Raw genomic sequence first — 71,702 nt, 5'->3', positions numbered from 1 at the left:
TGTAAGCTACTAATTTTTTATGTCATTTCATATTTATCAGCAAGTTCAGCCACTAATTTTACAAAACACTACGAATTCAATCAACTAGTTTATCAGATATCCTAAGCTCGTCTAGCTAGCTTACTAGCTATCCGCTATTTTTTACCTAACAGAGCAGAAACAAACCTGGTCACTATTTGAAGGTCCAGAATCACCACCACCAGGTCTAATCAAAGCTTTCATCAAACTCCCAACCACAATTTTCTTCTTCCTTAAATTCCCACCACAATTTTCTTCTTCCTTAAATTTTCCAAACAAACAACATTCAAAACACAACCGTTACAACCATAACATTAAAAAATAAAAATTCTACCTTTTCTCATCCTCAGAAAGTGGTTTCTTCTTCTGTGGAGCAAATTCTTGTTCATCATCTTCATTAACAGTTGCCATAACCACTAACAATAAACCAAAACATTCACTGGATTTTCATGCAAAAATAGTGTAAATTGAAGATTCAAATAAGGTTTGTTGCTGAGTGAAAATTTAGGTAGTTAGAAGGTTGTTGAACAAACAAAATGAAATTGGTTTATGGAAGTTTCTAGAAAGGTTGACTGTGTATGTTTTTCAAAGTGCCCTTTAAACAAATACATGTTCCTGTGCATATATATGCGCTAGCAAATTTACAACATACATACAGTCATTCTACTAAAATATTTGCAAGAACAACAGAAATTGCAATTTATTAGTTGTATAGATTACTAGTACAAGTATACAAATTTCTTATCAGTAGCACTAACATCTATGAAATCAAATTCATGTGGTATTCTTCTAAATGACACGATTCCTGAACGCAGTTATCATTTTGGGCGACAAAAACAAGATGAAAGCCAAAATTGAACCAAAAAACATCTTGACGAAGTATTTAAATGGGTCTTTATCGATATCTTCAGAGGTGCTGGTAGGGGCATTTATTGCTGCTGCCGATGGAAGAGCTTCTATCACTGCATCTGCAAGATCTGTAATGAAGGAAGGGGTGAGACCAAGAGCCGGGACACGTGCCCAATTCTTGATGCCAGATTCAAGAGCCAATTCCCTGTACTCCATGTCAATTTCCTCAAGAGTCTCTATGTGCTCACTTACAAAGCTGAGATAGAAGAAGAGACTATTTTAAATCTAGAAATGAGTCAAAGACTATATTTATTTTAAACGAATACGCTAGCATAGTAAAAGGCGAATGATAGTGTACCTCACTGGAACAGCTAAAAGACTCTTCACACCTTTCTGGCCAAGCTCAACTAGAACTTCATCTGTATATGGCTTCAACCACTGTACAGGGCCCACTCGACTCTGGCAATCCAATTCCATCCAATAAAAATGTCAGATACAGGGAAAAAATAACCAAAGGAAAGCAAGAATACAGGCCAGCTATATTAATTGAACGGTACATCTCCGGCTCTGCTCAAGCTCAAATCAGACAGAAGATGGTAGAAAAGCAAGTTGAAAGAGTTCAAAACAAACCTGATAAGCAAGAGTGTGCTCGTTACTAATTCCTCTAGCCTTCAATTCCTGCATGATCAAGAAGATGCACTCCTCCATTTGATCTCGGTATGGATCCCCAGCATTCTCAACATAACTAACAGGAACACCATGGGCACTAAAAAATATCATTGCCTGAAAAATAGAAGAAAAAAAAAATTGGTATGCCACGGTTCAGATTGGAAAAAAATACATCGTATAACCTTTAAATTTTGTAAGCCCTACTAACAGGCCCATAGAAAAAAATTAATTATAGAGGTTACGATAACCATGTTCAACGTATTCAATACAAGAGTTCAATACAAGTGGACGGTGGGATTGGACCCCACGGATTAGCCGGATACCGAGTTTTAAAAAAAACGTATTCAATACAAGAATAAAATTCACCTCCTTTGGCTCAGAAAAACTCTGGAGTTCTTTCTCAATTAAGTCAGCCATTGACTTAATATAACCTTCTCTTTGATACCAAGAGTTTATGATGGAAACAGGAAGCCTAGACAAATAAGCATCTTCCCTGAAAATGAAATAATATCAGTTAATAATAGTAATAATCTCTAAATTGCTTCAAAAAAGAAAATATTTTTCTAAATCATGTAAGGGGATATTCACGAAGTGCCACTACGTAGTACCTGAACGTTTGCTCCAGAACACTGATGCTTGACCCAGTAGTGGATATGGAAAACTGGGGATAAAGGGGTAACACCACAAGCCTTCTTATTCCATCCTTCTTAATCTATCACACAAGACAAGCTTTTCACTATAAGCCCAAATTTAAGGTGACAAAATGGAGCTCAGAGTAAATAATTTAAAAATGAATAGTCACCTGTATCAATAACTTAAATAAATGGTAATGTGTGTATGACGAGAATAATATAAAATAGTCACATTTGATCTAAAACGCATAAGGACTTACTTGTTGAATTGCTTCTTCAGTGAATGGGTACCAGTACCGCATCCCAACATAGATATTTGAAGAGAGGCCCTTTGCTTCCAAAGCCCTTTTAAGTGCAAGTGCCTGCATGATCATCGGAACCCATAAAAGAAGTTATTTCCATTCTAAACCGTAACACTGGTTTTTTTTTTTTTTAATTGAAAATAACTGGAAAAAGCCACAAAGTATTCCTCTTGAAGAGAAATAGAAGCACTTACAGCTATGAGGCACTGACACAGAGACCTACACAAGACACGACACTAACATGCAAACACTGATAATTATTTTAAACAATGGAAGTAATTGAATGTAATCATGTATGTCGGTGTCAAACACCGGACATGCCTTTAATCTAGAATGCCAGTGCTACATAGCCAAACAACATATAATGGGAAAACATAAATAAGAAAGGCATAAATCAAAAAAATTGAACTGCACCTGGTCATCTGTAATTTTGCGTAAAGGAGAGCCACCTCCAATAGAAGCATATGCTTCCTTGGATTTAGGAGCCCGAAGCGTAGATATCAGTTTTGCCAGTGGTTGCTGGAGAAACCGAAACAACCTTGGGAGCCGAATGATATCCTATATTAATAAAAGAAACATATTAGCATACAAACATTTTTTTTTTTTTGCAAAGACAAAAGATAATATTAATGCTCCAGAGAGAAGATAGACCACTAACACAAGATGTACCGAGGGATCAATATAACAGTTCAAGCCATTACATAAAACATAAACAGACCCACACCAATCAATAAAATACAATTAATTGATTCCCCAATCTCTCCAAAACATCACTAACATGCCCAACCCTCAGGTTCTACTGTTAGAACCTAAACAACTTGAATTACCCACTAAGAAATTGAAATGACATGACTGTAGCAGAAAAATAGTTAGTGTCCTAGCACAACCATGTATTCCATCATACAATATTCTAGTGCAGGCAGAATAGCACCAAACTTGGCCAAAGACATATCTCTAGCATTTCCAGAATTTTATCAATTTTCAATGAAGATTCCAAGGCATCCTATTGGGTTCTACACCACTTTGGAATTGAACCGTTTACCACATATACAGCAAGCAAACCACCCTAATTGACTAATTCCTTCCTATATAACATTGCATATATATTTGGTTTTAGTAATGTTTGTCCAAAGCATCTCACATGACTAGTCCGTCACCCATCCTTAGATGAGAAGCAATTCCTATCATTTGTGAAAATCCTGCTCCTGCCTTGCCATGACCAACCAAAACTCATCATTGACAGTATCATCGCCCATCCTCCCAAATTATGGCAGCACTCTTGTTTACTTAAACTGTTTTCGGGGATCCAAGCCAATATTACGACCATTAAGTCCAACACAAACACAACATTGTGTGAGCCTCAAATAGGAACCTAGGCACAAGCTTACAACCAGCAAACTAAGCATGCAGATTCAATATTAGAACAGCCAGTTGAGTGATCAAATTTCAATACATAACCTCCTACTAATTAGAAACGGGGTAACTAATATTCACCAAAGCACCTCATCTTCAAACCAAAACCATCCCCCATTCCACATGGGCACACGGCCCCTTAACCAGCATACAGATTATATGAATGTGTACTAACAGTAATACTCATAACTAATATTGGAAGTGTAAAAACAAACAACATACCGGATCTGCAAAAAGATTAAACAGGAAAGGTTGAACATCGTCCAGCGTCTCTGGTCCACCTAGGTTGAGAAGCAACACGCCAACTCTTTCTTCGGCAGCATGAGTAGGAGATTGTACAGTAAGCCCATTAAAAGTGCTTGCATCTACAGAATATAATGACCGACAAACTAAGCTTCTGCTGCCAATTCTACTATTTGTTGAGCCAGGACACAAAAATAAGGATGCCTGAGATGTAGACTTGTTACAAACTGTGTGGCAAGTAACACAGGACCTGAAAACCACAAACCAAGTATCTTAATTAGCAAATACATGTATTAGATTGGTGAATTTAAAAAGGTTTGTTAAATTGCTGCTGGTATATAGATATTAAAAAAAGAACAATACATCTATAAAGCAAACACAGACACAGACACAAACACTGACACTGGCATGATACTGACACGTTGACACCAGTAAAATGTAAAAAAAAATATATATATGTATTAATTGAACGTAATCACATGTGTTAGTGTCAGACACCAGACACATTCCATCAAAAGTGCATGTGCTACATTGCAATACATATATGTGTAATAATAAGATATATGTATTGTTATGAAGAAAGATATATGCATAGCAATACATCATTACAGTATCTGCACAATAATCCAATAATGCAGCCGTTAAGTTTCAAAACTGTCAAAGGAAAAAAGAAGCATTTTTTTTTTTTCTTTCTAAACTTACTAGGCTTAAATGCAGTTTTCTCCCTTATGTTTCAAAATGTTGCAATTTTGGCCACCTATTAAAAAAAATAGAAATTTTAACCCCTATGTTTAGTCTCTTTTGCAAAAGTGGCCACATCCCTCAATTTTGACTAAGTCAGATGCCACGTGTGTAATTTTCAAATTAAAAATAAATATAAATGTCTTAGGTCGGTTACATGAATCAAACGACACCATAGAGTTCTATCAAAAACCATGTTTTTCTCCAATTCATTTTTCTCTAGATCCTTCATGGAATAAGCTTTTGGGAATTGAACCCCAGACAATGAAGCATGTGTTTCTAAATAGTGGGACGCATGTCCAGCCACTAAAACCATTGAAACAATTGATAACAAGATTGATCTAACAAATAAAACATCAACGCAAAAGTTTTGTTAGATTACTGATTACTACTAAGCATTACAGAAAATATTACCTTGAGCCTCGCGGTCGTGCCCAACTTGGTGTACGTCGTGATCTCATTGAAGGAGAGCTGTGGAAAGCTTGATAGCTACAATAAGACATTTCTATGTTCTTATCCATCCTTCCCCTCCTGATGAGAGCAGGATCAAGCTGAACAAATTGAAATACCATCAATAAAATAAATCTCAATCAAAAGAAAAACAAAATTAAAAACCATTAAACTAGCAATTAAAAGTTCATCACCATAAAATAACATGAATGTAATTATATTCTTTGATCTTTTTTATTCCTTCTGATTTTCAATTTTTCAAGCAATTGATCATTCCGCAACAAAATCAGTAATAGAGAAAGGAAGGAATTAAATGGAAAGAGTGGAAGATTACCCAATATCTTTGTCAAGTGGCACGGGGAGTGTGAAAATTTACGTTTTGCGCTTTTCCTTCTTATACGTTTTGCTTGTTTAAGCGTTTTTCCTCTCCAGATTTGCGTTTTACTGCTTAGGCTGGGGGGTGTGAAAATAAAACTCTGTAGAATTGTAAAAATAGAAGTCACCTTGATGCCTTTTTTTTTTTTTTTTTTTTTTATAAAAAAGAATTAAGAAAAGGATTTGAACAGGGAAAAAAATAAACAACTAAGTGTTGTAAATAAAGAGTAAATGGTTACTTTGGTCCTTGCACCTCGTTGAATAGGGATTTGGGGATTAAATTTGGGATTTAGAGATTTGATATTCAATATGAAGATATTGATTTTCGGTTAATGGAACAACGTGACATTTTCTACTTTTACTTTAGTCGATGTGGCAACTCATGCACGTCACCTCATTAGTTAATAGAAATTTTTAACATAAGAAATTAAACTAATAACGAAAGTGCATGTCTATATTTAATTCCGAGTCAGGGACCTTTGTGACAACGAGGTATAGAGTGAGATCAAAGTGAACTTTCACTCACAAATAAATAAGATAAAGGATTTTAACGAGGAAAAAAGACTAAATTGTTATAAATAAATAAGATAAAGGACCCCTGAAGTAATTTTTCCATTAATTTATCGTTATAAAGTTCAATCACGTTATAACTATTTCGATCAATCTGATGTTTTAAATGGAGAAAAATAAGATGACTTTACCCCCAACAAGCAAGAAGAATGACGAGTCAGTCAAATCCATTTTACACAGAACTCAACGCGAAACATCGTTACATACAACGCGTTCACCATCACTCCCCCACCACACACATCCATCGAGAAAGACTTGCTTGGATACAAGCATTTAGACACATCATTTAGGCACCCACACACAAAAGTACATTTCATTTAATTATTTAAAAAGAAATATTATTTAATTATTTTCTTTCTCTATATTTTTTCAATTGTGCATGTGTGTTCAAGCCAAGTGCTCAAATCCTTTTGCCCAATTAAGTATTTTCCCACATCCAGCAATGCATTGAACCTCTCAACCATCAACCTCCTACTACTTCATATTTAAGATATATTTTAGGAATGAACACTAATGAATTTTAATATAAGATGAATTCATATTTTTTTAGGATCTTGTTGACGAGTATCCTTAGGGCACTAGTTAAAGATTCAAAAAGGAAATAATTGATAAATTTTATATTGAAAAAGTTATTTTTTAATGTTTCAATATGTTGAATATATTTCAAAATAAACCTTTCACTTTAAACTTTTATCAAGTGAAATTCAAACTTACATATATTATTTTAAGGGTCTTGTTAACGAGTGCCTCCGGGGCACTCTTTAAAGATTTCAAAAGAAGAAATAATTTTATAAAAAAGGCAAAGATTTTGATTTTCAATGCATTGATTACACATATTTTCATGATAAGTTATCATTCAAGCCTTAACCAGTGCCCGGATCATTGGTTAACATTTCTCTTCTTTTAAAATATGAGCTAAATATTTTTTTTTATATGAAAATACGAGCCAAATATAAAAAAAAACTAACAAGTAGATGCAAAACTCTATTTTATGTCATTATTATCAAGCATGCGGCATAGTTTTAAATTTATGCTGCCTGCTATGTACTATTTGTATCCCCTTCCCTAATGGCTATGTGTCTTTGTCTTGAGAACAGAGGACACAGTCGCAGCGCAGGCATTAGCAACATGAATAGATAGCTACCTTTCCTTTGGAAAAAACTTTTATGCCCCTTCTCAGTGGTGAGAGTTGCAAGAAAGAGATTTCTTGCCATAAATGAAAACAAGATCTTAAATTATTTCATATACATATGCCCTATCCAAATTTCATGTGTTAAGATGGCCCACTTGAAATCCATGCCTACATGGCCTACAACAACTAACCAATTTTTGAAACTTACTTCCTAAGTAAAGGCTACCATTTGGAAAAAGCAAGAGAGTGAGTGATCAACCTATGAAAATGGTTCTCATTACTTGCTTTTCTTACATCTCCTCTATAGTCAGCAAAATAACTATAACTTGATTAATTGGAGTTATACATATATCTAGTGGATACTATTTGGTCTTTAACCTTTCGGTTTCTAAGATAACAAGCTCTATATTAATCCAAAAGTTTAATTAAGAGGGAAATAAAGTATAAAAAAACTTTATCATCGAAAAAGAAAAGTATAAAAACTTACTGATAGACATAATACTATTAATGCAAAACAAAATCTAGAAAATATAAACAGCCATTATTGTTGAATAAACACAAAAGAAACTGTAACAAGACACAGAATTAAGAAAAGGTTAAGAAATGCAATGATTGAAACAAGATGTACATTCATTTATTTATCATAATTTTGGTTGGTTAGACAGGTTGTAATATGATCTTTACATTCATGTAATGTAATTTCCCCAGAAATGATTACATCGTGATCCTTACAAGCTGTAATTACATCCTCACCAAATCATATCCAACCTTGTGCTTCTTCAACTCCCCAATTTAAATTCTCCTTTTATTTTTCCTTAACATAACCTTTTTCCCAAAATACCCCTAAATTATTTTCTTCTTCAACTACATCTTATAAGCCATTACCCATCCCGTTTTCCAATCAAGAAACAAGTTGTACTATTTTTTCTTGCTTCAAGGAAAATCCTAATATTTCTTAATCATCTACACTATATTAACTACTTCTACTATTTCCTAAAATATAAACCTAATATTTCACTTTAATTCCTCCATTTAACAATGTTTTTAAAATCAAACCGGATATCAATTCGGCCAAACTACTCAATCTGATTCGACTGTTTTAAAATAGTCGAATCTAGAAAAAGCAATGTAACCGATCCGGTCCGATTTTAAAAACATCGGGTCCCACCTATACCCATCAATAAGTCCATTCTTGTGGAAGCCGGATCTCACGATTCACCTCTGTCAGCTGCTGCTTCACGTTCCGCTTTTGCTGAGAAAATTCATAATCACTGCCAACACCTAAAATACAACACACACATCACTGTCAAATCATAAAATCCCCAAATCAATAAAGAAAAACTTTATGCAAATTAATTAATTACAGTACTAACCATTTTCAAAATTTGAAGTTCCATAAAAACGATTTTTCTGCTGCATGTAACCTCTAATCATACCTTCTTCCACCTTCCGATTCCAAGCATAAACCACTCTTTCAGGAACCACCACATTTTTACTACCACCCCCTAAAAACACACAAAAAATTAATTAATAATTAACGAATTTATATTTAACATAACATAATCAACATCAATTAATTAGTTAATTAAATTTTTACCTAGAGTTTTTCTTGATTCAGTAGAATCAACAACACGAGGCAAGAAAACACCAGTACCATTTCTTTCCCTTCTCAAATTAGGGTTTCCCTTCTTCACAGAACTCCATGCAGATGAAGACAAACCAACATTACTCGGAAAAACCGTTTCATTGTTCCTTCTTCCTCCAGGGATATTTCGGTGATTTTCAACTCTTCTCTGTGAAATAGCACGAGAAAATTCCTCTCGTTGCTTCATCCACTGCTTCTTCAACATCTCAAACTAAAAAAAAAAAAAAAAAAAAAAAAATCACCAAAAAAAAATCAGTAAACTAAATTAAATAGCTTAAAAATTGATAAAAATGAAGAAAAAAATAAAAAAAATGTTGAGTATGTTTTTGTTTTTGTTATTACTTGAGCGATTTGAAACTGTAACTGTTTCTGAGAAATTGCATGTTGATGATGATGATTCTGAGTATGAAATCCATGGTGGTTTTTAGGGGTAAAACCGTAAAAAGCTTCTTCTTCTTCGTACTTAGCTCGATGAACCCTTGCATCTTCTCCTGCAGCTGCATGTAGCAGATCAAACCTCGCTTTCTGCAAGTTCTGCTTCAAAACGGTGTCGTTTCCACTTGAACTCTTCGCGTAGCTTCCATTCTCAAAAACACCCTATGAAAAATAAACACAGTTGTAATTTATTTTTTTGAGTGTTATCGTTTTTTTTTTTGTTGAATTTTTTTCGTTACCTTGTTGTGGAGAGATGAGTGAGTCATTTGACGAGTTAACTCGGAGATTGAAACATCATCGTAAGGAAAAAGAGTGGTTGAACTTGAAACGGCGTCGTTTGTGAAGAGTTTATTAATGAAAGATTTTTCGTCCTCGGTTAAGAACTGAGGAGAAAGTGAATGAGCCATTTGAGTTTTTTTTTTTAGTGATTTGAAATTTGAATTTGGAATATGGTTTTTTTTGAAGAAGTTTTGATATGGTTTTATATAGTAAGAGTGTATTTATAAGGGACCCAGAAATTTTATAATAAAAAATTAGAAAGAGGGTGAAAGGGAAAGTAGAGAATGGAATGAACAAAGAAGAGGAATTTGAGGGATTTTTTTTGTCATAGAGTATACACTTTTTTATAGGTGATGTATTTTTGGTGTGTGTGTAATTTAATTTTGAATTCTTTAGAAAAAAGGTGGAGGGAGAAGAAATTAGAAGGATTAGAGGCGGTGAAGCTTTTTGGACTTACGCGCGCTGTTTTTGTTGTGGATGTACGCGCCGTCCATGCAGAAAAGGACAAGGTTTTTGGGTTACTTTTTTTTTCTTTATCATTTTCTTTCACTTCTGTCATGATTATTCTTGTTGGTTAAGTTTAGCTAACTTGTACTATAACCATACGCATTGTTAATAGATTTAATTTAATAGTGAAAAACAAATTTGATTTACAAAATTGAGTTTGATTTTTAAAATGGTTTCATATGATAGTTTATTTTACACGAATCATATTGTCAAAGTTAGTCACTTGACTAAATTAACGAGAAACATGTTAACAACGAAAATTAGAGGACAAAAGATATAATACATTAACTTGAGATGACAGATAAAAAAACACATGAAACATTTGCACCATCTTCAGTCATTTTAATAAAATCTCTTTGTATAATGATATGATGAAATTGTTGTTAGATCCAAGCGTTGTTTGACTGTATAGCATTTTGGTCTTTTGGAAAGAAAGAAACAAATGTATTTTTTAGCACAAGGAGAAAAAATTGAAGTCTTTATGTGACTAATCTAAGCTTAAGTTTTTATAGTGGTTGAAAGTGAGATATGCAACTTTCATTATTATTATGTTTTTGGATATTCCACTTTAACAATGTAAACTTTTTTTTTTAAGTCTGTTTCTCGCAAAGCTTATGCCAGAAGAACTTGTTTGGTTTGATTAATATATTTCATTTTAATATTTTCAAAAAAAAGATTATTAGGATATTTTTTCACTAAAGTCAAATGATTAAGTCAAAAAATAAAATTGTAAGTTAAATCATAATTAAAGAGAATCTCAAGAGTAACTATCAATTTCTCATGGTGATTAACTAACTACTAATTTTAGTTAGTAATTTTTTCAGAACAAATTTACCAATTTTAGGAAATAAAATTGATTTCTAATATATTGATTAAAATAAGAAGTTCATGGATATCTACCAAAATAAAATAAAAAAGTTGATGGAAAACCCAATAATGTTATAATAACGGTAGAACTAACAAATCAAAATTTTGGAATTTAGAAAGATATGGAAGGTGTGATACAGTTGAGGTAAGATGTGAAGGTGGACAGTTACGGAATGTATTGAAAAGGAGTGACTCGGTACCACGACGTGACTGAGGAGTTGCATTCCATTGCACCCCCTCACACTCACACCTATCCCTCGTTTCAGTCGTTTGCTTGGCAGTTGAAGCATTGTCCCAAGCAACACAGAGTAGTACTCCACTGCTTTCTGGGACCCACCAAAAACTATCAAAATTTATTTTATTAGTTTTCTTTTTTTGTTATAAAAGATTTAATTAGCATTCATATCTCATGATGATTCACACCAAAATGAACAATATGTCTCAGGATGATCAAGTTATTTTTACAGTCTTGTAAAAAAAAAAAGCTATTTTTACGGTAGTTTTTTTTGGTCAAGACGGTAGTTTTTTTTTTATTGCTTAACAATATTCATGTTTCAATTACATTTTTAAATATTCTATCAAAATATTTTAGATGTGGTCAGACTTATTACTGTATATAAATTCAACAAAATAACTCGTAATATTGTTTTTGCTCCCTTCGTCTCAATTTAATTGTTGTTTACAATAATGGTGTTCTTTCCTCTTAATTATTATAATACTTTTATATTAGTTTTTAAATCCTTTTATAATTATTTATGCCCCTCTATAGTAAAAAAATAAAATAAAAAATATCATACAGCCAATAACCTGTTTTTCTTGACAGTGGATATCAGGTACATTAGTTGGTAGCGAAATAAGCTCATAACAATAATATATATATATATTTTTTTTGAGAGAATATATATATATATATATATATATATATATATATATATATATATATATATATATATGAGTTTGCTATAATAGACCCACCTCATTTCATGAAGGTCTATTTTAGCAAGGTGCACCTTTTCATTTGGACATAAATGTCCATGTTTTTGTTTTTTTAGAAAATTAATACTAAAGGATACAAATGTAATTTCCAATTATGTTAGATTTTCTTTTTAGTTTTACGAGATCTACAGAGTCCACCTTTCTCTTTCTTCCTTCTCTTTTGCTATTCTTCTTCTCTCACCATTCTCTTTTTTCCATTTTGATTTACTCTCAAAATGTGATTTTTTCACGTTGACAATTATTTTCAAGGTTTTTGTTTCATTCTTACACTTTATGTTGTCAAGAAAATTAGTGATTGTGGTGAAATCATGGGTATATTTGGATTGGTAGTATAAGGTGGATGGAATTAGAAAGCATCTTTTTTTCAGCAACGTATAAGTTCCTTAATCTCCAGTTAGTGCCAGCAACGAAAAAACAACAACAACGTTGAACTTCCGATGACGAAAATGAATTTCAGTTGAAACCCACCATTGATTATATCTTTTCAAACAACCTTAAACCCATGTGGGATCCTGTAACTCAGATTGAAATAAGAACAAAAATTCTTTTTTAATTCTTTAATTACTGTTTCCCTTATTTCTTTGCTTGAGAGTTTGATTCAAAAAATTGGATCAATGTCAGTTAAAAGTATTGAAATTTTTATCATGGATTCAATTGGGTTTCGATGAATTTTGTTCTGCCATGAACTTTGTGATTAGGGAAACTTGTTTTGAAGGTGGCGATGACAATTCACAAAACTTGGAAGAAGAATGGAAGAAAGGAACCTGCAATGAGAGAGAGATACCGTAAGAGAGAGAAGAACATAAAAAAGGAAATAAAAAGCATAAATGATTTCAATCAAAAAACAAAAAAAAAAAACATAAGCTGAATTACATCTTTGTCCCTTCCTTATCTCTTTCTCAAAAAACAAAAACATAGACATTTATGTCCAAGTGAAAAGGTGCACCTTCCTAAAATAGACCTTCATGAAATGAGGTGGATCTATTGTAGTAAACCCCATATATATATATATATATATATATATATATATATATATATATATATATATATATATATATATATTAAAAGTTAAGTAAAACCAGTAGTTAAACTAACTAATGAATATAAAATAACATAAAACTATACTATTGTAATATTTTTATCAAGAATAGAGTTTAGACCAGTCTTTCGTGTTTGTCTATCCGCTTTTTATATTGTGTTAATTAATGTGTATATATTACAAGCAATAGTATTTATGAAACTTTTATCAAAATTAATTTGATTTTGATTAAATTATAGGCATAGATAATATATGTCTTATACACTATAAGTTCGAGTTCAACACTTTTCGAAGTATTTTTCTATGCTCATAAATGTTATATTTACGAAAATTGATTTTATTATCCAAAAAGGTATAAGACATAGCAGCAGAGCTTATTATCCGCTTACTTTTTATTAATGTGTAATTAATCCTTAATATATAAATGATTAGTTTAGGACATTAAACAATGTTAGAATCTCATGAAAGAATGTTATAAGCTCATGACACAATAATTGTTACCAAATAGACACATGCGAGCTTATAGCTATAAGCTATCTAACACAGGCAACTGTGTTTTAGAATCACGCAAACTCCTACAAAATCATATAACTCATAGAGTGGTGATAATTTTTGAAGCTAGAACTACAAGAATATGATGACTCCAATTGTTATTGGAAATTCCAAATATTAACCGAACATAAGAGTGATCAATTGAGACGTTTAAAATTGAGCTAAGCCAACTACAATGGTTCATGCGAACCTTGCACTGAAGAAGGAAAGCCATTAGATATAAAATAGAGTAAGGCAACAGTAGCAGTAAATGAAGAAGGAAAGTTGAATGTTACAATTGCCAAGCCAAAAAAGTATACATCCAAAATTAACATATAATTAACTGTGTTAACCCCAAGGGAGGTAGGTGTTTAGTTGAAAACTAGAGGAGATTTTTGTTATGCAGTGAAACATTAAGGAGGTTAGTGTAATTTCTCCAAATCAAATTCCAAAAAATACTTTAAAATTAAAACGAACTATAATATCATTTATGCTTTAATTTAGCATTTACAACTTGATTCAAAATGTTTAAATTCAAATTAACAACCCGTGGCTAAAGTTGTGTTTGTTCGTACATTATACGCCACACAAATAATTTGATGTTTGTTGGTTCAGAAGATCGTCGATGATACGAAGATAAGATAAAGGTAAATTTAGAGAGGTAACAAGTGAAATAGTAAAAGTGAATGAAGAAAATGATAGTATATATAGGGGTGAAGTTACGGAAAGAGGACTATGGTAAACAAATAATATAGTATGAGTGATGTGATAATAGTAAGTAGTCCCATCAATTCAAAACTCATAAATATGAGAGTTTGAAAAATGAGTAGTGATATTTGAACAACTATTTTTTACAACTATTATGACAACTTCTTTTTTTTCTCTTTCTATTAGACCAACTACAATGAGGGTGTTGAAAGCCATATTCAACAAGCAAACCATTGGAGAGGGGGGTGTTGAAAGTGAGCTGGAGGAAAGAGATGATGAATACATTCAATAGGTTGAATCCTGACGCTGGAAGCCACGTGGCGCGCTCGGATTGGGCTTTTTTTGGCGCGTGCGTTACACGCGCCGACAAGGCGCGTCTGTGACAGATGGACGCGGAGAGAGAAGCTTTTTTGGATAGATGCTGCCACGCGTCGCTTTCTGGTTGGCTGGCCTGGATTTTTATCTTCTTAATACTTTGGACTCAATTATTTCATTGCAAATAATTTTTTTTTTTTCACCAAAATTCGTGATTTTTTTTTCTCTATAAATAGAGACTTGGATCATTTGATTTGGACACAGAAAAAAAAACCATAATTTTCACTCTCTTAATCTTATTATTAGCATTTCTTTTGAAGTTTTAGTCTTTAATTAGTGAAATGGATCCCACTAACTGTAACACTCTAATTTTTTATTTAATTATTTTTAATTTCGTGGTGTCATTTATGTGATTTTTGGTGATTTATGTAGTGTATATTTAGTTATTATATGATTATTTTATTAAATAATTAAAATAATATAAGAATAGGATTAATTATTATTTTTGGGGGTTATGAAATAATTAACATAATTAGTAGGGAGTTAATTGCTAATTAGGGAGTGGGAGGTTACATTTTGGGAGTGGAGAAAAGGAAGGAAAAATAGAGAAAACAGTTTTACGTGAAAACAGTCTGGTTTTGGGAGAAAAGCTAGTGCAAGGGAGAGAAGCTTAGGAATCATTTGCTGCTGTATTTTTTCTGCAATTCTAAGGTAAGGGTGAGGTTTACCGCAATTATATAGATTCTGAATGTTGATTGTGTTCTAATAGGTTTATGTGAGGATTTGGGAGAAATTGGGTTTTGTTGATTAAGGAGTTTTGAGTGTAGAAATCATAGAATTGAGGGTAGAAATGGGTTCTGGGTGCATAAAACCTTTCATTGCATATCTGTAAACTAATTTGGGGAGTGAATTGAGGAAAAATGGGATTTTTGGGGAAAACCTGCATTCTGCCCGTACTGAAGTTCATCGTTCGCCTCGCGAGTAGCCATTGCTCGCCATAGCGAGTGAACAACTTCATCGCTCGCCTCGCGAGTGATACAGCTCGCCATGGCGAGTAACCTTGTAAAAATCTGGATTTTGAAAAAGTTGTTATAAGCCGTATTTTGGGTAGTTTCGTGTACCTAGATGATTCTTAAGAGGACTAGAGCAAGTTTTAAGTTCAAAAGATGATTAGGGAGCTTAGAATTGAGGTTTGAGTGAGAAAAATGTCATTTTTCCCGAGAGCACCATATTTCTGTTCGCCTCGAGTTCGCCTCCAACTCGCCATGGCGAGTACCTGTTTTCCTGAGCTCGCCATAGCGAGTAGATGAGCTCGCGAGGCGAGCTGCCCAGTATTTGGTTGGTTAATTCTGTTGTTGTTTGGATTGTGTATTTTGTTGAATTATTGCATGGCTTGTATGCTGATATATATTTCCTTGGATGCTTAGTTGGTTTTGATGAATGGATGTTGACTGATGTGTGTTGTATATAATTAAAATTCCCTTAAAGGTGTAAGTTGATTGGTGAATCATATATATGTATAGGTATAGGTTGGTTGGTATGTAGATATACTCTATGGGGATTAGTTGCATAAACATAACAGTGGGAGAGCCTCGGCTCTGGAATGCTTAGTCGTTCAAAGTGGTGGAGTACTAGTTACTCAAAGTGGTGTAGTGGTGAGGACTTATGTCCTGTTGAGAATGCTTTAACCATTCGACAGCGGTGTGGGTCACGGCCCTGAATTTTGGTACCACATGCATGGGAGTTTAGAGGAGTCTTAGTGGAGTGGTGATAAGTTGCATATACTGTTGAGAGGTGTATGAGTTAATATTGTGATAAGATGCGAAAATGATGTTATGTAAATAATAATGTTGATGATTTATGATAGGGTGTTAGATTCAATTGATATATTCTTTATCTATATTTTGTTGTGAATCTCACCCCTTCTGCTTGAAAATGTTGCCCTCCCTATGGGTAACTTGCAGGTGATCCTGAGTAGTTGGTGGTGGCTCAATGTGTCTAGGACTCTGATGCGTGGGTTGGGATTTATAGTTTAATTTCTACCTATGTATCAAATTTTGGAACAAATTAATGTAGTCCATGTTTAATGTTGAATTTTCATGTTGAGGCCTAGTGCCAAGATTAATGTTGGATAATGGAGTTTAATTTTGAAGAATATTCCGCTGCAGTTTAATGAAGCTTTTTGAAGGATGTTGTTAAATAGTTTTTAATCTATTTAAAAATTTATGTTTAGTAGTGTGACATGCCGTTTGGTGTTGAACTATGATTTTATATTTATAATTAAATTGATTTTGGGAAACGGGGTGTTACAATTGGTATCAGAGCCTGGTTGGTCCGTCCGGCCAAGTAGTAGAGTCGTGTTGAGCCACCTAGGATAGAGTGTCAACTCTAATATTGTTGTGTTGTTGTTGTTGTTATTCTGAACTGTTGTTCATTATGTAGAATCTTAAGATGGCTGGTAGAAACGACGCTGCTATTGCTGCTGCACTTGAGGCCGTAGCTCAAGCTGTTCAACAGCAACCGCAAGCTGGTAATGGAGAAGTGAGGATGCTGGAGACCTTTTTGAGAAATCATCCCCCAGCATTCAAAGGAAGGTATGACCCAGATGGCGCACAGTCATGGTTGAAAGAAGTGGAAAGGATTTTCAGAGTCATGCAGTGCTCTGAAGTACAAAAGGTGCGGTTCGGGACGCACATGTTGGCTGAGGAGGCAGACGACTGGTGGGTAAGTTTGTTACCAGTGTTGGAACAGAATGGAGCTGTAGTGACCTGGGCAGTGTTCAGAAGGGAATTTCTGAATAGGTACTTCCCGGAAGATGTTCGAGGTAGGAAGGAGATTGAGTTCCTGGAATTGAAGCAGGGTGATATGTCTGTTGTTGAGTATGCTGCAAAATTTGTGGAGCTTGCAAAGTTCTACCCCCATTATGCTCCGGAGACTGCAGAATTCTCCAAGTGCATAAAGTTTGAGAATGGCTTGAGGGCTGACATCAAGAGAGCCATAGGATACCAACAGATTAGAATTTTCTCTGATTTGGTGAGTCGCTGTAGGATCTACGAGGAGGACACCAAAGCTCATTATAAGGTGATGAGTGAGCGAAGAGGTAAGGGACATCAGAATCGTCCTAAACCGTATAGTGCCCCGACTGATAAGGGTAAGCAGAGACTTAATGATGAGAGGAGGCCGAGTAAGAGGGATGCTCCTGCTGAGATAGTGTGCTTTAAGTGTGGCGAGAAAGGTCACAAGAGTAACGTTTGTACCAAGGATGAGAAGAAGTGTTTCAGATGTGGACAGAAGGGTCACATGCTAGCCGATTGCAAGCGCGGTGATGTTGTATGCTATAATTGTAATGAAGAGGGCCACATCAGTACTCAGTGCACACAGCCGAAGAAGGTTAGAGTTGGTGGAAAAGTTTTTGCTTTGACTGGTACACAGACTGCTAATGAGGACCGTCTCATCAGAGGTACTTGTTTCTTTAATAGTACTCCTTTAATTCCTATTATAGACACTGGTGCTACTCATTGTTTCATTGCTTTAGAATGTGCTTATAAACTGGGTTTGATTGTGTCTGATATGAAAGGAGAAATGGTTGTTGAAACTCCAGCTAAGGGTTCAGTGACTACTTCTCTTGTTTGCTTGAGGTGTCCAATTTCTATGTTTGGTAGAGATTTTGAAGTAGACTTAGTTTGTTTGCCGCTGACGGGAATGGATGTTATTTTTGGGATGAATTGGTTAGAGTATAACCGAGTTCATATCAATTGCTTTAACAAGACTGTGCATTTTTCTTCTGCTGAAGAAGAGAGTGGAGTTGAAATTTTATCTACAAAGCAGATGAAGCAGTTAGAACGTGATGGAATTCTGATGTTTTCTCTAATGGCATATCTGTCGTTAGAAAATCAAGCTGTGATTGACAAGCTAGCAGTGGTGAATGAGTTTCCGGAGGTGTTCCCCGATGAGATTCCTGATGTGCCGCCAGAAAGGGAGGTGGAGTTTTCAATTGACCTTGTTCCTGGAACAAAGCCGGTGTCGATGGCACCGTACCGTATGTCAGCTTCTGAGTTAGCTGAATTGAAGAAACAGTTGGAAGATTTACTTGATAAGAAGTTTGTAAGACCCAGTGTTTCGCCGTGGGGAGCACCTGTGTTGTTGGTGAAGAAAAAGGATGGTAGTATGAGGTTGTGCATTGACTATCGTCAATTGAACAAAGTTACAATTAAGAATAGATATCCGCTTCCGAGGATTGATGACTTGATGGACCAGCTAGTGGGTGCAAAGGTGTTCAGTAAGATTGACTTGAGGTCAGGTTACCATCAAATTAAGGTGAAGGATGAGGATATGCAGAAGACGGCCTTTAGGACACGATACGGTCATTACGAATACAAAGTGATGCCTTTCGGTGTTACTAACGCGCCCGGTGTGTTCATGGAGTATATGAATCGAATTTTTCATGCTTTTCTGGATAAATTCGTGGTGGTATTTATTGACGATATTCTGATTTATTCGAAGACTGAAGAAGAGCATGCAGAACATCTGAGAATTGTGTTGCAAGTTTTGAAAGAAAGGAAGTTGTATGCCAAACTGTCGAAATGTGAGTTTTGGCTAAGTGAAGTGAGTTTCCTTGGTCATATTATTTCTGGTGATGGTATAGCGGTTGATCCATCAAAAGTTGATGCAGTATCACAATGGGAGACTCCGAAGTCGGTGACTGAAATCAGAAGCTTCTTGGGTTTGGCTGGTTATTACCGCAGATTTATAGAAGGATTTTCAAAGTTAGCATTGCCGTTGACTCAGTTAACCTGTAAGGGTAAGTCCTTTGTGTGGGATGCTCGGTGTGAGAGTAGTTTCAATGGATTAAAGAAAAGATTGACAACTGCTCCTATTTTGATCTTACCAAAGCCGGAAGAGCCATTCGTTGTTTACTGTGATGCGTCTAAGCTGGGTTTAGGAGGTGTTTTGATGCAAGATGGCAAGGTGGTAGCATATGCTTCTAGGCAACTGAGGGTGCACGAAAAGAATTATCCCACTCATGATTTGGAGTTAGCTGCGGTGGTTTTTGTTTTGAAAATTTGGAGACACTACTTGTATGGTTCCAGATTTGAAGTGTTCAGTGACCACAAGAGCTTGAAATATTTGTTTGACCAGAAGGAATTGAATATGAGGCAGAGGAGATGGCTTGAGCTGTTAAAAGATTATGATTTTGGGTTGAATTACCATCCGGGCAAAGCTAATGTAGTCGCGGATGCATTGAGTAGGAAGACACTGCATATGTCTGCTATGATGATGAAAGAATTTGATTTATTGGAACAGTTTAGAGACATGAGTTTGGTTTGTGAGTTGTCGCCTCATAGTGTACAATTGGGGATGCTAAAGATTAACAGTGATTTTCTGAGTAGTATCCGAGAAGCACAGCAAGTGGATGTCAAGTTAGTTGATCTGATGGTTGCTGGTAATGGCGTTGAAAATAGTGACTTCAAGGTTGATGAACAGGGTGTGTTGAGATTCAGAGGTAGAATTTGTATTCCTGATAATGAAGAAATGAAAAAGTTAATCCTAGAGGAAAGTCATAAGAGTAGCTTAAGCATTCATCCGGGAGCTACGAAGATGTATCATGATTTGAAAAAGTTGTTTTGGTGGTCTGGGTTGAAGCGAGATGTTGCTCATTTTGTGTATGCATGTTTAACTTGTCAGAAGTCTAAGGTTGAACACCAGAAACCTGCAGGATTGTTGACACCATTGGATGTACCGGAGTGGAAATGGGATAGCATTTCTATGGATTTTGTGACGAGTTTACCAAACACTCCGAGGGGACATGATTCGATTTGGGTTGTGGTTGATAGGTTGACGAAGTCGGCACATTTTATTCCTATCAACATTAGTTATCCGGTAGCTCAGTTGGCTGAGATTTATATACATAGTGTTGTGAAGCTACATGGAGTTCCTTCGAGTATTGTGTCGGATAGGGATCCGAGGTTCACTTCTAGGTTCTGGAAGAGTTTACAGGACGCTTTGGGTTCGAAGTTGAGGCTGAGTTCGGCTTATCATCCTCAGACAGATGGTCAGTCGGAGAGGACGATCCAATCATTGGAGGACTTGTTGAGAGTGTGTGTGCTTGAACAGGGTGGAGCTTGGGATAGTCACCTACCATTGATAGAGTTCACCTACAACAACAGTTATCATTCGAGTATAGGAATGGCACCATTCGAAGCTTTGTATGGTCGAAGGTGCAGGACTCCGTTGTGTTGGTTTGAGTCAGGAGAAAGTGTTGTGTTGGGACCGGATTTGGTTCAGGAGACTACAGAAAAAGTCAAGATGATCAGAGAGAAGATGAAAGCGTCACAGAGTCGACAGAAGAGTTACCATGACAAGCGGAGAAAGGCCCTTGAGTTTCAAGAGGGTGATCATGTATTTCTAAGAGTGACTCCGATGACGGGTGTAGGACGTGCTTTGAAATCGAGGAAGTTGACTCCGAAGTTCATTGGTCCGTATCAGATTTCAGAGAGAATCGGAACGGTGGCATATAGAGTTGGCTTGCCACCACATCTATCGAACTTGCATGATGTGTTTCACGTGTCACAACTGCGGAAGTATGTAGCAGATCCTTCACATGTTATTCCGAGAGATGATGTGCAGGTTCGGGACAATCTCACAGTTGAGACTTTGCCGTTGAGGATCGATGATCGGAAAGTAAAGGCATTGAGGGGCAAGGAAATACCCTTGGTGAGAGTAGTTTGGGGTGGAGCAACTGGTGAAAGTTTGACTTGGGAGCTGGAAAGTAAGATGAGGGACTCTTATCCTGAGTTGTTTGTTTGAGGTAAGATTTCGAGGACGAAATTCAGTAATTTGGGGAGAGTTGTAACACTCTAATTTTTTATTTAATTATTTTTAATTTCGTGGTGTCATTTATGTGATTTTTGGTGATTTATGTAGTGTATATTTAGTTATTATATGATTATTTTATTAAATAATTAAAATAATATAAGAATAGGATTAATTATTATTTTTGGGGGTTATGAAATAATTAACATAATTAGTAGGGAGTTAATTGCTAATTAGGGAGTGGGAGGTTACATTTTGGGAGTGGAGAAAAGGAAAGAAAAATAGAGAAAACAGTTTTACGTGAAAACAGTCTGGTTTTGGGAGAAAAGCTAGTGCAAGGGAGAGAAGCTTAGGAATCATTTGCTGCTGTATTTTTTCTGCAATTCTAAGGTAAGGGTGAGGTTTACCGCAATTATATAGATTCTGAATGTTGATTGTGTTCTAATAGGTTTATGTGAGGATTTGGGAGAAATTGGGTTTTGTTGATTAAGGAGTTTTGAGTGTAGAAATCATAGAATTGAGGGTAGAAATGGGTTCTGGGTGCATAAAACCTTTCATTGCATATCTGTAAACTAATTTGGGGAGTGAATTGAGGAAAAATGGGATTTTTGGGGAAAACCTGCATTCTGCCCGTACTGAAGTTCATCGTTCGCCTCGCGAGTAGCCATTGCTCGCCATAGCGAGTGAACAACTTCATCGCTCGCCTCGCGAGTGATACAGCTCGCCATGGCGAGTAACCTTGTAAAAATCTGGATTTTGAAAAAGTTGTTATAAGCCGTATTTTGGGTAGTTTCGTGTACCTAGATGATTCTTAAGAGGACTAGAGCAAGTTTTAAGTTCAAAAGATGATTAGGGAGCTTAGAATTGAGGTTTGAGTGAGAAAAATGTCATTTTTCCCGAGAGCACCATATTTCTGTTCGCCTCGAGTTCGCCTCCAACTCGCCATGGCGAGTACCTGTTTTCCTGAGCTCGCCATAGCGAGTAGATGAGCTCGCGAGGCGAGCTGCCCAGTATTTGGTTGGTTAATTCTGTTGTTGTTTGGATTGTGTATTTTGTTGAATTATTGCATGGCTTGTATGCTGATATATATTTCCTTGGATGCTTAGTTGGTTTTGATGAATGGATGTTGACTGATGTGTGTTGTATATAATTAAAATTCCCTTAAAGGTGTAAGTTGATTGGTGAATCATATATATGTATAGGTATAGGTTGGTTGGTATGTAGATATACTCTATGGGGATTAGTTGCATAAACATAACAGTGGGAGAGCCTCGGCTCTGGAATGCTTAGTCGTTCAAAGTGGTGGAGTACTAGTTACTCAAAGTGGTGTAGTGGTGAGGACTTATGTCCTGTTGAGAATGCTTTAACCATTCGACAGCGGTGTGGGTCACGGCCCTGAATTTTGGTACCACATGCATGGGAGTTTAGAGGAGTCTTAGTGGAGTGGTGATAAGTTGCATATACTGTTGAGAGGTGTATGAGTTAATATTGTGATAAGATGCGAAAATGATGTTATGTAAATAATAATGTTGATGATTTATGATAGGGTGTTAGATTCAATTGATATATTCTTTATCTATATTTTGTTGTGAATCTCACCCCTTCTGCTTGAAAATGTTGCCCTCCCTATGGGTAACTTGCAGGTGATCCTGAGTAGTTGGTGGTGGCTCAATGTGTCTAGGACTCTGATGCGTGGGTTGGGATTTATAGTTTAATTTCTACCTATGTATCAAATTTTGGAACAAATTAATGTAGTCCATGTTTAATGTTGAATTTTCATGTTGAGGCCTAGTGCCAAGATTAATGTTGGATAATGGAGTTTAATTTTGAAGAATATTCCGCTGCAGTTTAATGAAGCTTTTTGAAGGATGTTGTTAAATAGTTTTTAATCTATTTAAAAATTTATGTTTAGTAGTGTGACATGCCGTTTGGTGTTGAACTATGATTTTATATTTATAATTAAATTGATTTTGGGAAACGGGGTGTTACACTAACAATCAATCCAACACCCAAAATTCTTATGATTGTTGAGGATGAACGAGATACATATGCTCAACGTTGGACCGATTTTGAGCAATCTGAGGGAAGTGGATCTAGTACAGCACAACCATACTCGACCGAGGTGTTACCCACTTTTGCAAATCATGTGCGTGCTAGATCCGAGTTGCGTGATCCAAATGTTCATCACGAATTGCAAGCAGATCTAGTGAAGCACATATGGACAAAGTTTGGAATGTTTCACGATTGAAGATGATTTGTATCGAACTAAGTAAATTACTTGTGTGTTGTGTGCTTGTTTGTTGTCTTGCATTTTAAGCTATTTGTGTGACCCGTACTTAGTTTGTTGTATTGAATTTTATTTATGTTAAGAAAATAAAAATAAATTATTTAAATAAATTTTGTTTTTACAAAAAAAAATAAAAATTGTTAAGTGTTTCTTCATTTTAATTTAATTATAATCGATAATTGTAATTTTATGTAATTATAAAAACAAAAATATAAAATTAAATAAGAATAAGAAATAAAAGGTGGTGGGATAGGGTGTTGAATGAAAAAACCATTGGAGAGGTAAAAATTGAATGGGTGTTGAATTAAGAGAGAGAAAATGATGTGGAGTGTTGGGAATTGAAAAAGTGGGTGTTGAAGGTTGTTGAATGTATTTTACCATTGTAAATGGTCTTAGTCAAAAACAATGGAGAGAGAATAAAAACATAATGTAAGTATGAAAGAGAGATTGTCAAGAAGTTGTTACAAAATAGTTGTACAAATATCATTTCTCTTAAAAAGAGTAAATTTGGTGTAATCAAATTATTAGTTAGGATTTAGTCGCTATGTAGATTAACAGTCTATTTTCATCTAACTCTTTTATAAAGTGCTCTTGGAATTCCACTTAAGATATTTCAGCGAGTAACTCAAATGCGGTAACTATTGTGTTTACATACGTGAACATTGTTCAATTTTAATTTAGTTGAAAATAATAATAACTTTTTAAAAAAATAAAAATAAGAAAAATGCAAACATAGCTCACCTTAGCTGCCACATTCATAGCTACAGGGAAAGCTAAACTTGCTGGGAATATAATGTCCCTAACGTATTGTTTAAGCAATCAAAAGTACTAATAATCTTTTTATTCAAAATAAAAAAGTACTACTAACTTTTACATAAAAAATTATGTAGTTATGACATTTATATGTATCTTACTTGTATTTACAAAACAAAATTTTATTTTATAAATTTTTTAAACAATGCCTTTAAAACATTTGTTAGCATTATCAACGATAATAAAAGAATAAACTCGAGTGCAACAAATAATGGAAGATGAAGGAGGGAGGCTCGACATCCATTGTCAACAAAACTTGGAGAAAGAAATAGGGAAGAAGGGGTGAGAGAGGAGAAAGTAGAGATTGATAAGGTATAAATAGATAGATGTAGGATGCACCTGCTCATATTAGAACACACCTATGACTAATATCCACTCTAGGCCTTCAACCATTTATCAGGAAAACACTTGAGTGATATTGGGGTGTTAATGTCATAAGTCTACAAAAGATAAAAAATCCTTGTAAGTGAGAGAGAAGTAAACCATGATTTTTTGTCTTTAATGTCACCCAAGTGCTACATCATGCCAAAAATTAAAAGAAGAGTCAGTGCCAATCTGCTATATAGAATTTACACTTTCAAAATATAGTTTTCGAATGGCTTAATTACACTTTTGACCTCCTATCTTTTCGAAAGTTGCGATTTTGGCCCCATAACTAATTAAAATACAATAGAGCCCCCTATGTATTGGATTTTTGGCAGTTTTAGCCCCAAATGCCACTTTTGACTTAGTCTTCGCTTTCGCTGACGTGACATTCACAATGGTCGACACGTGGCACCTCACTTAAGGGATGTGGGTGCCACGTCAGCGAAGACTAAGTCAAAAGTGGCATTGGGGGCCAAAACTGCCAAAGATCCAATACATAGAAGGCTGTTTTATATTTTAATTAGTTAGGAGGGCAAAATCGTAACTTTTGAAAAGATATGAGGCCAAAAGTGCAACTAAGCCTTTTCGAATATATGTAAAATATATATAACGTTTAATTGGGAGTGTGGTATGTTCAAAACTTCTAAAACAATATAGTATTTGGAGACATTTTATCAGAAAATGATGATAAAATTTGGAGAAACATGTCAACAGAAAAAGATGCAGGTTTATGAAGAAAAAATGATAATTGAAGCCGTGAGTGGTGGTGACTGAATAAGTGACTATGATAAAGTGGTGGATCATGGTGAGTTTGTGACTTTGTGGGTCTTGCATAGTTGCATTATATTTGATATTTTTCATGCTCAACAATTGAGGAAAGCCTGTAATGTTATTGTTTCCTTTTCTTTATTATGTTAAGGTCGTAGGTCCCTTGGCAAAAGCCAACATGTACTTAGGTGAAGCGGTTAAATCACTAATTGAGGACTTCATTTAGATAGACACAATGATTGGTTTGTGATATTATACCTCGAGAAATAAGTTTTGAATTAACCATAGAAGGGGGTAACTGGTCAAAATTCTATCCATTTGTAGATAGGATATTTGTTACCCACCCACCCACACTTAGCCTTGGTTGTTAAAAAATGTACGTTGGGATGCAATGCATTGTGCTGCTCTTTGGTGGAGTACAATCAAGTCATATGTCACTACTAAGTGTTTGGTAAAAGAAGTTATAAGTTAGCTGGTAGCTGATAGCTGAAAAGTTAGTTGGTAGTTAAAAAATTAGTTAGTAGTTGATTGCTGATAGCTGAAAAATTAACTTATTAAAATAAAAAGTGTTTGGTAAAATTAACTGTTCAAGTGGCTGATAAATATAAAATGATGTAAAAAGACAATCTTTTTTTTATAAATGATATATACAATTTTTTATTAATTATTGTATTTCTTTTTAAATGTTTAAATTTATTTTAAAATATTTTCATCTCCCAAATGATAAATATATTTATGAATTCAATTGACATTTTTTATTTAACAAAATTTTCTTTTAATGAATTTTACTCAACTAAACTTTCTTCACTATTTATTGTAAATTTTATATAAAATTATTTATTATTGAATTAAGAGCATGTAAAAACAAAGTGAACAAGAAAATTTGAAAAAGACTGTGGGTAGTTTTTTTTTAAACGTGGGCAATTGAATAAGAATGTGGGTAGGTTTTTTAATTAAAATTAAATTAAACTATATTAATAAAAGGTTAAAATTGGAAGAAAATATAAAAAGCTACCAGCTATAAGCTCAAAAGCTACTTGAAATAGCTTTTCAAAAAACGTTATAAGCTCATGAAAAAAGTTTGTTACCAAACACATCACGTTTTCATCCAATAAACTTATAAGCTAATCTAAGAAGCTATAAGCTAACTTTTTTGTGTTACCAAACACAGCTTAACTAGTATAGGTTTCATAACATTATGATTAAAATGGTTATGATAATGACACAAGCTAAATTTTTTACTAATAACAAATATTTATTGAGAAACAAATTAATTTTTAATTTTTTTATGAAATAAATTAGTATAATTTCCAATATAAATGGGGACAGAGGTAGTAAACCTAAAAAAAAAACTTTTCTTATATATTGAGACCGGGTGAATTATTTTATCTATGAGAGAGGAACTCGATTCTACTGAACTTCAGTTTGTTTACGGTTCCTAAAAAATTTAAATTTCAAAGGAACATGTAGCACACGTGGACATGAATGATACCTGGTTCATATTTTCCCTTTTTTCCTACAGCAAATCTAGTTTCATTATACTTAAGAGTTAAGATCATTACATTAGAAAGGAAAAACTTGGTCAATCAAGAAGAGAAGTAAACTAAGCTACACCTCCAACATTCCTTGCTACACTAACTAGAGCATGATTTACAGATATGGGCTGCAAGCATTAGAAGACCCAAACAAGATAACTGGGCTAAAAACTGAAGAAAGGCCGATTCAAAAAAAAGAAAAAAAGATTTTCTTTTCCCACCCTCCAGACAATTCTTGCGTGTCCTATTGCGTTTCGGAACTCATAATCCGAACCAGGTTGGAGAGTGGGAAAATGAAGGCTCTATAAAGCCATAGTATTGTTGAATGGAAAAAGCAAAAAAATTAATTTCCATTCGTTCTACTATCCCTTTAGACATATCACAACAACATTTTTCCCTTATAATACGAATAATTATAGTGGTTTATGATTAACTAAGCAGTTCAATAACATATCTATCTCAACTAATTTACTTGGTATAACCTAATAGAGACAATTAACCTCACATTCATAATCTCATTGAACTCTTAAATTTTCTACGTGCTACTCTTTAGCATATTGTAAGCACCACCTAAGCTTCAATGCCTCTGCAAGAGTGGGAGAGACTTGGTCCTTTCAAGTTTTGATGGTTGCAGCATGCATAACACCTATCAATATCATTCACCAACTATAGTAAAACCATTTGTGAAGTAGCTTGCATCAACATTTGTCTTTGTTAATCCAGGGTTTGGACCCTCCCATTTTGACTCTAGTTTCCTTATGGACACTTTAGGGGTTGACTTATTCACATTGTTAAATTCATATTCATCTATGAACATAGATGCAGGACCCTCTCATTTTGACTCTAGTTACTTTAGGGGTTGACTTACTCTCACATTGTTTATGCAATTCAAACCAACAATGTTTTTAGAGTATAATAATAACTCTAAGAAGTACCATTTCTAATTGTGCCCTCATTAGAGTCCTATAGGTCACATAAAATGCTTTTAAGTTTCATGGATATCCTCTTGGATGAAAAAGAGTAAACTCATTCATATAAGGAGTGAGCAATGTCAATGACAAACCTAGCTAGCTGTTGACCCCCTTGTGACATTAATTACGAGTCATGATCATTGCTTTCCTTATAGTCAAACTCAAATAATGACTCCCTATTTTGTTACATAAATTCAAGGAGAAGCAAATATTGGTATGGAATATTTCATTTTTGTTACAACAATATAATTTTTCATTCTCTTTCACCAATCTATCACATATATTACACCACTCTTTATTTTTTGTCTTTCAAGATGTCTATGAAGTGTTTAGATGTATACTAAATATTTTCCGTATAGTTTAACATATAAACAATATGAAATCATATATTGAAAAAGTGAGTTAAAAGAGCACAAACCAAAAAATAACTTTAGAATGAAGAAGACATGCAAGATAGTTTAACACCTATCCACCTTTCATAAAGAAGGCAGGCATGCAAGATGCACAGACACTTTTTCTCATTTGGAGAAGAGCTGTGCAAATTTTCTAACTTAAAACTAACAAAAATGAATAACATTTGTTGCTTATTTGGTCAAAACATAACAAAAATAGCTCAAAGGACAAAGTGAAACTTAAGAATAACTTAAGGGAACTAAATTGTAATTTAGCAACAAAAACAAACATTCTTTTCATTCTATTAGTAAAACTTTCACATCATTGTTTCTTTAAAGTAGGAATTATTTTTTGTAGCAACTCTTTTTATAAAATTATTTGATATATTTTTTTAGATAAGTTGCATCGTGATGTCTTTTAAGGGTTAGAAATGCCCAAAACTAAAATACCGTTGACAAATGTCTTTATATATTGTTCATGAGATTCAGGTTTAGTGATAAGAATTTGATATTATAATTTTAAGAAACATAGTTTAAATTCTAAGATAACAATTGTAAAATGGTCATTAATATTACTTTAAATAATGATAATTTCACTCTTCCATAATATTTTTTTTATGGGGACAACTAGGGTACCCATGGAAGAATGGTGGGTAATTTACCCCAACCAATACACATTAGTCACATAAGCACATTTTTAAGTGGTATCCATGAACTATTTTGACCCCACCAATAAATTGCTCATTTTTATTGGTTGGTGGGTAAATTACCCACCATTCTTCAAAGGTAATATAGAAAAAACTTTTTTTTATAAAAAATGATCCACACACTTTAAAAATAGACTATGACTTAAAGCTGCGCCGGTTCCTCATGATGAATGGTTGGTTGATTGAACCCACGCCCCTCCAATTTTTTTTATAGTTTTGGGATCGAACCTGTGAGAAAAGATCACGAGTATGTGAAGCAAGAACACAAACAATGTCGTACATAAAATGGACACCAATAATAATTTGAGAAAACAATATAATTCAATATGATTATAGGTGTCACTGTGGTGTTAGTGTTTGACACCGACACATATCTGATATCGGAACACACATGAGTGTTTAGAAATGATAATGAACAACCTTTTTAGTTGTTTACACCATATTTTGATACCATTAGTCGGTATAAATTGGATTTTTTTAATCATTTTATTTTATCTTAAACTTTGTTATAGCTTAAACTGCTTCTTGAAAATGATACGGTGTGGCTTAAGTAGTTGGTTTTTGGATGTCAACATAACACTATTCTAAAATGTTTGTGCTTCATAGTGATTATGACTTAAAGTCAACCTTTATTAATTGACAAATCTTCACTCGTTTTTTATTTTAAGAATTGTTTTTTCTTTTAAGGAAAATTGGTTTTTTTTGTTTGTTTTAATAATAACTTTCTTATGCATTAGCCGAATATAATTTTTAGAGAAAAATGTTAGAACTAAATTTAATCCGTAGACCCTATAATCAATTATGTTATTCATCAAGAGAAATCTTTAGTTGTTCTCTCAATATTTTTACTTGTATATAAGGTGTGTGACATGCAACAACGACCTCCATACTTTTAGAATCAAAATTAGGATTGATTATTGATATTTTTATTTTACCACATCACTGAAACATAATTACTACCCCTTAGACTATAGACATACACATTAATAATGATCCAAACTCCTATTAGATATTTAAACTCACCTTAACCAAGCCAAAACCAAGCTTTATTAGATCGGTTTTGAATAAATCTTTTTGTTGGCTAGGAATCAACCCATTACATAGTATTTTTTTTTTTTAAAGATCCCATAACATAGTACTCCATCCGTCCCAAATTGTATGACGTTTTAGGCATTTCACACGTATTAAGAAATGTAATTAATTTTGTATGAGACATAGATATTATGAGTTGCTTTACAAAATTATCCTTAATAAATGATATGGAAAAGATAAATTAAAGAATTGAAAGAAGAGATAATAATAAATAGTTAAGGACATAATATGAAAAGTAACATTAATGTTTCATTGATATTGTAAAACGACATATAATTTGGGACGGAGAGAGTATTTTTATTTTTTTATCTAAACAAGTGGTTTCCACAAATATTTGGTTTTATGATTTTTTTCGTCTTAATATCACTCTTTGTCCGTCTTTTTGTACAAAATTGTTTAATTTTCCGTCTTGTGAGAATGTTTGTTAGGTTCTAAATGACAATTCACATTTGATTATTTATCTATTCAATTAACAACTTGAACGTCAATGTTATGATATGGATCCATGACGGTTCAATTTTTTTTTTCTTTCAATTCTATAAATATTTTCTTCATTTTATACTATTAACTTGGATGCTATGAATTATTTACAAATTCATCTTTTCAAATTTAACAATGTTGAATTTGTATTCTATGTGTTTTACCACTAAATTATTTTCGAGTAGAAAGAAACTTTATTGGTTTCTGTGTGCTTCATGTAACTGATCTTCAATTTTAAAAGTAAACAAATACTGAGAATTGTTGTTGACACATTTCATATGACTGAGAAACACGAGTAAAATACGCTTTTGTCTGAAAGTTAACTGCCGCAGAATTCAAAAACCGGCTGCAGTTAACTGCCGAGGATCTTCTGCTTCAAATCTGGCCGAAGCTCTCTCATCCATTATTCATCTTATCTTCCAATTTTTTTTTTTACCAAATCTCTCTAAAAAAAATCCAACCAAATTTATTCAACAAAATCACAAGTAAGTAATTATGATGCTATTAACTTACATTTTAGTTGTTATAAATATTTTTATTTGTTAGTTTTTGAGTAGATTTATTATTTTTTAGTTTTTGAGTAGATTTACATGTTATAATTAATTTTTAGAGTAGATGTTAGTTAATTAATGTTGTTAAAATATTTGCATGATGTTTATGTTATAACTTAGAATTTTAGGGCTATTTATTATTTTGGTGTTTTCTATTTATTTTTTTATTTAAGTTTTTAATTAGATTTACATGTTATAAATCATTTTTAGATTAGGTGTTAGTTGATTAATTTAGTTAAAATGTTTGCATGATGATTATGTTATAGTTTAAAAATTTAGGGTTATATTTTAATTTGTTGTTTTATATTTTTTTATTTTATTTTAGTAAGAGTTTATGATTTATTTTAAGAGTAAATATAAGTTGAATAATTTTGTTATATTTTACGTTATAACAAAAAAAATTATGTTAAACATAAGTTGAATGATTTATGTTATAGTATATGATTAATTTTTTTTTATTTTAGTAAGAGTATATAATTTATAATTTTAGGGTTATTTTTATGATTTTTAGAGTCTATGTATAATTTGCATATCAAGTGTTTGATGAAATGTTTGAATGAGTTTTTCATTGATTATTTTTAATTTCTTATTGTGTAGATTTGAAAAAATGGCCGGGTGGATCAATCTTCATGCACAATCCAACGGCGGAGAACCTCAAAGGTTGAAGGTTCGATGCTTTGGTATGACATTAAGAGGTCTCAAGGATGAACCGACTAAATTCAACAAAGGAGTCAACCCCATAGACAGAAGGAGGGTGGAACACGTTCGGTATAAACGTCCAACACTCGACAAGGAGAGAGTATCATTCACTTGGGTGGAATTAACGAATGACGAAAACGTGACGAGCATGTTTTGGGAGCACAACATGTTCCAGTGGATCGATATGCGGGTGATGTTGCTGAGATCAACTGAAGATATCATCAAAAGTTTGATTCTGCCAGAAGATCGTCATTAGTTACGGAATGAATGCACCTTTTAGCTACAACAATTGTCTTCCTTTGAATGGGGTAATTCAAGCTTGCCAAACGGCAGGTCTTCAATATTCGACTGACATTTTCATTGTTCATGTCAAAAGATTAAATTCTTGTTAGGCTGGTTTAAATGAAGGTATTGAAGTGTAAACGAATGGAACAATTGTCTTCCTCTGAATGAGACAATTCAAACTTGTTAAACGGCAGGAATCCAGCACGCGATGTGCATCTTGAACAATGGTATTCAAGTGTCAATGAATGCACCTCATTCTTTTGACACTTGAATACCATCATTCAAGATGCTCATCGGATGCTGGAGTCTTGCTGTTTAGCAAGTTTGAATTTGCCCCATTCAGTGGTAAGATAATTGTTGCAGTTGGAAGGTACATTCCGGAATAAAATGTAATGCAATGTAATGTGATAACATATATTTTGTTTTGAATGAACCAATAATTATCTTATTTATTCACTTTTCGAATTTATTTATTTATCACGCAATTTTAATTAGTTGAATTCACGTTAGATTTAATTAGTTTTTATTCGAATACACAATTATTCAAAACGTGACTTTAATCGAAATTATTTCAAATGCGATTTTATTCTAAGTACCATAATGTCAAACAAAATGTGCGCGACACGAAAATAAAACATAAAAAAATCCAAAACAATTAGGCATTAAAAACCATTATATTCATTCTTCCTCGTCACACAAGTCAATCGGGTTGCCCGCTAAAGTCCCTGGGGCACCTTGTTTTGATTGAGGATCAAAATAGCATGTCCTCCTGCTCCTCCTCAACCTCGAGTGATTGTACACCGGCACCTTCGAACCCTTTTTTTTTTTTCGGAACCATCACAAACAATTTTGTGTCACGTCATAGGTGATTTTTCTTTGTTCTTCTCATCACCCTGAACGTTACCCTGATTCTAAGACATATCTACATTATAAAAAAAATGGCGATCAAAACCTAACTAAACAACAATGCCATAAAATCGTAAAATCAAAAACTAAACCTAAACTATCATCAAAACCTACACCTAAACATAAACAATTCTAAGAATTCTACAACGATTTATCAAAATCTAAACCTAACAATTCTAACCATTCTAACCTAAACTATCCTAACATATCATTAAATCATAAAATCAATAAAACATATATAATCGAACCTATATAATTGAATTTTAACAAAAAAAAAAAAACAAACAATTTGACCACAAAACAACAATGCAATATGATTAAAAAAACTTACTTGTTTTTGTGATTGAAATTGGTTTGGAATGACTTCAAATTGTTTAAAATCGCACCAAGGAGAATAAAAAACGTAACAATGAAGTTTTGGAAACTCCTATATCTTTTATATTCTTATAACATATTTTCCGACAGTTAACTACCGATGTTTTCCTCAGTATTTAACTGCAGCCGGTTTTTAAATTCTTTGACAGTTAACTGCCGAGAGGGCAAAAACGTAAATTACTCGTGTGCCCCAACCTTATGCAATGTGTCAACAACAATTCTCATAAATACTAAAAGACCATCTGATTTCACGTGGCTCTGATGGCACTGATCCATTTAATCAGCATAAGTTTTTTTCTTACAAATTATATTAACGAGAACCATTAACGTAACGCGGTTTTCAGTTTCCATTTGTGATTATTTTTTCGTGTTATCTTTGTTAATTTGTTTCCATTTGGAGTTTGATTACGGCACGCTAAGTAGTTAAACTGCCCCAAGGAAAGCATCAAAAGCCATGAGCCTACGACATGCGGGCCCTAGTAAATATCATTTTATTTTGTAAAAGTTATTCTTAATTATTCTTAAATTTGTTGTCTAAGATTCTTAAAATATTATATTTATCCCTAAAATTTGATGAATTCATTTTGTTTTTTTGTCAAAACTTAAATCTCAAACTTTACATATATTAATATTATATATTATCTCTATCAACTAAACCAAATTTATGAAAATAATTTATTTTGTTTAACTATAAAACAAACATTAACAATATAGAGAGAAATAATATCCTCTTTTTATAATTTAGGGTGTGTTTGTTTCAAGTTTACCAAATTTATTCATAGGAATAACATTCCTTGGAATATAAAAATAGGAATTTTATTCCAAGGAATTTATGAAAAATATATTTGGTTAACTTTATAATATTCCTAGGAACCATAAAAATAGGGATTATAATAGGTAAACTATTTATGAATTTATTCCCATCTCCATGAGAACTTTATTCCCACCCTTTTCCTTGGGAAATTTTTTCTATTCCCAGGAACATTTTATACCCGGGAATAAAATTTAGTAAACTTGTAACAAACATAGACATATACATTCATATCATTTTATTCCCGGGAATCAACAATTATAACTTGAAACAAACACACCCTTAAAACAAATATAAAATATTAACATATTTATCTTAAAAAAACATTTTTTTTTAAAACATATCGATAAACTTGAGCAAAACATCATAAAAAATTATTATTTTTTGACTGAAAATAACAATTTCTTAAATCTATAAAATGCAGAATTTCAATCCTATCCTCTTTATGATGCTATGACTCAGATTCACTTGGGTAATAACGACATTGACACTTGGCAAAGATATTATCAAGCACGACTAAGAAAATATTTATTTGCTTTGTCCTACACTTAATTATATTCCGTTTGATGTTTGCATGTGTTCCTGTTTTATTTATCTTGTCTTGAAGCTATAGAGTGTAGACACACACAAGAATAATGGATATTTATTTATTTATTTTATTTTTTTCAAAAAAAAAATGGATATTTGGGTGTCAACATTTTCCTATTTAGTTTTTTTATTTTGTATTGTTTTAGTTTAATAATGTGGTGACAAAAATTATTCTTTTATGATTAGATTATGTTATAATAATTTTTATGAATGTAAAATAATCCATCTCTATATATTAAAAAAAATCGATTAAAAAGATGATCACTTTAAATTTCGGCCTTATTTTTATTTTTATTTTTATTTTCTAGCCGCTAAATTACTTTAAAAAAAATATATATATTAAAAACATAAATTTAACTTCAAACTATAACCAACCATGCATTTTGTCTAAATTTTTCAATTTTTGTGTTATATAAGACAATATCTAGATAATGATCAAATTATATATTGACTAAATTTTTGTGAATATCTAACTTAACAACTTCGACATTTACGATTAAAGATAAGATTTTTTTTGTTGTAAGACGGTATTTTGATAATGATCAAATTATATATTGAGTATTTAGTAGATGTTTTACCAAAAGTATAGATAAAAAATCATTTCATAAAACTCAATCTCTATCCTCGCCAAAAAAGCGTGAACAATTTTTGTCAATATATACGCTTTGTCAATGACATTTAAACCCTTGTCAAAGCTATTTCTTCTTCTTCTTCTTCTTTTCCCAACTCAATCTCTCATCATTCACAAACAAAAATGGCAAAAGATAGAACTATTGGCGTGGCTTTGGATTTCTCCAAGAGCAGCAAGAATGCTCTGAAATGGGCACTTGAGAATTTAGCTGATAAAGGTGACAACATTTACATCATTCACATCAGCCATGATTCTCTTGATGAAGCTCGTAATCAGTTATGGGCCAAAGATGGTTCTCGTAAGTACCATTCATTTTTCTTCATTTTTTTTGATAATTTTTACTTATCTTATGTTTTATTTATTTATTTTTCTGATCTGATCTTATATTGTTAGTTTGATAAGAGTTCGAATCTTGATTTAAATAATTCTTGATCAAACTTTATTTATCTTCTAACAGAATTTCAGATTATCAGAGTCTCGAGTCTAATTAGACTGAATTTGACTAGAACAAATTTTAAACATATTTTATTTATCTTCTGGCCGAAACTCTGGATTATCAGGGCCGGTTTCTCCCAGAACGGAGAGTGACAACATAAAGAATCTATTCTAATAGAAATGTATGAATCTTTCATCATACTTGATTCATACATTTATATCGGACTAGATTCTTTCGATTTTGACACGAAATTTGGCCGAACTCTGGATTACCGGTGCATGTTCTCTTGATTATCAGTATGACATGACATGACATGATATTGATTTTGGTTTTTTTTTTTTTAAATTTATATTTTTTTATTGTTGTGAAGCTCTTATTCCGCTGAAAGAGTTCAGAGAACCAGAGATAATGAAGAAGTATGGTGTTCAGATTGATATTGAGGTTCTTGATTTGCTTGACACTTTTTCAAGACAAAAAGAGGTATTTTTATTTTTCTGCATTTTAATCTAGACAAGGATGTTTTAGGAGTTTTAATTGTTTTTGTATTTGTGTAATAATTATTGATTATTGATTTTTAGGTGAATGTTGTTACAAAAGTGTACTGGGGTGATGCAAGAGAGAAACTTATGGATGCTGTTGAAGATCTGAAGTTGGATTCTCTTGTTATGGGTAGCAGGGGTCTCAGCACAATTCAAAGGTTTTTTTTTTTTTTTTTTTTTTTACCCTAATTTCCTAATCTTGTGTTTAATAATTGATCATGTGGGGTTTGCTTTGGAGTGTAAGTTGGTGAGTTAGATACCAAACTTTATCTATGTTCCGACTGAATTTTTTATTAGAAGATAGATATTTTAGTGACATGATACAATTTGTTGAATGTTGATACTCAAGTTGCTCATGTTTGGATGAGCGGTGAGATTGACAAAATTAAGGTGAGTCAGCGCGATTTTGGCAAAAGCTACACTTTGTGTGTGTTGCAATTTTGACAAAATCACTCATTTTTGTAGCTTTACAAAATCAGGGTGGCTCACCGTGATTTTTTGGTCTCACTGTTCATCCCGACATGCATGTTTGGTTCCACTGCCTGAGACACAAAATTCATATTTACGTTTTTGAAACGTGGTTTGAGCAATTTTCCCAAAATCACATTTATAGTGTGTTTGGTTTGGTGTTTATAATGATAGATGCGTGTCTGGGTTCATTTCTGCTGTGAATTAATGAAACCTTAATTCGTAGCTTCCGGTAGACGTGCATCTGGCACCCATTCTGCCGTGGAAACATAGTAGTATTAGTTATCTTTGACTTCGAGTCCTATAATTGATTTTAGCCCCAAACTCAATTCTATCTAAGTGTTCAGATTTCTTTAAGTGTGGATTTTGGATGCAACTGAACTATAAAGTGTAGCAATTTTTATCTAAACTATTCTGATATGAATTGATATACTAATTTTTTCCCTTGGATGTATTGAAGTATAAATCACTTTACATTAAACTGATTTTTTTACCAAAATCAATTTTACAAGAATCAAATTATTCAAAATCAATTTTCGTTAATACGGAACTACATTGTCGTATAATCTGATGATGAGGGAGTCAATCTCAAACCGATGCATACAGAAGAGCATCTATTAGGAAAAATAAATGTTTTAAATATATATCTATCTAAGTACTGAAGAAGATATTGAGTTCATCCTTTCACTACATGATCTTAATCCTATGAATAAATTATCAATTCATCAAAATATTTGTTGTGATGGAATTTTTCTGTCTGATTTAATTAAAATTTGAGTCTCATGAACAGGATATTACTGGGAAGTGTAAGCAACTTTGTGATGACCAATGCTCCTTGCCCTGTGACTATTGTGAAGGATAATTGCAGCAGCAGCAGCAAGTAAAGATGAATAGCATTTAAATTTGGAATGATATCTGTTTCTTGCATTGTATTTGAGCTCTAGTTTGTCAAACTTCTGTTTCTTCATTTGAGATTATAAATTATGACTATTTTGGTTAACTTTATTGAAGAAATAAATAATGATGTAATTTGAGAGCATTATAGTACTCCAAAATTTATTAGTTTCACATGCTCTGTACAACCAGACACATAAATTTTTATTCATATTGTGCCATAAATTATTTAAGGAATTTTCTGTTATCGTTGTATCTTTAGCATCTGACTTTTTTAGTAGTGCATATATTTTTCTGGCTAAGTTATCAGATTTATGCACATGGTGGAGCCACTATCATGTGAGAGCACAGGTTTTTTCAGATATTAGGTGACAAATAATTTGGAAAAATCTTTTAACATATTCACATTGGAGTCCTTTTGAAGCACAACTATTATGAGTCATCTTTCCAAAAAATAAACTAGTGTGATTCTTTCAAATATGACAAATTCTATGGAAGACTATTTTAATAAAAGGTCAATGATAGATTGATACTTTTTCCTGCCTACAATTGAAATGTAATGTTAGAACATGTCACATAATAAAATGATAATGACCAAGCACATACATTCAATTTCAATATTCTAAATGAAAATGTTTTCACAAGAACTTAAGATGATTTATAGGGTGGTGAAGAAAACCTGATGATGTAGAATACCTTCTATTAAGAAGATTCAAAACTTGACCAACACATGTCTTAGAGTCAAATTCTACGACTGTGGGCTACTACCGAACATTGTCGAAAAGTAGAAGTTTACGGTCCTTGTCATTTTGGCGACTTGGACAAAGACTTGATTGATGCCGGTTTGACAAAAACAAAAGAAAGTAAATATGAGATAAATAGTGAGGCAACACATGTTTTCTTTTATTTTTGTTAAACTAAAATTGGTTGTCCTAGTGTCTCTAGACGTTACAACATGGAGCATTATGAACTTCTACTTAGATCGACGTCAATCATCGCTAAAGTTTATGACGATTTCAAGTATTGGTTCACGGTGCCAACCTGTAGAACTTGCCGGCTTTAGAGTGTTGAAAATAGAAAGCTTTCAATAGGTTAAAATGTTTTTTTTTTGCTTTTATCAAATCTGAATACTTTAATTTTCAATGAACCAATTCAAAAATGGTTTTAGCTAGATAATCAATCCAACAGCTCAAAGATGCAGATTTCAAACATTTATGTAAGTAATGAGTGACAGAGTGATTGCACACTAAGCTAAACTGAAACGATCAGTATTGTACTTAGTAATCATCTTCAATCCCGCGGCTTCTTCAATCACAGGGAGTCAGAAAGCTTAGGTAGGAAGCAGCAATGTCCACAATACTAATTTTCTCTCCACCAAATTATGATGATGGGTTTATTAAATGTATATGCACTGAGAAGTTAGAAAGGTTTATGTTTGTTGGTAGCATGTATTTAGTAGAAGTAAGCATTGACCTTTTCTCTTTTAATGGCATGGTTGAAACGGGGGTATGATCGCCAGTTAGTTCTAATTCCTCGAGCTCCATGCGCTGTAGTTAGGTATCGATTCTCTGATCATAGGTTGTTTTAAGATGTTAATCTTGGTTTAATAAATGTTGGTATCTGCTTATAATGATGATCGGAGAGTGTATAATTCATAAGCACCGACAATGTAAATTGTTTTTACGTTGTTAACCAATCATTTCTGTTCGATGATCATTAGAAAAGATCGATTTTCCTCGTAAGTCATACACATGATTGTCTATGATTAGTTGACAGCTGACAGTTAACCAAAATTATTCTCATCATTTGAACCTTTCAATCATTTAAGATAATAAGATAAGATAGCACTCCATATCATATAGGAGACTTGAACTAATTATAAATATCAAATTTGTACTCATAAGTGACAATAAAACTCAAAATACAGCTCAAATAAACTAAAATGAGTGAAATTTTCTTTATTTCTGGGATTAGTCTAAAGACCAACCTATTTATCTCTCTTAATCCAACGGCTCTCGAGCATGCGGCATCACTCCTGAAATCAGTCTATTTCGAAGCAGCACTAATCGCTGCATATCGAGATTTGAAAAAGCCGAGGAGTCCATCTTTTGGAGGGAGATTCTCTTTCACAATAGGATGATTGTTGAATTCTTGACTCCACTTATAGAGCTTAGGAAATTTGTCACTGCTAAGAACCTTTAACCCTACAGCTTCTTCAATCGCAGGAAGCCAGAAAGCTAAGTAGGAAGCAGCAATGTCCACAATGCTAATGTTTTCTCCACCAAAGAATTTGTGCTTGAGTTCATTCTCAAGAAATTGTAGGGCTTGCAATGATTCTTCAATGCCTTTCTCACGTTCTTCTTTGTTCACTGTCCATGCAGCCTTTGATATTGCTGGCAGGATCTAGAATCATAGAAAATAAAATTCACGATGTTTCTTAGAAAATAATATTATTAGGTACAAGAGTTGAAAATTAAATAAATTATGATGATGGATGTAATTCATCAATCTTCATAGGTATAAGTTTTCACCACAATCAAAGTGAAAATAATGTGAATTTTTTGGCATTGGAATGACGCATTGACACTTCTCATATTAGGCGTGTCTTGTGTCGGACATGCGTCGATGTCTGACACCGACACCGACACGACGACTATAATTACACTAAATTATATCATTTTCTCAAATTATTGTCTGTGTCAGCGTGTCGTGTCCACGTCGTATCCGATGTCCATGTTGTATATATGCTTCATAGATCACTAATAACTGGTGAATGAAAGAAATGTGTGCACGATATTATAGTTAATTTGCCAGAATTACGATGAACCACTGTGATTCTGTCAGATACATCATGCATTTAGTATAATTTTATAATTAAAATAGAAAATAAATAGGACTCACCTTGTCATCAATGAATCTAGACCAAAATCGAGCCAAGGCTTTCTCATAGGGTTGTTGAGGGAAAATAGGATAGTTCTCCCATGTTTCATCAATGTATTCAAGGATCACAAGGGACTCAGCTAAGGGTTTTCCATTATGGACAAAAACAGGCACCTTCTTGTGAATAGGATTATACTTAAGAAGAAGATCACTTTTGTTCCTTAAATTTTCTTCAATGTAAGTGTATTCAATACCCTTTAGTTTTAGAGCAATTTGCACCCTTCGAACAAATGGGCTTCCTCCTACACCTAACAATTGAACTTCTCCTTGATCTTTGGCCATTTCAACGTTTAGATATTCTAAGCTCTTCACAAAATGTCGATGTGAATTTTAGTTTAGAAGTTGTGACTCTATAAAACTGGGGACTTTGGTATATATTGTCATAAATTAGTTAGGTAAGGTTTGTGATGTAGAATTCACCACGTATTCATTCATGTTATTACTATAGTAGTTACGTAAGACCTTAACTACCAAATTGTCAACGAGAAATAGCATTTTAAGGCACGAATTTAACATGAAAAGTCGACTATAAATTATGTTATATAGTTAATATAATTTAGATATGTGATTAATCATGTTTATTAAATGATTAATGAGTATGATAAGGTGTACCAAATCAGTTATTAATCACATATAAAGATTAAACGTAATATAAGCAAATTAAAAATTTAGAACTTTTTTTTATATATGTTTTAATAACTTAGAACTTCTAATTCAATAATTAAATATATAAAATTTAGAATCATGTAGTATGTTTCATTTCAATCACCCATCATATTCTATCTTTTGCATTTAGGTTCTCAACAAGATTTTGATTTCATTTAGTCATTTGTTTCTAAAAATACCTTAATTATAGTTATTTGAATCGATTAGAGCACCTACTTAAAAACTACAGAGTATTGGTACAAAAATTATTACTTGCAAGTTGCAACCATCCAATTGATAAAGATAGCTATAAGGACCAAAATTGACATAAATGAGACTAAATCTTTTTGAGAGTAAAAGCCAAAAGCACCATATTAGACTACAAATATATTGAAGCCATTTTTCCATTAAAAACATAAATTACAACCTCTAGGAAAAAAATTATTAAAGGTAGAAGTTCAACATCTATTCCTATTTTAAAAGAAGTAATATGGCTTTACAATTTTTTTCTATGAACACTGAGAAAGATAGGTTGCCTCCTTAGTAGAGTGGGCAACAACTTAGGTAAGTATAATTACCTTCAAAACTACATTATGGCTTTTTTGTCATGTAAATATAACACTAACTTTTCATCAAAGTAGAAATAAGATGATAAAAGATCATAGAGAAATTTGATACGTAAAACTCATATTTTTTTCACTTCTTAGTCGTAGTGCGTGAGTCTTAAACATGACACATAGCAGTGCCACATATTACATATACAATCAAATATACTACGTCATTTTGATTAGGAAGAGGAAAATTGATTAACGTTATGTAATTAGGAAAGGATTGTAGTTTTGTTAAAATCTAATGAAAGTTAAAATTTTAGAAGGTAATTACTTATTCACTCACAAAGCTAATCATAATAAGATAGTGCAAACTCCAAAGTATATTTTGAGAGCTATAGATTGTGTGTGTATATTTATTCTAAATTAGTCCGTATACTTATAATATGAACGAAGTGGACCGGTATTATAACGTGTGTGTTATAAAGTTGCTATAGATTGTCCACACAGACTTTTAGTGAAAAAAATTCAAATTCATTCTTTTATTTATAAAAAAAAAAGCCTAAAAATGAAAGTAATAATCTAAATATAATACTATAATATTATGCTTTGACCAATAATTGAGCAAACAATATAATCTTCTTCAATACCGTCAAAAGCAGGGTAGCACTTGGGTGACATAGAGTTGAGTGATATTGGTGACATTGGCCAATCACAATGTCACAATGCTTGTGAAAGAGAGAGAAACACAAGCATTGTGGCATTGTGATTGGCCAATGTCACCAATATCACCCAACTCTATGTCACCCAAGTATTTTCCGTCAAAAGCAACAAACTTCTTTCCAACTCCATTCATAGAGCAACCCTTCACTATTTTGGACATTCAGCTAGAAACTAGAAACTCAAAGCTGACCTAGCCAAAGGAATCTTCAACTACCTTTCTCTCCAACCCAACTTCCACTACACTTACTCATCCTACCTACCTCATAAGGTTGCTATGTAGACCCTTCATATGGACCCGAATTCCATGTTGTTATTGCCTCATGAAGTTTTACACGGTGATCAATCTTGGTCATATAACAATGATCTAATGGTTCAGATTTGTTAGGTTGGTATTGGCCTAATTCAATTGTGATTGGCCTAATTCGACATAACTTGAATTTCTGATGGCACTCGTTAACCAATTGATAAATTAAAAAATATTAATGTAATAAAAAAATTTCAAATTCAAAAACCAAATTATTTTGGTCATGCAATTTTAGAGAATGATCATTCACTCATTTTAACATGTGAAGTTATACATGTTAAAATGGAGTTATGCAAGTTCGTGGCATTGTTCAATTAAACTAAAAAATCAAGAAAAAAATAACAAGCTTTTGGCTTACAACTCAAATCAGTACAACATGATTATTTTGAAGGAAAATTAAATTATGAAAAACAATTATAAATCATGCCTCTAAAATTGGTTCTACTTTGAAGCTGAAGCTTTGAAAAAGGCAAATAGTTCATCTCTTGGAGGCAACCCTTCCTTGATAACAGGGTGATTGATAAATTCTTGACTCCATTTATATACCTTTGGAAATTTCTCAAGAGTGAGTAACTCCAACCCTGCAATTTCTTGTAATATATAAACCCAATAACCAATGAAATTGGCAGCAATATCTACAAGTCCTAAGGTTTCTCCACCAAAGAATTTCTTGTCCTTTATTTCATCCTCTAGTATCTTTAGAGCTTCTAATGCTTCCTCCACAGCTTTCTCACGTCCCTTCTCATCACTCCAACAAGCATTCCATATTGCAGGCAAAATCTAAATCCAATAAAGATAAATCTTATATTAATAAATTGTGCACAAATACAACTTATGACACTAGCAAGTTTGTTTTTAATATACTATTTGGACCGCGACATCAAGATTTTTGATGTATCTGCTACAACAATGCGGGTGTTATTAAGGCAAACATTTTTTTGCAAATATTTAAAAAAAAAAAGCTAAACTAACGCATTCAAATTTAGGCAAAATCGAACCTCAAACCTTAAGAAGGAGCACACATCAAGTTATTAAGGCAAACATTAACTGCATTTTGACGCAAATTCTTTGCAATATCAAAGATCGCGATGTAAGTGTAACCATGACCGATGATTGTCTAATTCTAATATGGGGGTATACAATTGTGATTGCAAGAGCTATGTCAGGGTTTTGAACCATTATGGTGAGACTAATTCCTGGGTGTTTATTTGGTTCTACTATTGCACAAATTGGTTTTGATTGAATTAATTTGTAAACTTTCTTTTTGTTGAACACAATTGATTTGTAAACTTGATCTAAGTTAAAAGTGAATTTAATGTAAAATGATTTTGTTTGGATACATTTAAGTGTTGAACAATAAACTTAAGTGCAAAAGTAAAGTTTGTAGGCTATAACTACAAATCCTAGCATCAAGTTAGAATGACAAAACCAATTCTAATAAAAAAAACAAAACAAATATACTAAAATCTATTTTAAGTTTTCATAATCACTTTTGCCTATCCTAAAATGAATCCAAACATACACTTATTTTTCTTGAATAGAGTCTCACCTTAACAACTCTCTCTCTCTCACCTCTACTTTAATACTATCATAATTATGGTGATTGCAAATGAGAATTTAAAACATGAACCTTAAAAGTGTAACAAAAAAAGAATCATGATACTAACCTTGTCATCAAGAGTCTTAGACCAAAAACGAGCCAAGGCTCTCTCATAAGGATCCTCAGACAAAAGTGGATTATTCTTCCATGTCTCATCTATGTATTCAAGAATGATAAGAGACTCAGCAATTGGATTTCCATTGTGAACAAGAATAGGCACCTTCTTGTAAACAGGATTGTATTTAAGAAGATCATCACTTTTATTAGCTAGATTTTCTTCAGAGTATTTGTATGGAACACCTTTGAGTTTCAATGCAAGATCAATTCTGTTGCTAAATGGACTTGCCCATTTTCCTAATAGCCTCACTTCTTCTTGATTTGCAGTAGCCATCTCAAAAATGAATTTTGTACCTAAGAAATGTGAATTTTAGGATATGATTGTAATAGCTTTGATTAAAAGTTTTTGCTGTTTATAGAGGACAAGGATTAGTGTTTGGTTTGTGATGTTTTTGGTCAACTTTGATGGACTAGAACTTGGTGGGTTGGTGGCTACTGGGTAGGTAAGCTTCCTATCTTGAATAATCTATCATATATCTATTAGAGAATAATTTTTATGATTTTTCACATGTGATGAGAATTCTTTCTTTTATTGGGGTTAAATGTTTTTGGCTACCTTTATAAAATAAAGAAAATCTTAAAGATGAAAATTATATATTGGAAATTGTGTTAATCTATTTTTTAAAATTTTTATAATTATTTTATTTCAATTAAAAATACTAACTAATTGTGAAAATTTAGAGTACATGTTAGTATAACTCATAAAATAAATATTTTGTTCTTAACTTATGTAGTTGTTTTTATATGTAGATGAAGTGACAAACGTGATATGAATTCATACACACAAATTTGACGTTTTAGGGCACAAAGATAAATGTTTGTAAAATATGATAGATTATTCAAGGGACTACCTATACTTTTATAGGGCACAAAGATAATAAATTTAAGCATTTTAAGAATTAAAAAAGCAAAAGCATTAGTTGGGCTAACGTTCAGTAAGGATATATTGGGCCTTAGCGTATGTCATATGGACTAGGCTCAGGGCCTTTTGCATCCAGCGAGTCATAAATCTGAAAAATTACCCTACACCACTATATTTAATCTTTTACCACTAGAAAAAATTAAAATTAGATATAGCATCAAAACTCATATATGCTGATACCTATCCAAACTCTCCTCGATTTAACGAAATTTTCCCATTTTAACTGGGTTTGGATATAAATTTAGATTTTTTCCGATTTTAAAACATGGGTATGAGATGTGTAACAATAATATATGTACTCACCCCGAACTCATACCCAAACACATCTAGAATGTAGAAAATTATTTTATTATCCATCGAGATTTGTCATGTTGTAAAAACAGTCATTGAAATTTAAAGGAGCAAATAATTTATTTGATCAACAAAATGTTGAAGTCATCATATTGCTGGATAATGCATTACGACATTGTCATCCGAGCTGGAAAAAAACTTATTTTTTATTAAAAAAAGGATTCAATGTGGGGATGGGGATGAGGCGGGGATACCGAAATTTGTTGGAGACGATGATGAAATTTAATTTCTCATCTTAGCTGGATATAGATAAGGTAACAGGTAAATATATAAAGCCGAAGATGAGGATGGGAAAGATAAAACATTAGTTCATCCTTACGTCAGCTAGAAGAAGACCAACAAAGGTCACAATTCCCTAATTTTTTTTTACTTCTGTTTATCAGCTAGAGTGTGTTGTATGTTTTTGTCTATATTTATATTTTGTGAACTTTATGTAATGTTGTATAATGAGCTTTTATTTTATTTAATATATTGGACATTAAATACTGAAGTTTTTAGATTTAATTATATTAATCACTAACACGAATTTTTAAAAGAGAAAAAAATTGAGATTTCGTTTGCAATTTATAAAAGAACCCTAATCCACAACAATAATCTCGATTTAAAATTCCTAATCGTAATTTTGCTTAGAAATTTTGATTCATTGTGTGTCATTTTGTCAATGCATTCTTTACCCACCAACAACGATTTACTATTCACAATTTCACAATGTATTCATCTTCGCACGTTTGCAATTTCTTTATTTCATATTTTCTTTCTCCACTAACGTTAATCTATTAATTTTTTAGAAAGTCTTAATACATTCATCATTTTAATATCCTTCAAATTTCGTACTCCCTCCATCTTAAATTAGGTGTCATATATCTTTCTTATTATTCTTAATATTAAATTTTCGTTCATATAGGAACTTTTTGAATTCAAATAGACGATTCCACATTAATCAAGTAAAATTGAATTACTCTAAAAAATTATTGATCGACATGATTATTTCTGAGGTGTTACAGTAGACACACGTAAGGGCACGAATATAATAATTGGGTGATAAATGAGTTTAGTTAAGATCTGATTTAAATAATAATTAACCTCTAATGATAACACAATTTCTAACTTTCCTTACAAGGCTTTCCCTAATCTTAAAAACAATTTTCTATTGCTGGTTGTTCCAACTGAACTCGTAAAAGCAAAAATTAAAGAGCTTCTACCAAAGACCAACATAACAACTAGGTTGGTGAATTGGAAAAGTTGATAGGGATACTAGCAAGTATTAAATCTTAGAGTCACATGTTTAGTACATAGTTCATTTAATTCGCATTGGCTCCTGTAGGATTTTCAAATGTAGAGAGTAAATAGTTTATGTCTCCCTATTAAATGCATAATGTCTGCATCATGCTTCTCTCCATTTCGAATGATTAGTTTGTGCAGTTGCGTGTAAAAATAGTCCGGTTAAAATGTAACCTATCATGTAAAAATATGAAATATTTACTTCATCTGTTCTATATTAATTGACATAGTTTGACCATGTACATTATTCATATACTTAAACTATAATTTTCAATTAATTTCTACTTATATATAAAGATCAACGATAGCATATAAAATTTTGTTGAATTTGTCTAATGAATATTTTTTAAAATATCAAATATTTATAACTTTTTTTAATAGATAATTAAAGGTAATAATTGTATTGAAACAGTCAACTGTGTCACTTAGGAACAAAAGAGTATCCTCGGTCTCGTGTACAAGAGAATGTTGGATGAACAACATACAATTATAAGTCTTAACAACAGAAATCTTAAACACCGACAAAAAATTGATAAAAAAATGTAAATTATATATTTTTTTTTACATAACTTTTTTTTATTGTAAAGTAAAAAATCTATACCAATAAAAAAATGTAAATGATTAAAAAGTCTAACATTTACTATAATGATATTGTATTGGACATTTTAATTCTTAATTAATATTTGAATTTGTGTATAGCATTTATATATATTTACCAAAAGAAAAATGAAGACTATATATATGTTTTGGCTCCTTTGAAAAAAGTATATACGTATCATGTGTCACATGGAGGAACATATACTACTTTGTATATTGATAAGGCTAAATAGAGCGTTCCAAAAAATTTGATTCTTCAAATTTTAATTTTTTTCACAAGTCACTCTCAATATCACATGCTTTGATCAATCTTGAGTAATGATGATTGTCTTCATTCTTCAAATATAAGTAAGCAATCAAAGTTAACTCACAAAACATTCCAAGAACTTATCTATCATTTAAAAACATCATGTTAACAACTAATTAGAAAGTGACTACACCAAACAAATAGAAAGAACATAACCTCAACAATAACATCAATAACTAACAGCACTATAGGAAAGTGTTACAATTGCACTAAATAGTCTATGTTTTCTTGAAGAAGGTGAATATTACAATGGAGGGTGTGGATTTAATTGAGAAGAATGAAGTTAACAATGATGAAGGAAACAAAGAATGTCAAAATGGTAGTAATGATGTGATTTTGGTTGATTTGGATGAAGAACATGGTCTAGAGAGCAATTCTAGCAGTAGTGTTATGGAGTCATCCATGGAATTGCCGATTGAGGAAGTTTCTTCATGTGATTGTACTAGTCGAGATGGAAGTGAAGTCGAAGAGGAAAAGGATTCGAGCAGTGAAAATTTTGAGAAACAAGTTTCAGTATTGCCAATGCCAGGTATTTCAAATTATTTTATTAAGATTTCTGCAATTTTGTGATTAATATTTTAACGCTGCGACAAATTAAATTTCATAACACAACATTGGTGACCTCTACTGCTATTTGACACCTTGGTTGCAGATACAATTAGTATACCGTTTTGAAAACCTTGTTTGCATAATTAATTTATAGATTTTGCAGTGAAGTGCTATGTATGATGAGTTCAACAGAATATGTTTTTTAATTTTATTTTGATTATTAGTGCTAGAGATTGAGATGATGAAGGAGAGGTTTGCAAAATTGTTACTTGGAGAAGATATGTCAGGTTCTGGAAATGGGGTCCCTACAGCTTTGGCTATATCTAATGCCATAACTAATCTATGTGGTATGCATTTAAAAAACAGTTTCTTCATGCTAGTTTTGGTGTTGAATTTAATGGAACTTGAATTCTAAAATTTTGATATTTTTATACATTTCTTGAATCTTTAGCCACTGTTTTTGGCCAACTTTGGAGATTGGAACCTCTGTCACCAGAGAAGAAAGCAATGTGGCAAAGAGAGATGGAATGGCTTCTTTGTGTTAGTGATCATATTGTTGAATTCAAGCCTACTTGGCAAACATTTCCAGATGGAAGCAGGTTTGAGGTACAAGTATAACTTTAGAAAGAATTTTAATGTGAACTTATACAGGGGTATGAAGTATCTGTGATCATTCTTATATAAAATATAAAATCAATAAATTTTTGCAGTCATGTGGTTGATCCGAGTAGTTAATGACATTTTAAGCAAGTGGTCAGTGGTTTGATTTCAGACTCTTTTGTATGAAGAAAACACAGTTGGCAAGGATGAAATCACCTTGTGTATTCGACTGATTTTTTTTTTTTATAATTTTTTTATTATTGATGTTTACGTGTTGGTATCGATATCGTGTCTAATATCAGTGTCTATGTGAGTGCTTAACACACATTATTGTTTGATGCTTAACACTATTTATTTTCATATTTGAATCAGGTCATGACTTGTAGACCACGCTCGGATCTCTACATCAATCTGCCAGCTTTGCGAAAATTAGATAACATGCTTCTTGTAAGATGTTTCTTCCTTTTATTCACATTAATTCAGTTTTGTATCCAAATTTTCTAAACATTTTCTCTTTATACAGGAAATACTAGACAGTTTTGTCAATACAGAGTTCAGGTATGTAGACCAAGGTGTTATGGCTCGCAATGAAGACGGTTCATCTTCTTTTCAGAGACAAGAAGAGAAATGGTGGCTTCCTGTACCTCAAGTCCCTCCTTGCGGTCTCCATGAAAATTCAAGAAAGCAGTTGCAGCATAAGCGCGATTGCGCAAACCAAATATCGAAAGCTGCAATGGCTATTAACAACATTACTTTAGCTGAAATGCAGGTTCCTGATGCTTATTTAGAGTCTCTTCCAAAGGTACTATTACCACTAATGTTTTTTATTATTTCAAATGTTAGCATAATAAATATGCACTTGAGAAACCACCCTTTCGCTATGGATTGAACATATGAAGCGTGATTTGATGGCCTATTAGCGTATAGCCTAACAGATGTAGATAGACTTTGATACCATCTTAAAATTCGGCTGAGTGTAACTCAACTATGCGAAACCAGTTTATAAGGTGAGAGATGTCTCTCACAGATATTTATGCAGACCATGTAACATTTAATGTAGGATTCTTAACACACGGACTTGAACTTTTTTGCAGTGTGACTGCACATTGTAAACCACATTTAGACAGTCCATATTTCAATGTCGATTTTGATATTTTTGAAAATGTAAATTACTGAGAATAAAATATGGATCGTCTAATCTTGATCAAATGGTCTAGATATGGCTAACTACATGCAGTCACAGACTTGTGATTGCACTCATCCCCGAACATATATTCTATTATCGTAATCAATGTCATTATTTGTAATCAATTGTCTTTACTTATTGTTATATTTATTCTCATATTCTCAATGCTTTGTATATAACATGATGGAAAAATTGTTGATCCAACCCTTTTTACAGACTGCAAGAGGTAGCTTGGGGGATGTTATTTACAAATTCATTACATCAGAAATTTTTTCTCCTGAAAGTTTGCTTGCTAGTCTTGAAATATCTTCTGAACATCAAGCCATAAAGATTGCAAATAGAGTAGAGGCTTCTATTTATATTTGGCATAAAAAGACCAACTCAAAGCCTGCAAATCGCGCTACGAGATCAAGTTCAAGATCATCATGGGGAATGTTCAAGGATCTAATAGTTGAAGGAGACAAAAGTGAAATGCTTATAGAGAGAGGAGAAACCCTTCTACTATCTTTGAAGCAACATTTTCCTTTTCTCCCTCAAACATCCTTAGATGTGAGCAAAATCCAATGCAACAAGGTTTGTTATTATGTTTCAATCATGTTTTATCCTAAATCTTTTTGGCTTAAATGTATTTTCGATCCCTAATTCTTGTCTTATTTATGATTATGGTCCCTCTATTTTTAAATTCGCTAATTTAGTCCTTCAGTTTTCAAAATATTTGACATTTTCCCATCTATATATATTTGGGGCTGATTTGTTATGATTTCCCAACTTGGATTTAGAAATAGAATGACCGAAATCTTGAATGAGACAAAATAGAGGACCAAAATTGTAATTAAGTCAATATTTTTTGTTTTTTATACTTCTTTGAGTATTGAAAAGATTGATCTTAGTTTTACAAATCGGTGTGTTTTTTAGGATGTTGGAAAATCCATTCTGGAGAGTTATTCGCGAGTACTAGAGAGTTTGGCGTCAAATATTGTTGCGCGGATTGACGATGTGCTTTACGTAGACAACTTAACCAAACATTCTGATAAATTCTCATCTCTATCAAAAGTTGGTGTAATCACTACTAAGAGTATTTCAGTTCCATATAGTAAGATTGTGACAAATTTTTTTAGCATTGATAGAAAAGAAGACAGTGCTTGTCCAATTGAGAAGTTGGTTCCAAAATTAAAAACATTTGATGAAGTGCCAGAATTGGAAACCGATATGGAATCTAGTGATTGCATAGAAGATATTCAGCTCAATTTAATGGATCAGGCATGGATAGAGTGAAAGGATTTTTACACCATAGATAGATGAGATGGTGCATTTTTTTTCTTGCGATTGTTTAATTTTCTATTTGGGGTGTTTGTATATTTTGTGAATCTGAAATGGAAGAATTTCAAGGAACTATGTAAAAGTTCAGTGAGAGGAATAGAAAATAATGCATTGTTCTGTAATTTTGATTATGATTTTTCAAGCTTCTTTACACAATTAAGACAAATTTATGTATACCTTGATAAAAGTTTTACTATTCAGGCATGGATCAGTAGATACAACTTATAGCATATCAGTATCAAAGAAGGAAGAAGAATTTGTGTACCTTGAATTATGTTGATGAAGGATAACTGTCATGAGAGGATGAGAGTTTTAACCGTCTGATGGGATAACGTTTAAATAGCTAAACGGCTAAGGGCAGACACCTCTCATTGGGCTTAGCTAAATGGTCCAACCCATCACGATCCATTTAGAAAGAATAGTCCAATCACACATATTCGTCAATTAATTAGTGCTTAACACAATAGACCATAATTTATATTATGACATTAACTTATAATAATTGATTATTGTCAATCCATAATTGATTAACTAAATAATTAATCCAACATACCTATCATCGACTCAGGGCTTAGCAGGGCCGGCCCTAGGGCATAGGCCGCGAGTGCGACGGCCTAAGGCCATGCCGGTAGGGGGCCCAAAAGTTTTTTTAAGGTGTAGGGTGTATATAGAAATATTAGGATTTTGGAGGGTATATATAGTCAAATTCTCTGAAAAAGGCCCAAACTTTGACATGATAAAGGAATGGGCTGAAATCTGTTAATGTTTTTGGCCCTTTTAGTGAGATTTACTATATATATCCCATGTGGCACAAATATTTCTATATACACCCTCCTATAATTTTTTTTTTGTTGTTCTTAATAATATGCTCAAAAATTTATTATTTGTTGTTCTTAATAATATGCTCAAAAATTTACTATCGAATAAATTAATGATATTTTTTTGGGTCCTTTGTTCCTAATAATGTGCTTCACTAATATTAAAAATATTGATGATATTTTTTATTCAATAAATTGGGATAATTTTCATAACAAAGCAAATTCTATTTTAGTTAAAAATGGGGGGCTAAAATTTTAGTTTACAATGGTATTTTATTTTGTTTTGGTGTATATAGAGTATTTAATTTATTTTCAGATGTTATCTAAAAAACATTTATTTGGTAGTGAAATGCGAAATAAAAAACGAAATGAAGAGCTAAAAAAACACAACAATGAACTAAAAAAATTATGATCTATTATGTAAGGATCTTTTTTTATATTATGCCTAAGGCTCGTAAAACTCTAGACCCTGGGACTTAGTTACACTTAAAGTTCCTCACCTCTCTTCTACGATGTGTGACTGATAAACAATATATAGCAAAGTGGTATATTTGCAAATACACCTACCATAATTCAACAAAAAATAGAACCTTTTTGTCTTCATCAGTTTTCTATAGCAAAGTGGTACATAAAGAAAAACAATTATTTTCTTGGTACATGATCCATTTATCCTAGTTTTGGAGACTTGGGAGAGCGGACCCAACACTACTTAGGAGTTGGGTCCATGACGGACTATAAAATTCCATGAAAGTCGACGTGATTTTACATTGTGTGATAAATGATATTCAACATTATTTAGATCAGTTGAAACATTTTTGTTTTTTTTAAATCAGTTTATCCAATTTAAAAAGTGTGTTGAACGGTAGTCTACTATAGTTTGACTTTGTTTTGGGTGCCTAAAGAGCAATCCTGATAATAAATCAAATGAAAAGAGATTGATCATAACCGGATGTGAGATATGTGAGAGAGAAATTCAACTTATGCAAGGTACAACCTTAATTAATTATTCAGCGTGTGCAAATCTTATTTTCAATAGGATGGTAGTGTAGCTCTATCTGCCACTATGAGTTGTTATTGGTGATAAAGTTATGTCGGTGGTCTTGTTATACATCAATAGTGAGCATCATATTTGTGTCTTTATGCAAAAGAAAAACCTATGGGTGAGTGCAGAAAAAAAAATGACTTATTAATATGGTTTTTTTATTGCATGCAGACCAACGTAAATTATGGAAGCAGAGAAAAAAGATGTTTCGTAAAGAATCTTTTAAAAATTCATCTTTTTTTACTCCATTGTCAGAAAAAGGAAACGTAACTGCCTGCCTGAGGGGCCAAGCAGCGTGACCAGGGAAAAAAAGTATCGTGCCTTTCGAAAAAACAAGACAAATGGTTAAGTACTTAAAACAAGACAAAGACAAAGACAGAGTGGAAGAAAGAAAGTATTTTTTGTCTCTAGGGAAAAAAAGTATTTTGTGCCTCTATAAAGGAAATGAATGACGTTTATAATATACTAGGGTTGAACCCACCACCTGCATGCATCCCCACCAATTTCAGAATCACCTGATATTCTAATATTTTAGAATTATCTAATATTCTTTTATTTTTAAAGCCAAAGAGAGGATTTTATTAAGAAATAAATGGCACAAGCTAGTATATCATAAACAAGTCGTTGCAAAAATAGTTCCGTCATTTAGAATCTTCAAATTGAAAATGCAAAGACACAGAAAAAAGAAGTAGAAAAACTTTATTTATTTGAACAATCACTTCTTTGTAATCACTTCTAATCTTTAAATTTAATTGAACAATCACTTCCAATCACTGTCTCGTGTAAAAATTGTATCTTTCAATGACACTCTTTAGTGATTAATTTGAAGAAAAGAATGATAAAACCATGAAATCACTTAAGACAAAGTTTTTTGAGTAAATAATCAATTTCCCCCCTGAAATTGTAAGTTTCATCAATTACCCTCCTGAAATTAACAAAACTTCAATTACCCCCTGAAATATCACAACGTTAGTCAATTTACCCCCTCCGTCAAATTTTTCTGTTAGTGAACATGGCGTTTTGCAAATATCCCCCTGAAGTTTTGCACTTATGTGCAAAATGCCCCCCAAACTTAAAAATTTATATTATTTTTTTCTTAAAAACAAACAATTAATAGTTAAATATTAAAGCTAACTATTAATTTTGGAGTTTGGAAAAACTACATACATATATACATCAAAATAGGAAAAAACGTGTATTTTTAAAGTGACAATAATGGTTATTTCTAATAGACAAATTATTATTTTTAGAGGTTTATAAACAAATTAATAATCAGATTTAAATTTATATTTTCTCCTTCACCATCTTAGTCTTTTAACTCCTCCAAATCCTTCAACAATTTGCTCAAACCATTTAAACTACACAACCCCCAATATTAATCCACAAATCATCCCATTATTGTCACTTTAAAAAATACATATTTTTCCCCATTTTGGAGCCTATTTTGATGTATATATGCATGTAGTTTTCCCAAATTCCAAAATTAATAGTTAGTTTTAATATTTAACTATTAATTGTTTGTTTTTAAGAAAAAAATAATATAAATTTTTAAGTTTGGGGGGCATTTTGCACATAAGTGCAAAACTTCAGGGGGGGTATTTGCAAAACGTCATGTTCACTAACAGAAAAATTTGACGGAGGGAGTAAATTGACTAACGTTGTGAAATTTCAAGGGGGTAATTGAAGTTTTGTTAATTTCAGGGGGGTAATTAATGAAACTTACAATTTCAGGGGGGAAATTGACTATTTATTCAAAGTTTTTTTTTTAAGAAATTAAAATAGGATATATTAACAACGGCGATGAGAACATCTTAATACAAGGTGTATCAAGGGAGTCATCCCGAAAAACAAACAGTCATACAAAGTATACTTAAAATAAAGTTGAACAATGACAATTTAGGACTTTTTAGAATGAATATATATGTGTAAGATTTTTTATTCTTTTTTACAAAAAAAAACCTTTAATAAATTTATTAGCGACAAAGAATTGTCTCATGTATAAATTGTATATATCAATGACACTCTTTAGTGATTCATTTGCATAAAAGAAAGTAAAAACAAAGAAGCTTACATAGACAAAGTAGACAAAGAAACTTACATAAGATGATTGTCTCATGTATAAATTGTATATTTCAATGACATTCTTTAGTGATTCATCTGAATATAAATGCTCAGCTTTTTTTACAAAAAAATTGTTTTATTAATTTATTAGCAAGAAACAATCATCTAGTGTATGAAATATGAACCGTATCTTTCAATGATAATGTTTAGTGTTTCATTTAAAAAATGTAAAAACAATAAAACTGCATAAGATGAAGTTGACAAATCATAATTTGTGATTTTTTGAAATGAATAGAAATGTGTAAGAGTTATTTTTATTTTTGAAATGTAATTTGTGACTTCTTATTTTTTTTATTTTTTATAAAATAATAAAAAGAGGGCAAGAGTTTCCCTTCAAAAAAAGGGCATGATTTTTTTACAGAAAATATTATAAAAAAAAAAAAAAAGAAAGAGGATATTTGTCACAAATTTAAATTTAAGTAGAAGACTATTATTTTATTTTTGAAGGATGTAGAAGGCTAATATTATAAATTTTGAGGTGGATTCTAAGGTGAGGGAGCAATTAAGTCCCTCACCGATGTACCATCTATAATATACCATCATATCTCTAAAAATGATTTAAAAGTTAGATTTTATTAAAGAAAAGAGGGTAACACATAAGCCTTTTTCCACCCAATCCCACCTCCTAGTTGGCTTCTTCAACAAAAGGCCGTTAACCACAACATACCAACGATGGTTCTGAAGTTCTTCTCATGGTTGATGACCATGAAGATGGTGGTCTTGCCAACAAACACACCAATGATCAAGTTTAGACTAATTGAAATAAATAAAAATTAGATCCGAGTGCATATTTAGGCAAAATGCTTTGAATAAAGATTTTCAATTGTTGAGATTTTTTTAATTTATCAATTGTCAATAAAAAATTGTCAATTGTCAAACTTGTGTTGGAATATTTTATATTTTATTATATTCCAATATCATTATGTGGGCAAATATCGTAATAATAATTATATTAGCTATTTATCAATTGTGAGCCTTAGTTGATTAGTGATCAAATTAAGTAATAAAGCTATTAGATTTCTAATTGGATAATTAATTAAATATTTAATTAATTGATATGGGCTCAATGAGTGGATATCCGGATGGCCCATTAACGGAATAATGGAAACCCTAATGGTCATCCAATATAAAAGAGGCTATGGTCCCCAATACACCGTACACGGCAATACTCTCTCTTCTCCCCATCTGAAGAGAACTTGAGGCATAAAGGTACCGGTTGAGGAAGAACCAAATCAGCCGCCGCTAACTCTATTGTGTGTTTCAGATCATCTCCTCCCTTTGGTTATCGTTGTTGATGAGAGGGCTGCTACGAAAGCTTTATCCAGGTATTCCTAATATCCTAATTCTTAACATCCTTGATAAATCAAACATGTTGTAGATCCGATCATAATCATGTTCAATGTTTTGTTTGCTTCCGCTGTTGATTTATGATTGTTGAACATGTATTATGAAATCTATTTATATTAAGACCTAAATTTCCAACAACTTGGACCATTGAAACTGGTTTGAATTGTTGTCAATAATAAATTGTCAACAGATTTATGTACGAATCATTAGATCATATGAAACTGGTTTGAATTGTGTTTTTCTCATCAATTGTCAAACTTGGACCATTGTTATTAGGTTTGGAGTTTATTTGATTTGAGTTTCCTCTTTCCCTTGTTACAATGTCTGAAGTTTCTTGCCTTAAAAAAATTGTTTGAATCTCTTTTGAACTTTCTCAGTCATGTAGAAAAAGAGAGAAGACATTATGGAAGCAAAATAACGGTTTTGATGGAGGAAGGCACATGTGCTGCTTTTTTTTTTTCAATAAAATCTGAACCTTTAGATCACTTTTAAAGATCGAATGATATATTATAAATGGTACACCGGTGAGAGACCTAATTGTTTCCTCACCTTAGAATCCACCTAAAAAGTTGTAGATAGAGACATAAAAACACCTAGTAATAGGGGTCTAGAATTGCTTTTAGCTCTAATATTTTTTTGGGTAACCTTTTGGTTTTAATTTATTTTATGGCGTGGCATTCATGATCCACTATAAACTTTTTTTTTAGGAATAATCCACTATAAACTTTAAAAAACAAACTACTATCACAATTATTTTCTTTGTTCCTTAATCATAGGAGGGAGAATATGTAGACATTAAATTTTGAGAAATAATATTTGTACAATCATTTTTGTACAACTTTTGCATAACTTTCTCACTCATACTCATATTATCTTCTTATTCCCTCTCTTCATTTTTCCCTCTCCATTGTTTTTGACCGATGAAAAAAGAGAACAGCAAAATTGTTCCAAAAATTATACCAAAATAATTATTCAAATATCATTACTCTTTAAATTTTATAATACCCATAAAGTTTCATAATAGAATTCAACAAAGCAATTAACCAAAGGCTTTCGTTCAAGCAATAAACAAACACATGAATGAAAGGGAAATAAAGTTGTGGAATAATTAGAAAGAAAAAAAGAGACAACATATTTTTGAAGTAATATTCTAACCCACTCATCATCTACCATATGTGGAAGTTCCTTGTCCTCCAATTTGAACCCATGATTGTTCCCAGCCGAAACGAAAATTGAAACATGTAAGAAAGAAAAATAAAAATAGTTTATATGATCACTACATAATTTGCTGTGGCTTGACCCGGTGGGATGTGACCGTTTCACCAACTATAGTTTAAAGATGAATCCAACACACCACAACTCTTCGGGAAAATTTGAAGTTTTCAAATGGGACCATTAGTGATACATACTTGTGTCTTTATGAAAAAAGAATGAAAAAGAACAACCTTGTATGTTGTGTCGGTGCGCGGGAGACATCACTTATTAGGTGGATTATAAGGTAATAAAAGTTCAATTAAGTCTCTGACCAATAAAATATAAAAAAACACCACTAAATTTAATCAATGATCAAAATTATTTAAAAATAAAAACGAGAACATTTATAAATTTATTCCTTTCCACTCACAATTTTTTCTCATATCTCTATCCTTTTCAACTTTTTTTCCACGCATGTCCTCTGCAACTTGAGAAGATGCAGATCTTATGTGCGGTTGGTTTTGTTTACTGGACAAGACCAAATAAGTAACCATTTTATTTCATCAATTCAATAAAATATGTATACATACAAACAATAACAAACTATAATCAAATTGAGGGTGGTGTGGGACAAAATCAATCCAAGCAGTGGCGGAGCCAGAAATTATATAGAGTTTGGGCGAAAAATTTATCGTAAATTCATACGTGACATAATATATATAAATAGTAATAAATCAAGATAAAAGAGAATCATCATTTTTTCTACAAAAGTACAGTTTGAAATATCTTATAAGTATCCGGTAAAAAATATATTTAAAATTAAAATAATTAATTCTGATACTCCGTGGATACGTATCCGTGGAGTATCGGTATCCAATGTATATCCGATACGGGTACGTCTCCATTTTAGAGTATCCGGACTTCATAGGCTGAGAGCTATTGATATTTATTGATATTGTTTGGATAAATTGGATTAAAATTGCTTTTGGTATCTAATTACCAAAATGGGTATTTTTTTTCCAACTAAAATGAGTTTTCATTATAAATAATAATATTTATAAATAACGATTAAATCTTAACTTAAATAAGGAACATAAAGAAAAAAACACGTTCTAGAAACTTCAACTTAACTCATTTCATACTAATTGAATTTGCTTCCCTATCTCTTAATACTTGAATTTTTTCAGAACCTTCAATTCATACCAATTGGATCTCATTTATATAGATCCTTCAATTTTTTGTATGTCTCTTTAATTTCTACCAATTTTATTTGCTTCTCCATCTCTCAATGCCCTTCTACCATTTCTCCTCTTCCCATATCTCTGATATTCTTTTCCCATTTCTCCATCACTCAAAGCTTGTGTGATGGCCTCAATCTTACCTCGGGAAAGAGAAATTTGTATGGCTATGGGTTTCAGAGAGAAAAGCAACATGCAATTGGTTGAATCTGGGTTGATGAGAAGAAGAAGCCATTGTTTGTGAAGAGTTTGCCCAATTTTTTTTTTTGCAAGTGTGTTAATTGTCTTTTGGGTTGGGTTTAATGTGCAAAAATTATCGATCGAACGGTGAACTGAATCCAAGTCGACACATTCATTCAAGAATTCTGCTCTTCACCCAACTGTTTTGCTCGTTCCCAACTAATATTTCCATAATTTCCATGTGTGAGTTATCACGCAGAGATTAAGACTAGTGTGAGTTCACGCAGCATGAGTTAACTCACGCAGATATATTTTTGGAATTTCAGTTGGGAGCGAGCAATTTATGTTGGGCAAAGAGCATAATTCTTCATTCAATCAAATAAATTGCATCTTATCCGATCATGGTCATAGTTGTAATGGAAATGGAAATTTAATTCAGGCGGTTGGTCAAATTTAAACCTTTATTCCACCGTTGCTATCAAACAAATCGAAATACAAAAATAGCCGCAATCTTCATTCAAAATCTATATAATATAAATTTAGGATCCATTTTCATAGACTTTTATGGAAATGAATTACTATTGTTTTGGTGTTGCCACATGTCACTTTCTTTTTTACAAATGCTCTCACCATATTGATCCTCACAAAATGCTCTCACCACAATCATCATCACATATTTGTATTTAATGTTCATGTATAAAAGGAAGTTTTACAATATCAAATTCTATTACTTGAATTTATATTAGAAATCAAACATTTCGAATTCAAAAAGTACAAATTTGAATCAAATAATTTTTTTTAATAATCAAATAGTTTAAATTAAAATTATTTCAAAAAAGATAGTTTGAATTAAAATAAAACAATTGATTGAATTATTCAAATTTGTTTTTTATTAATAATAACACATAATAGTGTTTATTGAAAAAAAAACATCAAATAATGTTAGACATTTCTTACTTTTTATTTTCGTTTACAATATCAAATTATATTACTTGAATTTATATTAGAAATCAAACATTTTGAATTCAAAAAGTACAAATTTGAATCAAATAATTTTTTTTTAATAATCAAATAGTTTAAATTAAAATTCTTTCAAAAAAGATAGTTTGAATTAAAATATTTGAATTCCATGATTAAAATAAAATAATTGATTGAATTATTCAAATTTATTTTTTATTAATAATAACGCATAATAGTGTTTATTAAAAAAAAAACACCAAATAATGCTAAGGCATTATAAATCTTTCAAGCTTGCTCATGACATGTGGCGCTATAAAGTAAACCAAGCATTCTTATAAATTTGACATTTAATGCTATTAATTTTATTTGTATTTGAGTTTTATAAAATTATTCTAATTTGATGGGTTGCTATTCATGGAATATTAAATATATAATATATCTTCACAATTATTTTAATTGAATTTTTTCTTTTCACACACATATACACACGAATCTATTTATATCCAAATTATTTTGTGTTTGAAATTAAAAGTAACAAAATCAAATGATACACTTTATTGTATTTTATATTTTCGTTCTTAAAAAATAACATATGTTGTATTTTCGTTAAAAAAATAAAGAAGTTCATATGTTATAATATTATTAAAAAATTTGGTCAAACTTAAATATGACTATAATCTAAAAACAATAATGAAAACAAACTATTACTAAAAGAGACAATGAAGAAGTTCATTGTATTGGTGCCTTTTCAAAATTTTGCAATTACAAGTGGCCAATATTGAAGTAGTCCAAGTTGGACCCAAAGAGTTGGTGGTCCAAATTATACGCTGCCGCACTAGCTGGAGATTTGTCATGTGCCTTGAACTTGAACATGTGTATTACAAGAATAAGTTGCGCTGATTAATTTTATTGTTGCGCGGATTGATGATGTGCTTTATGTGGATGAACCAAACATTTTGGTATCACTACTAAGAATATTTTTAGGAATTCATCAAAAATGTATATATGAAAATGTTTTTCTATAAATTGACACGTGGTAGTTTGAATCAAACTAAGTTTTCTCATGCATTTGACAATTAATGGATCAATGAAATTAATGAATTAATGAAACAAATTATAAAAGTTGTGTTCATTCAAAAAAATTATAAAAGTTGTGTTGTGTTATTCTGTATATTGTATGTATTTAGTATACTTTTACATTTCAAAGAAAAAAAGTGAGAAGAGATAATATAATATTAATATTGTATGTATATAGCCACTTGAATAAAGAGATAGGAAGGCTAATCACAATTCACACATCACACGTTGCTGATTAATTAGAGACACGATTGAATTCACCCGATTGGTCTTTCATGCTTCAAAACTTCGATTAAGTGCTTAAATTAATTCTAAGTAATTTTTCGAGTATACCCTTTAACAACTTAATATGTAAATGTAAAAATCAGAGAATAACCAACACAATGCTTTTAAAATTTAGCTTTGTTGTGTTTGGGTTCTTTACAATGAAAAAAATCAGATACTTTTTGCCAATAAAGCCAATTCGACAGTGCAACTTTTGAAAAATGTTAAGATGTCCTCTTTTCGATGGTTGAAAGCAAATAAAGTTTGCTTCCTTTTGGTTATCATTAATTTCAAACTTTCATTTTGACGCTCCTCCAAATAGTATCATGATTTTCAGATCGTGCCACGGTTTTATGACAGTAACGAATCATGATCTCCGGTACCAAAATTGTATCACGATGTCAACCTCATGACACAATGATGTTAAGTCATTTATCATGTAAAAATCCTGCTTTCTTCACTAAAGGCTTTCTAAAAACTCACTAAAACATCAAAATAACTGATAAAAAACATGTAATGAGAGCATGTCATCAATTATAAACATTCTCATTGTTAGATATAACATAATTTAATTTAATTAGTTCATAGAAGAAAACAATTATCCCGCGTATGACATTCTTTAGTGATTTATTTGCAGAGAGGAACATAAAAACAATACAATTACATTAGACAAAGTTGACAACCGACAACTTGTGACATTTTTAAATGAAAAAAAAAGTGTGAGAATTGTTTTGAGCAATGATATATGAATAATTATTGGTGACAACTTCCATGACAACTTCAATTTTCTCTATTTTTATTGGTCAAAAATAATAGAGAGAAAATAAAAACATGATGTGAATATGAGAGAGAAAGTTGTCAAAAAATTATTGCAAAATGGTTGTACAAATATATTTCTAATTGTTTTTGTTTCTTCTATTTTACAAAGAAAAGTGTTTAATTAACTTATTACAGACAAACAATTGTCTCGTGTAAAAATTGTATCTTTCAATGACACTCTTTAGTGATTAATTTGAAGAAAAGAATGATAAAACCATGAAATCACTTTAGACAAAGTTTTTTGAGTAAATAATCAATTTCCCCCCTGAAATTGTAAGTTTCATCAATTACCCTCCTGAAATTAACAAAACTTCAATTACCCCCTGAAATATCACAACGTTAGTCAATTTACCCCCTCCGTCAAATTTTTCTGTTAGTGAACATGGCGTTTTGCAAATATCCCCCTGAAGTTTTGCACTTATGTGCAAAATGCCCCCAAACTTAAAAATTTATATTATTTTTTTCTTAAAAACAAACAATTAATAGTTAAATATTAAAGTTAACTATTAATTTTGGAGTTTGGAAAAACTACATACATATATACATCAAAATAGGAAAAAACGTGTATTTTTAAAGTGACAATAATGGTTATTTCTAATAGACAAATTATTATTTTTAGAGGTTTATAAACAAATTAATAATCAGATTTAAATTTATATTTTCTCCTTCACCATCTTAGTCTTTTAACTCCTCCAAATCCTTCAACAATTTGCTCAAACCATTTAAACTACACAACCCCCAATATTAATCCACAAATCATCCCATTATTGTCACTTTAAAAAATACATATTTTTCCCCATTTTGGAGCCTATTTTGATGTATATATGCATGTAGTTTTCCCAAATTCCAAAATTAATAGTTAGTTTTAATATTTAACTATTAATTGTTTGTTTTTAAGAAAAAAATAATATAAATTTTTAAGTTTGGGGGCATTTTGCACATAAGTGCAAAACTTCAGGGGGGGTATTTGCAAAACGTCATGTTCACTAACAGAAAAATTTGACGGAGGGAGTAAATTGACTAACGTTGTGAAATTTCAGGGGGGTAATTGAAGTTTTGTTAATTTCAGGGGGGTAATTAATGAAACTTACAATTTCAGGGGGGAAATTGACTATTTATTCAAAGTTTTTTTTTTAAGAAATTAAAATAGGATATATTAACAACGGCGATGAGAACATCTTAATACAAGGTGTATCAAGGGAGTCATCCCGAAAAACAAACAGTCATACAAAGTATACTTAAAATAAAGTTGAACAATGACAATTTAGGACTTTTTAGAATGAATATATATGTGTAAGATTTTTTATTCTTTTTTACAAAAAAAAAACCTTTAATAAATTTATTAGCGACAAAGAATTGTCTCATGTATAAATTGTATATATCAATGACACTCTTTAGTGATTCATTTGCATAAAAGAAAGTAAAAACAAAGAAGCTTACATAGACAAAGTAGACAAAGAAACTTACATAAGATGATTGTCTCATGTATAAATTGTATATTTCAATGACATTCTTTATCATTTGCTGCATATTTAAAGTCAGTTTAGTCGAAATAAAAAATAAACATCATGCACACGCACTATCAAATGGCAACACCCAAGTTTCACCAGCAATCTCATGTCCTCTTTTCTTCGGTAAATTGTATATTCGTTTATAATATGTTATGATTTTATTTCAATAATTTTTTTAAAAAATTATTTTTCATTATGTAGTTGACAAAGAAAGCTATGACCAGTTGTTTATTGGACGGTAATCAATAGCAATATTTTGTTGTTGTTGAGGGAAGTAATAATCTTGATTAACATATTTAATTTATCCATCACAACACCATATATGTTGTAATGTAAATGGTAATTAATAAAAAAATATATTAATTGAGTAATATAGTTACAGCTCATTTAGTCATTTTCACAAAAGAGTAGATATAACTCTTTTTTTCGAGAAAAATTTAAGAATGCCATGAAATAAACCTTTGACCAAATAATTAAGGAGTTTATATTTTCATGTTTATAAATCATGAAAATTCTAGACATTATTATTTTTTACTTAAGACAAATATCTCTAAGGATCGACAATATTTTGGATGTAATTAATTTGATACAAACTTTTTAAATAAGTGATCACATTGTAATATTTGAAATAAATGTTGTAATATTTTGAATGAAATTAATTTGGTACAAACGTTCTAAATAGGCTATCTATTTTTTTCTTTGTTTCACGACATTTGATTCCAAAGACTTGGGTATGCTTATAGTAAAGGATCGTGACTTCCGCGTGAATATGATATAAAAAATTGTTAGTATTTAAGTACCTTTAAATATCCTTTAAATAAGCATAAAAAAAAAAATACTATTTTGTTCTTTCAAAAATTAAACACATACTTTAATTGTCTTAATTATAAATGATTTGTTGAAACTTTGAAATGCTCCAATCAGGGCTATCTTAAAGAAGAAACTCACAGAGTTCTTTAAATCATTTGAGAATATAAAGCAAGTTTTCCGCTTTCCCTTAGCTCGCCTTAGTGTTGTTAATGGATTCTACAACCAAACTTTGATCATTCACAATAATTAAAGATACAATTATGTCTTGATAATAATAAAAAAATGTATAATTACTTCATTAAAAATAATAAGTAAAAAAGAGGACATTGAGATAGAGATTAAATTTTCAAATTAATTTTTTTGAACTTAAAGGATTTTTTTTCTTAGCAACTAATTGGGTCTCAGTTTTTATACGAATCTAAAATTTGTCTTGACTTAAAATTCAAATCTACCCTCAATCACTACATTAACCCATAAATGTAAATTTTATAGTATAGTATTTTTAATAGAAATTATATTACCAATTAACCATCTATTATTGTATTTATAGCAAAAACAATGACAATCAAATGATTTCAATATAGAGATATACATATGTCAACATGTATTGAAAAATAACTAAGGATGCAAACTTTCTTGCCTTTCTAATTTGAAACCTTAACTATTAGTTCCTTTATTTGCATTCTCACATATTTCATCTATTGCAGACCAAAGTTTATGCTTTTTTTTCTTCATACATATATGACTCACTTATCACGTATCAAAATATTCTCCTAAATCATCGATCATAAAAAAGTTTAATAGACATGCATTTTGTCAACTGAGCATAACACATTCATGTTTTTCTATGATTAGTTTTCACCAAAGATCAAAATTGAAGGAATTTAAAATAATACAAAAAATTTAAATATTTTTTTTTATATTTAATATAAAAAAGTAAGAAAATAACACCTAAAAATAACAAAATATTTCATCATAACGTTGGAGTTCTGAGGGAGTCTACAATTTGTTGGATCATCATATTTGGGTTAAAGAAATCCAACATCTTCATTGAAAACACTTAAGACATGCGGAAATGGATTGCATCATACGCGAATAGATTGCATATAGAATGCAAGACAGGGTCGTTGATTATGGCAATGTTGTTAACTCGAGGAGATCTGTTGATTTCTATACTATGATTGAATCACAACGGTTGAGGTACATTAGAAAAAATCAAAAGACCATAAGGTGCGGCATTCTGAATGGTTTGCACGAGGCAATGGATATGGGTGAAATTGATGCGTCTAATGTTGGACGAAAGACAGTGTTACAGCCGTCCTTTGCGGATGGCAGACATTGCATGTTTAATAATTGTCAGGATGCAATGTCAATTTGTAAGAAATATGGATATCCCGATCTGTTCGTAACAATCGCGTGCAATACAAACTGGCGAGAAATTCAAGATTTTCTTACAGAACAAAACTTAAAGGCATCTGATAGACCTGATATTGTTTGTCGAGTGTTCAAAATGAAGTTGGATAAATTGATGGATGATTTTAAGAAAGAAGAATGTTTGGCAAAGTTGATGCAGGTATACACTGTAATATTAGTAGTATTTTAGGCTTAAATATGCAATCCATCCTAGTAATTTGGACGCGTTTTGATTTTCGTCCTTCTAAAAAAAAATTAAAAACATCGCTCTAAAAAAAAAAAGTTTGTTTTAAAAAGGTCCCTGACCCCACTTTTTTGCTGACATGGGATGACTTTGGCCACGTGGCAGTTGTTGACTGTGCGACTTTTGCCACGTGGCCCTGACGTGACAGTCCACATCATTATTTTTTTTTTAAATTTGAAAATAAATTAAAAAATCATAAAAAATTCCAATTTTATTTTTGAAATATGAAGAAAAAAATTGGAAATTAGTGTTTTTAAAATTTAGAAATAAATTTAAGAAAAATAAAATTGAAAATTATATAATCTCAAAATTTATAACTTTTGAAAATATAATTTAATTTTCAGAATTAAAAAAAATGAATTTTCGAAAATTTAATTTTCAGTTTTTTTAAATTTTTAAAAAACGAATTTTCAGAATTTTGAAAAAAAAAAAATTTATTTGAAAATCGAAAATTTAATTTTCTGATTTTTTTAATTTAAAAAAAAATGAATTTTCAGAATTTTGAAGAAAAAAAATTAATTAAAAATCGAAAATTTTAATTTTCAGTTTTTTTTTCCGATTTTTTTAATTTTTTATATTTATTTTCCGGATTTTCAATTTAAAAAAATGAATTTTGAAAAAAAATTAATTATGTGGCATGCCACGTCAGCGCCCCATGCCATGTGTGGTGCCCGTCCCTTCTCGCCTTGCATGGACAGGGGCAGATGTACGAAATATTATCCGAAGGATTATAAAGGAACTACGACGGTAGACGATGGTTATCCGAGGTACAAACGTCGTGATTTTGTGATACATGTTGACAAGCAGAGGGTCCTATTGGATAATCGCTATGTCATCCCATACAATCCACATCTTCTCATTAGATACGGAGGTCATGTAAATGTGGAATGTTGTAATAAATCCAACTCCATCAAGTACATTTTCAAATACGCAAACAAAGTCCCTGATAAGGCATTGATGCAGTTGTCTGTTGACGGTGACAATCGTGATAAGTCCAAGTCAGTTGATGAAATAAAGCAGTATTACGATTGTCGTTATGTTTCACCTTGCGAGCTTGTTTGGAGGATATATGCTTTTGATATACACCATAAATGGCCTCATGTTCTCAAACTAACGTTTCACTTGCATAATGAACAATCAGTACTATATGATGGTGATCATGACATTGAGGACGTGGTGATGTATAACAAGGAAGCATAGACCATGTTTCTCGCGTGGTTTGAAGCAAATCGTCAGTATGTAGGCGGTCGACGTATGCTGAATTTCCAACAAGATTTACTTATGACACGTAAACTAGGATATCAAATTGGAAGGCTTCATTACACGCCGCCTGGTATATGGGAGTTGTACTGCATGATGATACTATTGACCGTTGAGTTGTACTACATGAGGATACTATTGACCGTTAAGAAGGGCTACATGAGATATAGATGCATAAAAACGATTAATGGACATACCTATGACACGTTCCAGGAAGCACGCTCTGTTTTAGGATTACATGATGACGACAAAGAGTTTATAGATGGTATCACGGAAAATGGTGAGTTAGGTTCGGGCCATCAATTGTGTTGGTTGTTTGTGCATCTCTTAACCACTAGGACAATGACGAGCCCTGATATAGTATGGGATGCAGCATGACAGTTACTGTCCGATGATATCTTATTTGAACGTAGGAAGCGTCTGAATATTCTGGGTAATGTTTATTGTACTTATTACGAAATCTATGCACCATTTTTTATTTTGTTTACGATCTAATTTTTGCATTTTTTTTTCTCTGTCTAAAAAGGCACATTTTAGAAAATTGGATAACATAGTCCTGTTCAAAGTATTGTATGCCTATCTCAATAAATATATTTATCTATTTAAGTAGTGATAATAAACAAATACAATATTCTGTCAAAAAAATAATAAACAAATACACTATTAATTTGATTATACACTATTAAATAATATATTTATCTACTGTCAACGCCACAAAACTGTCATATATAGCTTTCCACGGTGTATATCTTGATTAATTTGTTCACATTTTCTGTCTTTTAATTGATTACTTTTTCACGTTATCTAGATTAGTGAGCATTCATGACATCATTTTGTAGCAGTTCCTACATCTATTTATTTTCGCTTTAAATAAATAATGGCTTGGGAAATCCTTTACAAATAAGCTTATTTTTTTAGTTTGAGTTAAGCTGAAAGAAGCTTTTTTGATTAAGAATTGAGTCGTGACTTTAATATCATTTTTTCTGTTGCATTGCATATATTCTCTTACTATCGTTTTTCTTTAGGTGTTCATATTAATTTTGCGACTTTACATTTAATATGTAGATATGCGTATTGGTGGCGATGACTTGAAGAACATGTGTTTGATTGAAATTGAAATGCTGCTTCAGGAAAACGGACGTCGCTTACTGACTTCAAATCTATGCCCAGGCCAAACGCGGCAGACATGCCAACTTTCACAAACAAACTTATCATTGATGAGCTAAATTACAACAAAGTTGAACTGGAAAAGACACACGCTGATATGTTACTGATGCTGACTGATGAACAAAGATGTGTGCATGACAAGATCATGGAGTCTGTTGGTTCTGACGACAGTGGTTTCTTTTTCTTATATGGTTACGGTGGTACTGGAAAAACCTTTATATCGAAAAGATTGTCGACTGCTGTTAGATCGAAGGGGTTAATTGTATTGAATGCTGCATCCAACAGTATAACGGCTCTTCTATTACCAGGTGGAAGAACTGCGCACTCCACGCTGACAGTCCCTATTGAGATTAATGAGGCGTCATCGCTTACGATGGAAAAGGATAGTCCTAGGGCAGACCTGGTGCGTGCTGCAAAGTTGATAATTTGGGATGAGGCTCCAATGATACACCGATGGTGTTTTGAGGCAGTTGACCGATCATTGCGTGATATCATGTCCAAGAATGATCCCCTAAACGCACTTAAACCTTTTAGTGGAATGACAGTAGTTTTAGGTGGTGATTTTAGGCAGATATTGCCTGTTGTCCGAGGAGGAACGAGGCCGGATATTGTTGATGTCTCGGTCAATTCGTCAAACATATGGGCTTATTGTAATGAATTGAGGCTTACTGTTAATATGAGATTGGGTGCATCTTCGGTACCTGCAGAGCAGGAAGAAATTGCTAATTTTGGCAAGTGGATACTCTCAATTGGAGACGACAATGATGCTTCGGATGACAATGGTGAAATGAATGTAGAAATTCCTGAAGATTTGCTGATATCGGACACAACAAATCCGTTGATGTCACTTATAGACTTTGTGTATCCCGATCTGAATGATAACCTTGGTGACCAACTATTTTTCCAAGAAAGGGGAATACTCGCACCAACGCTTGATTCAGTTGAGCATGTTAACGAATTTATGATGTCGTTGATTCCAGATGAAGAGAAAGAGTATTTAAGCTCTGATTCTGTTTGTAGATCGGGTGAAAATTCTGATGTCCAAAGCGAGTGGTTCACACTGGAATTCCAAATCACAGGTTGAAACTAAAGGTGGGATGTCCAGTTATGCTGATGAGAAACATCGATCGGGCTAATGGACTGTGTAATGGTACTAGGCTGACAGTTACACATCTAGGGAAGAGCACGATAGCTGCTACCGTAATTACAGGAAAAGGGCAGGTACTAGGGTATTCATTACACGGATGAATCTTATTCCGAGTGATCCAGGACTACCCTTCAAATTCAGGCGCATGCAATTTCCATTGACGCTTTATTTTGCAATGACAATAAATAAAAGTCAGGGTCAATCTTTATCTCGAGTGGGGGTTTATCTTCCTAAGCCTGTGTTCACGCATGGACAACTTTATGTTGCTGTCTCTCAAGTAACTTCAAGAAAAGGTCTGAAGCTGCTCATCCTGGATGAAGATAATAATGTTTGTAAGGAGACCACAAATGTTGTGTATCGTGAAGTTTTTCAAAAAGTATGATCATTGGTTATGTTTTAGAATTGTTGTTGCTATAATTTATAAAACTAAAGTTGTCTATTGTTTGGAAGTCGTTTTATTTTTAATTTCTTTGTAAGGCGTACTGGTCATTATAGACATGCAATTTCTATATAAGCAGATCCTCCTGCCATTGACTATTAATTCATGCACTTTTCAGGTTTAACAATCTGCGAAACCTTTTTTTTTACATCGTTGTTACCCTAAAATACAATATTTACATTAGACCATTTCTTTTGTAAAAATTAAAAACAAATAACAATCGGTGTTTCTGTAGCCCAAACTATATTTATACACACCTGTAAAAAAATTAAACGTTTGCATTTACCGACTACGTGTATGCATGTGACAATGACTATTATATATAAAAAAATACATATTTTTTAGTTTTTATGATTAATAAAATACATTTTGTCAACAAATATTATTACACAGTACGTCGGCGTATTTTTGCAAGAAAATTACATATGCTAAGTTTAACAATGAGTGCATCTTATACTACAAATAATTAGTACAAGTACAATAATCCAAATATTTTTATCGTTGTATGCAATGTTTAGATATTTCAAAATATATACAA

The 71,702-nt window shown here is 32.0% G+C and overlaps 7 protein-coding genes across 9 annotated transcripts in view; 2 read left to right on the top strand and 5 right to left on the bottom strand.

The window, feature by feature from the left end:
• Positions 1 to 481, bottom strand: part of LOC120580160 (peptidyl-prolyl cis-trans isomerase PASTICCINO1) — a 1,593-nt gene extending 1,112 nt beyond the window's left edge. For both annotated transcript variants that reach the window (XM_039833478.1, XM_039833477.1), the window contains exons 1-2: positions 353 to 481; positions 166 to 250 (exon numbers count right to left, since the gene is read on the bottom strand). In XM_039833478.1, the coding sequence (XP_039689412.1) occupies positions 166 to 250; positions 353 to 429 (162 nt within the window). In that variant the 5' untranslated portion in view covers positions 430 to 481. The remainder of the gene's footprint in view (positions 1 to 165; positions 251 to 352) is intronic.
• A 177-nt stretch (positions 482 to 658) lies between these two features.
• LOC25491538 (ferrochelatase-2, chloroplastic) lies at positions 659 to 5,810 on the bottom strand. 2 transcript variants are annotated; one of them, XM_013599482.3, is made up of 10 exons: positions 5,652 to 5,810; positions 5,282 to 5,418; positions 4,106 to 4,376; positions 2,885 to 3,028; positions 2,429 to 2,530; positions 2,145 to 2,248; positions 1,903 to 2,029; positions 1,498 to 1,650; positions 1,226 to 1,326; positions 659 to 1,123 (listed from the first exon to the last, which is right to left on the bottom strand). In XM_013599482.3, the coding sequence occupies exons 2-10, from the start codon at positions 5,386 to 5,388 to the stop codon at positions 808 to 810; spliced, it is 1,425 nt and encodes a 474-aa protein (XP_013454936.1). In that variant the 5' UTR covers positions 5,389 to 5,418; positions 5,652 to 5,810; the 3' UTR covers positions 659 to 807. The 2 variants fall into 2 exon arrangements, with proteins under 2 accessions (XP_013454936.1, XP_013454935.1); XM_013599481.3 differs by having other exon boundaries at positions 5,512 to 5,654.
• A 2,196-nt stretch (positions 5,811 to 8,006) lies between these two features.
• Positions 8,007 to 10,099, bottom strand: LOC25491537 (uncharacterized). Its single transcript, XM_013599480.3, has 5 exons — positions 9,714 to 10,099; positions 9,382 to 9,636; positions 8,992 to 9,250; positions 8,768 to 8,899; positions 8,007 to 8,675 (listed from the first exon to the last, which is right to left on the bottom strand). The coding sequence occupies exons 1-5, from the start codon at positions 9,879 to 9,881 to the stop codon at positions 8,572 to 8,574; spliced, it is 918 nt and encodes a 305-aa protein (XP_013454934.1). The 5' UTR covers positions 9,882 to 10,099; the 3' UTR covers positions 8,007 to 8,571.
• Positions 10,100 to 35,838: 25,739 nt separating this feature from the next.
• Positions 35,839 to 38,378, top strand: LOC25491536 (universal stress protein PHOS32). Its single transcript, XM_013599479.3, has 4 exons — positions 35,839 to 36,084; positions 36,593 to 36,702; positions 36,801 to 36,919; positions 38,020 to 38,378. The coding sequence occupies exons 1-4, from the start codon at positions 35,910 to 35,912 to the stop codon at positions 38,111 to 38,113; spliced, it is 498 nt and encodes a 165-aa protein (XP_013454933.1). The 5' UTR covers positions 35,839 to 35,909; the 3' UTR covers positions 38,114 to 38,378.
• Positions 38,379 to 39,906: 1,528 nt separating this feature from the next.
• On the bottom strand, positions 39,907 to 41,420 carry LOC25491535 (probable glutathione S-transferase). Its single transcript, XM_013599478.3, has 2 exons — positions 41,025 to 41,420; positions 39,907 to 40,526 (listed from the first exon to the last, which is right to left on the bottom strand). The coding sequence occupies exons 1-2, from the start codon at positions 41,343 to 41,345 to the stop codon at positions 40,170 to 40,172; spliced, it is 678 nt and encodes a 225-aa protein (XP_013454932.1). The 5' UTR covers positions 41,346 to 41,420; the 3' UTR covers positions 39,907 to 40,169.
• A 2,062-nt stretch (positions 41,421 to 43,482) lies between these two features.
• LOC25491534 (probable glutathione S-transferase) lies at positions 43,483 to 45,445 on the bottom strand. Its single transcript, XM_013599477.3, has 2 exons — positions 44,951 to 45,445; positions 43,483 to 44,063 (listed from the first exon to the last, which is right to left on the bottom strand). Exons 1-2 carry the CDS (start codon positions 45,272 to 45,274, stop codon positions 43,725 to 43,727), a joined length of 663 nt encoding a protein of 220 aa, XP_013454931.1. The 5' UTR covers positions 45,275 to 45,445; the 3' UTR covers positions 43,483 to 43,724.
• Positions 45,446 to 48,479: 3,034 nt separating this feature from the next.
• Positions 48,480 to 52,244, top strand: LOC25491533 (rop guanine nucleotide exchange factor 7). The gene is made up of 7 exons (XM_013599476.3): positions 48,480 to 48,987; positions 49,232 to 49,354; positions 49,459 to 49,613; positions 49,980 to 50,054; positions 50,131 to 50,409; positions 51,010 to 51,366; positions 51,709 to 52,244. The coding sequence occupies exons 1-7, from the start codon at positions 48,708 to 48,710 to the stop codon at positions 52,066 to 52,068; spliced, it is 1,629 nt and encodes a 542-aa protein (XP_013454930.1). The 5' UTR covers positions 48,480 to 48,707; the 3' UTR covers positions 52,069 to 52,244.
• The last annotated feature ends 19,458 nt before the right edge of the window (positions 52,245 to 71,702 follow it).

The sequence above is a fragment of the Medicago truncatula genome, chromosome 4 (genome assembly GCF_003473485.1).
Source record: "Medicago truncatula cultivar Jemalong A17 chromosome 4, MtrunA17r5.0-ANR, whole genome shotgun sequence".
Lineage (NCBI taxonomy): Eukaryota > Viridiplantae > Streptophyta > Magnoliopsida > Fabales > Fabaceae > Medicago > Medicago truncatula.
The sequence above is the reverse complement of the archived record's forward strand: the minus strand, read 5'-3'. Positions and strand labels throughout refer to the sequence as shown.

What these genes read in the sequence shown, in the direction of transcription:
- LOC25491538 (XM_013599481.3), bottom strand. An exon ending in GCACGACCGCGAGGCTCAAG is followed by an intron (nt 4,377 to 5,281) that starts GTAATATTTTCT and finishes TGTGGTTTTCAG; the next exon opens with GTCCTGTGTTACTTGCCACA. An exon ending in TTAATCTTTTTGCAGATCCG is followed by an intron (nt 3,029 to 4,105) that starts GTATGTTGTTTG and finishes TTATTAATATAG; the next exon opens with GATATCATTCGGCTCCCAAG.
- LOC25491537 (XM_013599480.3), bottom strand. Translation starts at nt 9,881, where the DNA reads ATGGCTCATTCACTTTCTCCTCAGTTCTTAACCGAGGACGAAAAATCT. An exon ending in TGAATCAAGAAAAACTCTAG is followed by an intron (nt 8,900 to 8,991) that starts GTAAAAATTTAA and finishes GTGTGTTTTTAG; the next exon opens with GGGGTGGTAGTAAAAATGTG. An exon ending in AACTTCAAATTTTGAAAATG is followed by an intron (nt 8,676 to 8,767) that starts GTTAGTACTGTA and finishes GTTGTATTTTAG; the next exon opens with GTGTTGGCAGTGATTATGAA.
- LOC25491536 (XM_013599479.3), top strand. Translation starts at nt 35,910, where the DNA reads ATGGCAAAAGATAGAACTATTGGCGTGGCTTTGGATTTCTCCAAGAGC. An exon ending in CTTTTTCAAGACAAAAAGAG is followed by an intron (nt 36,703 to 36,800) that starts GTATTTTTATTT and finishes ATTGATTTTTAG; the next exon opens with GTGAATGTTGTTACAAAAGT. An exon ending in GGTCTCAGCACAATTCAAAG is followed by an intron (nt 36,920 to 38,019) that starts GTTTTTTTTTTT and finishes TCTCATGAACAG; the next exon opens with GATATTACTGGGAAGTGTAA.
- LOC25491535 (XM_013599478.3), bottom strand. Translation starts at nt 41,345, where the DNA reads ATGGCCAAAGATCAAGGAGAAGTTCAATTGTTAGGTGTAGGAGGAAGC. An exon ending in CTAGATTCATTGATGACAAG is followed by an intron (nt 40,527 to 41,024) that starts GTGAGTCCTATT and finishes CTATGATTCTAG; the next exon opens with ATCCTGCCAGCAATATCAAA.
- LOC25491534 (XM_013599477.3), bottom strand. Translation starts at nt 45,274, where the DNA reads ATGGCTACTGCAAATCAAGAAGAAGTGAGGCTATTAGGAAAATGGGCA. An exon ending in CTAAGACTCTTGATGACAAG is followed by an intron (nt 44,064 to 44,950) that starts GTTAGTATCATG and finishes TATTGGATTTAG; the next exon opens with ATTTTGCCTGCAATATGGAA.
- LOC25491533 (XM_013599476.3), top strand. Translation starts at nt 48,708, where the DNA reads ATGGAGGGTGTGGATTTAATTGAGAAGAATGAAGTTAACAATGATGAA. An exon ending in TTCAGTATTGCCAATGCCAG is followed by an intron (nt 48,988 to 49,231) that starts GTATTTCAAATT and finishes TTTGATTATTAG; the next exon opens with TGCTAGAGATTGAGATGATG. An exon ending in TGCCATAACTAATCTATGTG is followed by an intron (nt 49,355 to 49,458) that starts GTATGCATTTAA and finishes TTGAATCTTTAG; the next exon opens with CCACTGTTTTTGGCCAACTT.